The 71,466-nt window shown below is 44.3% G+C and overlaps 1 protein-coding gene across 1 annotated transcript; it reads left to right on the forward strand.

The window, feature by feature from the left end:
- Nucleotides 1-23,558: 23,558 nt before the first annotated feature.
- On the forward strand, nt 23,559-58,305 carry CREB3L2 (cAMP responsive element binding protein 3 like 2; the record flags this gene model as incomplete). The annotated part of the gene is made up of 11 exons (XM_082014309.1): nt 23,559-23,769; nt 39,600-39,766; nt 41,341-41,428; nt 43,224-43,405; nt 44,070-44,216; nt 45,927-45,985; nt 47,337-47,405; nt 54,093-54,192; nt 55,148-55,274; nt 57,065-57,290; nt 58,230-58,305. The coding sequence occupies exons 1-11, from the start codon at nt 23,640-23,642 to the stop codon at nt 58,303-58,305; spliced, it is 1,371 nt and encodes a 456-aa protein (XP_081870435.1). The 5' UTR covers nt 23,559-23,639.
- Nucleotides 58,306-71,466: the final 13,161 nt, after the last annotated feature.

Below are 71,466 nucleotides of genomic sequence, written 5' to 3' on the forward strand. Positions count from 1 at the left end.
CTCATCCACTGATCTGACTTTTTTTTTTTTGATACTCCTGTTAAGAGGGTCCACTAACTGGTTTGCCTTGGTGGGAGCCAAAGCCTGAGTAGACAGGGGCAGCCCTGTGTGTGGAAGCTCTGGTCCCATCTGGTAGCAACATTTGTGCAGAAGGTGGTGCTCATTCAGGTGGTGGATTTGTAAACAGATGTGGCTGAGCATCAGCTGTCAAAGAGAACAAGCCATCCAGGATTTGACTAGATTTTATTCCGTTGTCAGTTGATAAGTGTGTGTGTTTGCACCACTTACCGTGAAGCAGAACTAAAATTTCTTTGGCATATTCTGGATTTGGAGACTTTGTAATGGAGGATCGCTGGAGGCATCAAACTTTGGGAGAGTGTTAGAGCTAAAAGGCAGACCCTAGGTGCAGCGTAGTCCAAGAAGAAATCCTCTGTGAGGAAGGCTGCTGCTCTAAGGATGCAGTTTTGAGGGGGGAGGGGGGTAAGAAAAAAATCCCAGTTTTCATGGGAAAGGTCGAATTGTGCAGGGCACAATGCTTGGGCTGCTGCTGAGCAGCTGTTAAAGTCATGGAACCACATGGGCTACCTGGTTGTCTTTGTAAATGAGGTTTGTGCTGATCGGCCAGGCAGGTAAGAGATAAGGCAGGAATCGTCCTTGGGAGAGAAAGCAAGAAATGAACAGGTGACTTTGGCTCTGGTTAGTTGTGCTCTGCTGGGAAAGATAGTCCCCTGGCTGGCCCCTTTAGATCTAAATAGGCTAACTGAAGCTGGACTAGCTCCCTTGTACTGCTCTGCCAAGGTGGTCTGTGTTAGCTTGAGTAGCAGACCTCAACCCCCCCCTGATGGAACTAGGTTGGAGCAGCAGATGTGGAGTTAAGCCATCCACTATGGGGGTCCAGTGACCTGTGGGAAGGATAGTGACTTCTGTTGAACACAGAAAATAATCCAACACAGTTTCTGGCAGAATGGCACATGTGTCTGCAGACTGTACCCATCAAGTAATTTTACTTTAAAATTCCCAGTGACACAGTAACGCTGGGATTTTCTTGGTGATGCGGTTTTGTGAGGAGTACCAATGCTGTGGGATGCTGTGAAGAGCCTGAGACAGCTGAACCACCCCTGTTGTTGAAACAGATAGGATGAAAGGTCAGGATATAAGAGATTGCGTGTTTATCAACCCCTTTTGCATTTGAAATCTGATGTGATGGCTTGAAACTCAGTATTGCAGTTGGAATGTGCCTCTTTGTTGTGCTCAGTCTGAGTTTTAATGGTAGAGCTGGCGTATCTGAGTAGTTTGCATGTGACTTTGCCATGACTTGCTCAGTTTTCAAGATGTGCTCTCATCCATTGCATGTGGGCAGCATTTAGCCTCTTGAGCTGTAAAAGACAGGTTGCCAAAGTATGTTTCATAGCTTGATATTGTTCTCACACTCCTCCCCACATGCTGGGTTTTCAGGCACATTGGGGTTTTTGAAATGTGTTCCTTCAGTTTTGTTCACACTGGTTTCTGTTGTCTGAGAGCCCTACTTTCTCCACCGCTATCAACAGAGAAAACTGACTTCTCAGAGTTTGGAAAAAAAAAACAGTGTTAGACAATAACGAGGGTAAGATAAGACTGGTCATCCAGCCTGGAGGGTGTCCCTTTGAAGCCTAAGAATAGGCAGGGGAGCATACCAGCACAATAAGCCTGCCTTATAATTCCACCCCTTAGACCTCCTCTCCCCCACCCACTTAAGAGCAGAACGCAGGAAAGGGGGGGGAAAAAAAAAAAAAAAGGAAACCAACCCCCAAAAATACCCATCCAGCACAGACTGAGACAGTGGAAGCAGAAGCGTGCAATTAAAAAAAGCTGCATGCGCCTGGTCCCAGACATTCCTGCAGCTGCAGGCTCCTGGCGCGGTATCCGGGCAGGCTGGACCCCTGCCAGCCCCCGCCCCAGGCAGGGGCTCTGCTGGGGAGCCGCTGGTGGAGGCGGAGAGGCTGGGGTTACTGCTTTTTCTCCACAGGGCAATGAAATGGGGTTTCCAGGGTCCTGCCTCTGCTCAGAAATGTCTCACTTTCTCTGTTTATGTGCCTTGGACAGGCTGCGCTGAAGGAAGAAAGAGCCTCAGAAATCCGTCTGAAAGGGAAACGGAGCACAGCTACCCTCCAGCGGGGAGCCCACCTCTGCTCTGCGCCCTGTCTGCACAGTCCCCGCTCTGTGCGCCTGCGGTGGAGCAATTTTACAACAAATGTGTCTGTGTTTCATTTTGGGTTGATGGGGAAGGAGCAGGGGTCAGGGCCAACAGTCAGACTTTTGAGACCCTGGGACCGTTAAGCCTTGCGTTACATGCATCACTTTTAACCAAAACCCGTTGAATCTGTACGGTTTTATTCTACCAAAGGGATGATGTAAATCCAGGGGGGTTTAACACATTGGTTACTGGCAATTAAACATAAAGTGTGAGAGCAGGGCTGGGGCTTTGGTAGGGTGAATTGTGGGCATGCTCTTGCCTCTTTCTAAGGGCAACAACTCTGTGTCTGTGCTTTGGGCTGAAGCAGCCCTGAAGCCGCTCTGGGTACATACTTGGTCTGTCTTTGCTGGTTTCCAAAATGCAGGTTCTTCCAGAGGTGGTGTTGGGTATGAGAGAAGCTGTATTTACTTAATTTATTAAAATAAATGGCTTAGCGGCACAGCTCTTGGTGTTGCTCTAATGGCTGAGGAAAGGTGAACAGCTGTATCATTTGGGCATTGAGAATTTTTTAATGCAAAATACATGTTTTAAAGCATGCCCAGTGACAGCTGTGACAGGGTAGCTGTGGCACAGCATAGCTTTCCCATGCTGCTGCCTCCAGTTGTCTGTATTACTTCTCTGCCAGAGGCTGCCATGGGAAGAAGTGCCTGGGGTTTATGCACTGGTGTTTTAGTTTACACTGCTGAGGAAGGGGAGTTGGGCTCTTTGTCCCCTTCTATGAATGGAGGTGGCTGAGGTGAAGGCCTTCTCCCATCATGAGGGTGCGGATAGTCCTGCAGGGACCCAGAGGGCAATGGCATCTTAAACCAGGGCTGTTTTTCTGGTTTTTTTCTGGAACTTATTTGTCTGAGTTTTCGGGCAGTGACTGAAAGGTGTGAGTATCCTGGGGCTCGGTGGGTATCTTGTGCAAAAAACATCTGGAGTGCTCTGGGTGGCTCTTTGCAAAAGTGTCCCTTTCCCCGCAATCCCCAGGGCTCTTCCCATTACAGGCAGTGTGCTCTTGTGCCACCATCAGCAGAGGCTGAACGAGGCGAATGACCGCACAACCTTTTTGCTGCCACAGGTTATCTTGCCAAGGACAAAGCTTGGGTATATCAGCAGAGGAGGCTTGCCTGTGGCTGTTCCCGCACAGGTTACACAAGTGTCGTCTTGTTTTCGGGATGAGAAAAGAGTCATTGCCATGGGAATTTACGTGTTGAAAAGCAAGATAGAGAGCTGTGTACATTCCTTTCCTGCTCCCCAGTTTTGTCTTTGTGCCTCTTTTCTGCCTGCCTCATCACTGAAGGCTTTAGCAGGTCAGTGCTGTGGTTCTCTTAAGTTCTGTCAGGGAGCCTCTCTGTAGTCCTCCTTAGCTGCTTGATTTCTTCCCTGAACAGAACACCAGCTTCGGAGTGTACCAGGAGAGGATCTGAATATATGTGCGTGGGCATCCCTTAGCAATGAGAGACTTTGCACTATTTGGCTGGATCTATAGCCGATTTGTTGCTTATTGCTCTGGTTGCCCCTCTTGGAGGTGTATGGTAGCAGTGTTGTCTAATAATAGGAAGCTTTATTTGCAACGATGTGGTATGAAAAGGCCTATCAAGTTTTTATTCCTGCAGTTACAGCTCTCTGTGTATGGCCTGTACCCTACCAACAAAAAAGCCATGAATACACATTTATACACATCAAAAAAGTTTGCTTCTCAATACATATCTCTATTTACTCCGTTAACTTTTAAAAATGGGTTTGCATCAGGATCAGACAAATCATCTGCTTAAATAAAAAAGGCTAGAGCACTAAGCCTTTAAAAGCCCATCAAATCGTCCCTGCTTTTATTTAGTATTTTCATTTTAGGTGGGGAATATGCAGTTTGAATTACTATTAACGTGAGGATCTGGTCTAAATCTGTTTTCATGTTCTGTCCTGACCTTTCCTGACTGGCTTAACAAATCCTGTCAAAAGGGGACTAGTTTTAACTGCTGCTGCATGAGCCAGAAAATGGAGCAATGTAGACAGGGTGAGGAAATCGATCTCTTCTACTCCTTCCCCCTTCTCCCACTCGCCTGGCAACTGATAAAATACCACATACAGCGGTTATACTGAAAGCTGGATGGTCCATTTAAATTTCTGTTATTTTCATCTGTTTTCAGGCTTTTCTGAGTGCGACTGGCTGTCCCCATAATGCTCAAACTGGAGGCTTGTGTAAGTGGATCCTTTTGTAGACCAGAGCTGTTGGGTCCTTCTGTAAAATGGTCTAGTGGGCTCCTTTTATAAAGTGCTACCCTACTGAACCTGTTGAAGTGTATTTTGATATTTTTTGTTGTAGTATTGGAGAAATAAGAATGACTGGTAGTGGGGAAAAGATGGACAGCTGCTCATTCCAAAAGAAGAGTTGTTGTTTCTCTGTATTGTCCTGTGCTTGAGTTCCCAGTGTGCATACACTAGCAACTTGCTACCATTACAGGACAGGTACAATTCAGCTTATGGAAATTGCAGAAATGCTGAGTTAACCTTTGGCATTGGTGCCAGCCATGCTCATTTTGACTCTTGCTGAAGACCAGATCTTCCCGAGCCATCTGGAACCACAACTTGTCGGTAGAATCAGAGAAGTGATTTTCAATCCCACGTTGTTTTTGCACACCTAACAATTTTCTGGGGAAGTCTGCAGATTCTGCAAACTTGAGCTTACTTCATGTTCTTTAGTTTCATTTATTACCCTTTGCAGATCTTGCAACCAGAAAAAAATAAACAGGAGAGGATGCTCAACAATTCTGAAAAACTGATGATTGTAGTTTTTCAGGCATGTAGGCATGTCTAAGTCTTTGTATTAATTCTACATAAGACGTGGTCATTGTGAGCCTTGATTTATAAAATCTCGTTCATAGAATTTTGCTGTAGTCTCTGGAGAATAATACTGATAATATCTCCATGTGTGGATATACATTATGAATATGAAGCCATCTTAGAAGGATGTCAGACTGCTTTACACATGGACTCTTTGTTCTTGTGTGTTAATTTAATGAATAAAAACTCGCTGTGTTTTTTATAAGCTTTTTTTTTTTGATGGTAGCTTAAAGTACTCCATGGTAACCCACTGAATGTCAGGTACCACTTTCAGTTCATTGGGGTAACACCAGTCCATCACTAGATCTTCTCCCATACTGAGGCATGTCCTGAGAACTTGGATTTAGTTCTTTTAATGATGCTGAATTTCAGTGGCATGAGGTCAGTACCGTTGCCTGTAGCCAAGTCCAACCCCTGCAGGAAGCAGCAGTTTCAGGATCACTTCTCTTTTTTTTTTTTTTTTTTTCTCCTTTTGGTTAAAGAACCTTCCTGATATCACACATTTGTCCGTGTACCTTACGCAACAGTTTTCTGTGTAAAATCCGCTGCAAGTTTCAAATTCCTCAAGAGCCCCATTGCGTTTCGCTCTCCTCCCTGCCAGTCCAGATGGTTTGTAGCAGATGCTCATCCGAACTGTTCCGCAGCCAACGGCACCGTATTAAAAACTGAGCTATATTTAATACACACAGACACACGCCCGCGCGCACACATACGTGTATATCTCTGTGTATATATAGCCTTAACTGGCTCTGGAGTTATGCGTTGCTTATAAGCAATACAAGGTTCCCCCGATGATTTTCCTGGCTGCGTACCTGTCTCCTTAGAACTCAACAGACTCATTTAGTTCTGGGAGAGTGTTTTCCCCCATCAGGCACTCTCCGCTTGAGCGGCGCAGTGCGGGCGGGCTGTGCTGGCTTGGTGCTCGGTAGCCAGGGCTCCGCATGGCCATGCGCCGCAGATGGCTTCCAGGCTGCGCGGAAGGAATCGTGACATCTGAAATTTGAATGCAAATTGTGCGTTCTGAGTTCCTCAGCTTGCTCTTCGCCTCTCGATAGCCCTCAAAGCCTAAAGTGGCTGTGTGGGTACCTCCCTCCAGGTCTTGGCGCAGTGTCCAGCGCCATGCCCTGCAACAAGGGGCTCCTTCTACCTCCCAGCTCTCTTCGGCATTTTTATGATCCGGATAATCTCGGCACTGAATATGATGCAATATTCCACGCTGTTACCCTTGAAATCCCTCAAGATAGGAGAGTCTCGCTTCATTATTGCCCTTAGGCATGTGGAATCGGGAGGCGAAGGGCGCCTTGCCAGCAGGGGACGCAAGGCCCGGGCCCCCTTGGGCGGTGTGGGGCAGCGCGTGATGCGTTTGGCTTCTGATGGGCCCTCTAACCGCATGGCCGTACTTCTTTCCTTACAGCAATGTTGACAGAGCCTGGAAGAAACACATTTTTGGGGTTGTGGTTTTTTTTTTTGTGTCCTCCTTTTATGCTCTGTAAGAGTTACACAAGCAGGAGCTGAGGGGCCTCTGGAGGCTCGGGGCTCATGCTAGCTAGGTGCTGGGACAGGCGGCCGTGAGCGGGCCCCGTGTCCTTCCCCACACACCGCCCCAGGCTGGGCCTCTCCCTCCCTTCGCCGCTGGCTCACTGGGCACCCAGTCGCCTCTGAATAGCTGGAGTAGATCTTGGCTGTGGCTCGCAGGGGCCTGAGTTAGCGTTGGCCGGGATAGCGCGAATGAGTGATTACGTGTGCCTGCGCTTATGCAATGTCTGAAACTTCCCTCCGCCCGTCTCCATCCCCGGGATGCTGGCAGGCTTTTTTGGCACTGGGGAGAGTCGTCTTCCGCACCGCACAAGGGTACTCGCTCAATAGATCCAATTAATTAAATCTTAGTGCTGCAAGTGAAAGCGTCTTTGTTTGCGTGTTAGTGTTTGAGGGATGCGGGCTGGGAAGATGCTGCGCAGGGGTGCGCGTGTATGTGTTGGCTGGAGGCGTTGGCTAGAGTGCCTTTCTGCTCGTAGTGCCAGAGACTGGCGTTGCCTGGTGGCATTAGTCTTGTAATTAATCTTTAAAACAGGATGAAACTCCTCCTTTCCTTTAAATGCTCCCTCTTCCTTTCTGTCAGCTGTTTGCTTATAATGTTTTTCTTTATCAAACTAAAAAAAAATGAGGCTTTTTTCTAACATAAAATAAAAGCCAAAGTTACCTTATTCTCTCTGTGTGTTTGAATGGGGTTGCCTATTACATGCTTCTGTATGTGCTCTTTCTCACGTTTAAAGCAAGAATAAAGTAAAAGTTGCCTTTGATATCTGTGAGATGGGCAGCCTTCTGCTGCTCCAAACTCAACATTTGGAAGGGACGATAGGCCATGGAGGAGATGCCCAGACATGTGGAGCTTTGCTAACTAGGAGATGTTGTAAAAGAGACTTGGAAATGAGCAGCTGCTAAATGACTTCTTTTGAAGTCAATCCCTCCATGTGCAAGCTCCCTTTTAATTCGCCCATGCACCCTGGCATTCCCTTTGCCTGGGCTCGTGGGGAATCTTCCATCACCACTGAAGTCAGCCATCTATCGGATGTGGTTTGTTTGGAAATTAAACATGGACTCTGAAAATGATCACGATGCTGTGTGCTTGTGAGTCCTCGCAGTTTGTTGCAGGCATTTGCTGGTGCTTTGGCATGACTGCAGCTGCCCTTCCGTTCCTGAGGAACAGATCAGTATCAAAGGAACAGGGAATAGTTTGCATGCATGGATGTTGCTGGGTTTCATGTTTTCAATCTCTTTGATTGAGAAACCCTGATGTCCAATGCAAGCCTGATGCTTTTTTTCCCCCGTGACCCTCTCCCGGCTCTCTATTGAGGTGCAGCGCTCAGGGTGATGGCAAGCTGTAGGGGTTGCCTCTCCTATCTGGTGCTGGGATGTCCGCTGCCCTTACCAGCCCAGCTTGGGCATGGGAAGGGAAGCTGGCTCACTTGTGCAGCAGAGCTCGAGAACCCAGCCTTAAAAATAAACGAATGGAAGAGGCTTTCAATGGGCTAGTGCTGTGGGATGTGCTGGCGGCTTGGAGTTTGAGTGCGGTGTTTGGAGCTCTCTTCTGAGGTGGGTGAGTTGTGTCTAACGCAACCTTTGGTCTTAAACTTAGGTTCTCGAACTGTGTTCCCTGGCTGCCTTCCTGATAAGGATATCAAGTTATCTAGAATGTTGGAATGCAAAGCAGCATCAGCAGGTTTCCCAACTGCAGGTTTGTATCAGGTTCTCCAGAACATGCTGCCGCTCTAGTAAACAGCCTTGTTTGCTGCAAGAAGGCCAAAGGAAAGAATTATGTTTAATGAGTTTAGCCTTATGTAAATCGTGGGCTGTAAAACTTCACCAGATTGTTTTCTGTTTGAATTCCTGCATTATCTTTCTAGGGAGACCTCCAGTCTTCAATTAAGAATGGCTTGGGTTGAAGAATTCACGCTGTTCCTTCATGATTGATTGTTCCCTCTTTAATACTGTGTCCCTTTATAACCACAATGAATGGATCTGGCTTCAGCTTGTAATCTTAGTTGCAAGCTGGTAGAGCCGTTCTGTAAGTCTTATTCCCTGTTTCAGTACTTAAAGAAAGTTCATGTTCTGCATTCGTTTCCTCTTTGACAAGCTGAAGGCATTGGTTTCTTCTTTTGTTTGCTTTTATTTTGAGGCAGGATTTCTAGTTCTGCAGTGATTCTTGTAATTCTCTGGACTTTCTCCATTTAACATCCTTTTTTTTTTTTTTTTTTAATTTGGCGGTATAGGATTGGAGCCTGGCTGTGACCAGTAGCACGCATGGCTGTGGCTGTGCCCACGATGAGCATGGAGAAAATGCTTCACACCTCTCTGTCTACTGAAGTCTTCAAACCTGTGCACTCAGAGTTGTGCAGGGGGGACAGACTCATGCAGTGGGTTTTGTGATTGGCATGAGGCTGTAGTGCAAAACCCTAGCTGGGGATTGAACCTTACAGGGCAACTTTTTAAAAATATGAAGCCTCACCAAAAAAAAACCCTAAATAAAGAAAAAAGGCAAGATTTTGTCAGTACCATTACCTCCTGGCAGTTCTTCGGTTGTGTGAGCCTGGCACTGGCACTTGCAGTGCAGGACGGCCGTGCAAGTGTCCCCAGCACTGGGCTGCTCCTGGGGCTGCGTGAGACCTCGATACTCTAACCAAGGGGCTTGAGCTGGGGTGCAGCGAGGGGTCTCTTGTGCTCGAAGCATGAGTGCGCACCTGCAGTAGTTCCTCCCCAGGCTGTCCTTCGTAAGCCCAGCACTTGTGGTACCTGTCCCACAGACTCTCCTTCAGCCACATCTCTTCCAAGGTCCCAAGTCCTTTTTGAGATCTCTGCTTCCCATTGTCAGTCACCCGAGTGTGACTTGGGATCTTTTGTTTGGAACAAGAAGATTTTTTTTTTTCCTTACCTTCAGCTTTATTTAAAACATGTCACTTGTTTATGGCTGCTTACCAAGTACTCTGTGTTTTTGTTTTGTGACCTGACCTTTTTATTACTCACTGCTCCTGCTGATGCTGCGCGTTATCTGTACCACTTCAGTGGTGGTGACTTTTCCACTCAGGTCATTGATAAAGTATTAGAGTCTGGGGCCAAGAACTGGTCCCTGTGGAAACACACTGAAAACGTGGTGCAATCAGTCGATTCGTGTTTCGCATCTGGAGATTTCTTATTTCTTTACCACACTGATTGTGGCCTGTTGACTTCATGTCACTCTGGCTTCATTTTGTATAGCACCAAGTCAGTTGCCTTACGAGAGACAAAGTAATTAAACTTGTAATATTTTTACAAAAAGAGATAAAATTTGAGAAGCTAGTTATCAGTTGTTGTGGAATTATAAGCATAAATTAGATTTCTCTCCCTTTTATTCTTGGACTGTAACTACTCTCTTCCCTTTTCCATCTCTTCCCTTAGTCAGGAATGAACAGTAGGCAGAGTAACTTGCTGTTACTTTGATTGCTTTGTTTACAATTAAATATTGTCATACTATTTTTTTTCCAGTTCATCACTATTGTCTCATACTGCAAAGAGTTTCAAGAGGTCCTTAGAAGCTCTGTTTAGACTTTTCAGATGGAGGTTCTCTAGGTCTGCTAATTAAAATGGCCAGCTTTGAATGGCTGTTGTTTTTATATTCTCTTCTGTTATTGTTGGGATGAAAATCATTTCATTACCACCCTGTGGGATGGCTGTATCATCTGTCCTTGTATAAAGAAAATTCAGAACCACTCCCTCCCAGGAATATTCAATTAAACATTTTGATCTTTCTCCCCCCCGCAATAACGGCAGTCAAGAGATGGCCTAATCTATAATCAACATTCTTCTGGGTCCTGACAAACTCAGAAGCAATCCTTTTTCCTTCTGAATTGTGTTTTCTGTTAACTCTTTCTTGTTTTCTAGGTTCTGTTTTATGTTAATTCTCATTAATTTTTCCTTTTTTCTGGTAGCCCAGATATGTAATACTTGTAAGTTTCCATGATAAGCAGGCTTGTTTGCCCAGTGTGGCTTTCTGTTCACCTGCTATGGTGAGATGGCAGGGATTTTGTTTTTAGGGTTTTTAGGCATGTGCTGAAACATTCAGGAATTATTTACAATCAACATTGATGCTTTCTTGGTTAAAGACCTTCTCTCAGGTTCTCTGGATCCTCTGTTTTATGGGAGCAGCTTGAAGAGCTTGACCATCTCTTTATCTTTAGGACTGCAGAGCATGGGCTGGAGGAAATGTTTGTTGCGGGAGAAGGGTAGGGCTGCGCTGCCCAGTGTCATGCTGGTACCACTCCCGCAGCAGCGTGCCTCCCTCTCGCTGACTTGGGGATGCAGGAATCTAGCGCCAGCCCCTACCGAGTCTCCCTTGCTTCTTGAACCTGCCTTTTGGGTGGGGTAGAATAAATGAGGGTAAGTCCATAGCAGTTACAAGAATGACCTCTTTAGGATGGGCAGGTTTAAATGGCAAGGCACGAAGTCAGTAACACTTGGCAAAAATACACAACTGAGGATGGAGAGAAGTTCTTGCACAACCTCAGTCTGCCACTCACCTTTCGCAAGTCTATTTTATCCCTTTCCAAGCACTGTGACTTTTCCCTCCCCCTCCTGGTGCTTTCCCTCTGCACCCTTGTTCTTCTGGCTCTGCTCCTCCAGGGTCTTTGCCTGCAGCTTGCGTCTTCCTTGCCGATTCCCCTGATCTTCTTTAGGTCCTGCAAGGTGATGAGTAGCTTAGGCCCCTCTTTCACCTGCTTGGGAGCAAAGGTCTGGAAATGGAAGGTAAGGAGGGAGACACAGATGGAGGAGGGGGGTGCTCTGAATGGGGGAGGGCTAGCTAAAGAAGCTGAAACGCCTGTTCACAGCCAAATGAAGGCAAAGAAGATTTGAAAGTCTCCCCTGTATTATAAGGACTCGTGAGGAGAGAGAGCCAGCACACATATTACTAAATAAGCTGTTCCACTAGTCCCTGCATCTCTGGAAAGCAGCATAGAGGAGAATTAAAGACACAGTTTTGTGTTTTGTTTTTAAGACCTTGTCATGGGATACAGATGTTTCCATCTACTGCTATTTTGGGTCCTGAACCTTAATCCAGTAGTGCTCCTATTTTTTTTTTTTTTTTAAATAAAGTTGACTGAAGTAATTTTTTTTTGACACTGTGACAAAAGACTTGTCATAGGAAATTGGAATACCAGCTCTCAAGTGTGGGATGCCTTAAAATAATTTGTTTAGACAAATACTACGCGTACTTTTGAGTATTGTATTTATTTGATCTTGTTCACATCCTGTCTCCTTGTTTCCTTTTTTCTCTACAGCCTTCAGTAGAGCTTCAAAACTAAACTGGTCTGCCTTTGACACGAGTAAAAACCAAGTGACCCTCACTGCTCTCATGGTGACGTAAAATGAAATGCATCTTTCCTCAGATGGAGGGTGCCAAAGTACCAGTGCTTGTGGAGGCACTGGTCCATACAAAATGAGGTGCCAAAACAATTTCTCTGCGTTTTTCTGCAGAATTAAGGCTGTACAAGCGCAATGTGGGTATCTTGAATTATCCATCTCGTGGTATGGAGGACCACTGGAGGCAGCTTCAGAACACAAAGCAAGGCTTTTTGCTGTGGGATGGGTTTGGACAGGGCTGGCTCATCCAAAGCAGCTCTAGTATAACGGCTTCAGGTACAGGGTAGAGACATTCTTCCCTGGTGTTGCCATCAGCAAATACTATTGCTCCACTTTTAGCTTCCTGGGGCAGTAGCTGGTTTGATACAAAGCATGCTGCAAAGTTGCAAGCTGGAAACGGGAAGGCTCTGATTATACCTGCTGTTGGTGAAGTATCAGCTCTGTATGCATCCACAGTGTTTGGGCTTAGAGCAAGTTTATGGGAAGGAAGAGAGGTATGTCAGATCAAAACCCAGGATGTTTCTACTGCAAGCTAGATGTAGGACTTATTTACTGGACAGGGGTTCTTTAATATAGTTCCACTGCCTGGTGAGATCACATGCTGGAACTGAATTTGACATTGTCGTGGCTTAACCCCAGCCAGCAACCAAGCACCATGCAGACGTTCACTCACTCCCTCTCCGTGGGATGAGGGAGAGAATCAGAAGAGTAAAAGTGAGAAAACTTGTGGGTTGAGATAAAGAAAGTTTAATAGGGAAAGCAAAAGCTGTGCACACAAGCAAAGCAAACCAAGGAATTTATTCATTCACTGCTTCCCATCAGCAGGCAGGTTTTCAGCCATCTCCAGGGAAGCAGGGCTCCATCACGCGTAATGGTTTCTTGGGAAGACAGACGCCTTAACTCCAAACATCCCCCCACCCCTTCCTGTTTTCTTCCCCCAGCTTTATATACTGAGCATGACATCATATGGTAGGGAATATCCCTTTGGCCAGCCTGGGTCAGCTGTCCCGGCTGTGTCCCCTCCCAGCTTCCCGTGTACCCCCAACCTACTTGCTCTCAGGCCAGCATGAGAAGCTGGACTGTCCTTGACTGCTTAGCAACAACTGAAAACATCAGCATGTTGTCAACATTTTCTTACCCCACATCCAAAACACAGCCTCACACTAGCTTCTATAAAGAAAATTAACTCTATCCCAGCTGAAACCAGGACAGACATCAAACTGACTTTTTGAGTGCGTGGTACTTAATATGTAACACTCAGCGACAGAAGCACTGAACACAAAGTCCTGCCAGTGTTGTTTCCTTTTCTGCCCTGATAGTAGATATCTGTATGATAGAGGGGGCAGCAATTTCTGTGGGGCAGGGTCTAATACCTGTGGCAGCTGAGGTCATTGCTAGCCAAAGGCTGCTGATCCTTGAGCTCTGACTCAGGCAGGGGCGTTCATCTCCTGGGTAAGGTGATACGACCTGTGGATTTCTTCACAGTTGTTTTGCAAAACCACTCTATGGTTCTTTTTCTTCTTCCCTTGTGCTCAAGCACCTGTCTCTTGCGTTCAAGAAAGGGTTATATGTGTGTGGTGTATTTTTCTTTTTAAAAGTTTACACAAATCTGCAATTTTAACCATTATGTCTATGAATATTAGGCAGCATTTATAAAAGCTAATTTATATTTTCCATAGTCAACTTGGGCAGTCTGCATTTAGGCACTTGGAGAGATAGTCTGACTCTTAAAAAATGAAGAGCGCTTAAATAAGGAGCTTGAGTTTGTATCCTTTCTTTTCAAGCCTCAGCTTCCATGCTTCTACTCTTAAAAACAAACAAAAAACCAAAATCCAGCAGACACCCCCGCGTACTAAAAATAAATCTGCAAAACAAAGCCTACTAACTCTTTAGTGAGTTAAAATGCCCAATCTCTCCTTAAGCTGCCAATACTGATAGTAAAGACTTACTTATTTTATAATAACCAGACAGCTTTAATTAAAGAGCTGAATTTTGATGGGTGGTGTGTAGGTTTGCAGTCAGTGTTAGGAAAAAGAAAGAAATGATCACTCCTGCAAGCTGGAACCCTGCCATTTAAACTTTGCAGCCGTTAAAGAGGTAACATTGTTGAAGAAGAAAATAGCAATTTTTATTTTAAATGTCAATTGTCCTGTCAGTCAGGAGTGGCAAGCCAGAGCGTGCAGCAAGCACTGCTGATGGAGCAGAAGTTGTTGTTTCCTACCTAGGCTGCTCAGACTATTTTAGGATCCTCCTTTGAAAGATACTGGTTTGGTCCTCAGGGAGGGGGCTGTTGAGAACACTTTAAAACGCAAAACAGCTGAGCTGCAGCGCATCTGTGCTCTGCAGGAGTCCCCCTGCACTAATGGGAACCTGGATGAGAAATCACAATTTTGCTGGGCTCTCCTAACGGCATCCTGGTACAGCATGCCTGCTGGGCCTGTTAGGTTTTTGGGAGGTTATGCCCATGGGCAGAAGCTGGCAGCTTCAAGTGTTGTTTAACATGTGGGAACTGTGATGAGACCTTGCAGGGTGAGTAGAGTGAACAGCTGGTGGCCTGCAGGGCAGGTTATAGCATCTCTGTTTTAAGTAACAGTGCCTAAATTGCATGGTGCTAGTCATCCTTGAGGAGGGGGTTTTGTCTCCTTGTAGGCCAGCTGGACAATCCCTGTGACTTCTGGCTTTTCTCCATGGTTATCCTCTCTTCCTTTCTGTTACATCTGTAAAGTCATCTGGGAGTTGGACTTGATGATCCTTATGGGTCCCTTCCAACTTGAGATATTCTGTGATCTCTGAAATGGGTGCAAGGCAGTGGATTCTGTTTAAAACACAGGAATCGTTCTGGCTGTGCCCTTTACAAGGGGCTTATCTGTGCCCTTTGACAAGGGATGCTGTTACATGAGGACTGAGATTAATTTTTGCTTTCCCGCCCTCCCACTTCCATGGTGAGGGAAGATGGTAAATGAAACCAAGGGCAGTGCGCCTAAATGTTGTAAAACACTGCTGTAATGTTAAGATCCATCTGCATGCATTGAAGAAGAAAATGGAGTAACTGTTTTCTTTCAAAAGTGGCCATAAGTTAAACCAGCTGTGCAATAATAAAATGTGCTATCCCTGCTGCTGAGCTCTTGGGCAGCAAACAAAACCATAAATGCCCGCTCCTGAATTGTAAAATTTGTACACAAAGGTTTCAACTTGTCTGAAAACTTTCTTTTGCTCCTTATTTTTTGGCTAAACACTGGGTAGTTACCCAGAAGACACTGGTTAGATGTAAAACTTGCGGTAAATGCAAGTTCCTTCCGAAGAGGCTGTAGGTGTGCCTGGGGCGTAACCCAGCAATTTAGTGTTATCTCACAACAAATATTTATGACTGGCATTGCATGCCTGGAGCATAGCTGGGGCAAAAAAAACCCCCTCACTAAACAAAAAACCAACTGCATCTGTTCCTTTCTTCACTAGATAGTTTTAAAAAAACAGAACTAGTCTCTTTAAGTATTTTGCCTGGGTGCCAAAAACCATCAGAGACACCAATGACTAAGTTTTGGAAGCTGAGCTACCCTTTGTGTCTAGGGTGAGTCATGGTGGCTGAAGGTGGCACGGGGAGGCTTGCCCCTACTCTTGGTGGTTTGGAGGCTGGTGAAAGGCAGACCTGTCCGTCAGGCTTGTCTTGCAGCTTCTACAGTCGCTGGTGGTAAAGAATTGGGACCTGCTGCTCACTGGGTGAAGAGAATGGCATGGGGAGAAGTGACAGAGAATTTGAGTTTTCTGTGGTTCTGCCGCTCAAGCTGGCAGCCTGAGACTTACGAGACAAATGAAGTGCGTACCAGTGAGCCTGGTGTAAGAGGCAAAAAATAAGGCAAAAAAAAAAAGTAGCTGAGACAAAAGAATGAATGCACTGACCTGAAAGCATAATCCAGACGCTTGCTTGCAACACAGAATTAATAATGTATTTGAGGTCTTAGCCAGGGACCCAGATGGGGGGAGCCGTGTTGAAGGGCTTCCAGCTCACTGACTCACCGCTCTGGTGCTCTGGCCCCTGTGACTCACTCCTCTCTGACTTTGGCTCTTTTGGGGAGAGGTTGGGAAACAGCAAAACATGCACCCAGCCTATTGAAAAGTTAGACTAAATCCAAGAAGTATGCACTGGGGGAAGGGCAGGGGAATGTGAGAAGGATTTTCCTATTTTCTATGACTCCCAAGAGACTTGGGCTAGGAATGAGCAATTGCATCCTTTTCTCTGCTTGCAGAGACACTGAACTTGATGGTTGTTCCTCACCCTTGCCTAAACTGCACAAGGGCTTCTTTTTTCTCTCAACCCATATTTAGTCCTAGTTATTACAGAGTTTAATTTTGGTTTTAATTCTCTTTTAAAATCCAAAATACTTTTTTTTGGGGGGTGGGAGTGTTAGGGAAAGTGAAAGAATAGTTTGGAACAGGGAAAGGCAAAGGAGTAAACATGGTTCTTGAAAAATCCCCCCCGACTAGTTAAAAATAAATACATCTCCTCTTTGCTGGTTGTGGGTTGGAAATACTTGAGTGTTTGCGATGGAAGTGTGTGCATGCATGTGTGCATAATGGGGTGGATTATAAGATTTGCTCAGCGTGAACTTCAGCGTTTCCAACTGTGTAACCTGAGCAAGTTGGGAAGATGTGCAGATTTAATTGCCATGTAAATCTATTAGCTCTGAATTTCCTGGCATTTGTTTTGCTGATGAGACAACCTGAATGTTATTCACTTAGTGGATTTTTTTAATCCATCCAAATTTTTTTTTTTAATGCTTAAAATGAGTAATCGCTGGTATGAGACTCCAAACGATCGTATCTGCTGTTATGGTGGATGTCTCCGCTGTTTTCAAATACCAACTTCATGTGACTCTTCATATTCTCCTGCAAATGAGGTAATTTCAGTGTAGTTAATGATTAGACAGTAAGTAATTCTATAGTAGAGTAAAATAAATGAGCAACTATTTCTCTGTGTTTTGGTTTTGATTTTTACACTGTCAAAGATAAACACCTAGAAATCTGAGGTTCCCTCTCTTTCTTAGCAGGTAAATAAGCCAGGGTAGTGTAAATCTCTACTCTGTTACCAGCATGTTTAGGCATGATGTGGGGGACTGTTTACAGCCCTCAGTCTTTCTGTGCTCTGCTATGGCTGCATCTAAGACATTTTTTCTTGCAATCAGAAAGCTTTTCCAGCTATTTTGGTCCTTCATCAGGCTGAGAGGGAGGATTTCTGTGTCCTGCTTAAGAGTGAGCAGTTAGATGTGCCTGCAGTTTCATGCTCAATACTGTGGTCTGTACAAGAGATCTCTTGGCAAATCAGATTTCAGCCGTTTCAAGTGTGGTTGCATTCATTTTTTCAAATATTTGCTGCCAAATATAGTTGGTTCCCCCTTACCAAATTAATGCATACCAAAGGTAAGCACCCTGGTATGTCAAACTGTATAGGGTGTAGCCTTTCTGCTCTTCCACTCTTTCTCACTTCGGGGATGTTGGTGAATCACTTTGTGGGGTTGGTCTTGTCTCTTTTTCAGCCCCCATCTTTGGAATCAATCTTGTGGAAAAATACTGGATTGCTACCAGGCTGTCCTTCGTTTCTCATCTTTGTAAGAGCAGTGCGGCAGGAGCTTGGATCTGTGCTTCGTAACAATGATGTATCAACGTACCCCATGCCAGTAGAGGAGCTCTTCTGTTCCCTGCAGGGCATATGTGAGTGAATCACAGAGGTGAAGCTACAGGGTCTCCATTGGTAGGTCTTCTCAAAGCTGACAAAGATGGGTGCCACACGATGCAAGCCATGGCTGAGTTTGGAGAAGAGTGAGTGGTGGCCAGCTTCCCTGCTGCAAACATAAAGGATTTCTAGAAAGGGCAGAAGTTGAGAGAAGTGGTGTACCTGAAAATTTGCAGGATTTGTGTTTGAATCTCTGAATATTAACTGATGCCCAAGTGCCGGTGAGTACTGAGAACGAGTTGTCTTCGTTGTTGGGAGCTGGTGCACAGACACCTCTAGTCCATTGCTAATGAACTTGCGACAGGAAAGTGAACAGCACCACCAGCAACATGTCTGGGAAGAAAACGCCTGCCTTGAGCTTTTTGACCTGTGCCTTGGGGTTTAACCTCAGGGTTGGTCATGTGGAAAGTCACAGTTTTCCCTGCTGCATTGTCATCGTTGGTAGGCATGTGTGTGCAGTCGTCCACGAGCAGCATCTCTAGGCACAGTACTTCATAAGCTGAAAAGAGCAGGTCTGTGCTCCGAACCCTTATGGGTTGCTGCACTTGCAAAACCGGGCAGAGCTGATGGCGAGGTGCGTGATGCCTTTTACAGCTCTTGCTGTGCAGTCAAGTCTAGAGCTCAACCCACAAAAGCTGACTGGCACGTATGTGCCACCTTTAACGACTGGCACCTTGCCTGGATGCCCCAGAGCTTGAAGCCTTTTGTTAGCAGCTGTGACTCCTACTCAGACCTCCTGAGCTGCCATATAAGCAGCTGCCAGATGTCTGTGAACTGTGTGCTTGGTTCCTTGAAGAGGAGATGGTATCTCCATGTAGCCACACTTCTTCATCTGTTTGATGCTATTACCTAGAAATGCTGCTATCTTTTGTGATATTTTGTGTTTTATCTCCTACACACCTTTGTTTATGCAAACCACAGAGGAGCTTCTGAAGAAATTATTCCCTTTTCGCCCTATTATCTTAATGTGAGAGGAAATTGCGGGGGAGGAAGGGGAGCGGGCAAATTCATGCTGTGGTGCACGTTTACTTCCCCACGGATGGGGGCTGGTTTGTGGTCTCCTCTTTCTTCCCTCTTTCCTTATTTTCTTCAGGAGCACTGCCTTGGACATTACAGGCACTCTGATTCCTTTGATAGAGAAGTAAGGGTGCAGTCCTTGCCCCCACCCCCCATTATTGCTGCTGAAGCCTACAAGAGATAAATAGGAGACAGTTTTGTACCTACAGGTAGATGGTGGGCTTCATTTTTGTCCCATGAGTGCCTGTTGGGTAGAAGGGATGCTCCCACTTGGGCAGTTCCTCTTGTGGAGGGGGGATTGATCCCTCAAGGATGGGGAGGCCTCAGGGCAAGCCAGGATGGAGCCATGAACTCCCAGGAGGGGAGTATCTTGAATTCGCGGGTGGTTCTCACCCTGGCACATTGCATGTAGGCTGGCTTGCCCTGGGCTGCTTGGAGAGCAGGGCTTGTTCTGCAGTGTGCCAGGGTGCTGCTGCCGCAGCTCGCCTCGGGGGTGGTTCTGCTGGAAAGGGTGGATTATGCTCCTACAATCGGTGTGTGGGACTTGCAGCTGACGCAGTGCGTTTTCCAGGCTCAGCAAAGCCTGCCACTTGTTTAATAATTAAAATATATTTATGAAGTGCCATTTGGGGCTCTTGACTTCTCTTCATTTCTTTTTCAGTGAGTTCTTAGAAAGTCAATTTTCTGAACACAACTGGCACTTCAGGATATGGTTTAGTGGGCATGGTGGTGTTGGGTTGATGATTGGGCTTGATGATCTTAAAGGTCTTTTCCAACCTTAATGATTCTGTGATTTTTAGTCATGATAATGTCACATCTTTAGACAACTGGGGCAAGTGCTGCTCTCGTCTGGCTTCAGGTCATCTGGTGGAGAAGTCATCACTGCCATGCACCTAGAAAAACCGGAGTCTCTGTTTTACTTCAGTAATGTTCATTTGATCAGACAAGAAAGAAGGAAAAAAACCAAAAAACAACAAACTCGTCCCTTAGGCAGAGCTGGAGAAAAGGGCCTTTGTCTGGCAGGAACAGGCAGATGCTGTGGAGAGCTGCAGCCCATGGCCCAGCAGGTCTGCCGCCAAATACTGCTTTCGAAGAGCTATCCAAAATCCGCCACGCACCCAGGTGTAAGAACTGTCCTCTGTTTGCTTACCGCAGGGTGATGTCTGTAGGTGTTTCGTGTTCCCCAAAAGCACCCGGGCTACAGGCGGGAGCAAATGTCCGTGCAGATTGGTGAAACTCCCTGGGGCTGCAGCTTGCTTTCTCTCTGTAAATAGGAGCGTGGCTGTTTTGTTTGTCTTTCCAAGGTTCTGGGGGAAGGGGAAGCGCAAGATAAGGTTACATCTGTCCTAAATCCATGACTTTTTACAGAGGTTGAAATCCCAGCTGAACACATCTCTTTGCTATGTAGAGAGAACAGTTTAATAATTCAAGCAGACTCCTTGTACCAACACATGTCTGCAATTAGTGCTGTGGCTGCCAGTGGGGTGTGAGGGTAGCAGGAAGCTGGCAACGGAGCTGTCTACAGAGGTATTAAAAACAAAGAAAAGAAGAAAAAAGGCACATTTTCAATGCAAGTGCTCTTTTCTCTTTTTTTTTTTTTTAAAGGTGAACTCTCTAGGTGAAAGATGCCAAGCTGAAAGCTGAAAACAATTTCTTTCTTTTGCAAGGAAATATATATACAAGTTCTAAGAGTAAAATTCTCAGTTTCCTCCCTAAATTGCCCTTTCCTGTTCCTGAGTGCAGGGGAGGTTGCTGCCTTATCAGAACTGAGGGTTATTCTGTGGCTTTCCAGGTCTGGAAATAGCTGAGGACTGCAAAGGTACATGCGGCAGCAGAGAGGGGAGCGCGGAGAGGAGGAGGAGGAGGAGGACTGGCAATGGGAGAACATGCTTTGGAAAGACAGAGGGAGCAGCTTAGGTGTAGGTGGAAGTTTCAGGGAGCCGGAGGCCTGTCTGCTCCCAAATGGTTTCTGCTGTAGCTGCTGCTCACATGCCTTTTCTTTTTGAATTCTGTAGGCAAATGGAGCCGCTTTCAATGAGACAATTGTTTTCTGAAGTTAAAAAAAACAACAATCAAAGCGAGGTAGCTTTATGCGTTCACTGTAGTACAGGCCTGTACAACATACAAAGGGTTCCTGTAAATCAAATGGTGGTGGTTTTTGTAATCACTGAGGAGTCCAGATGTCTAAAATTGTCTGTACCCTGAGTTCGGTAGCTGTGCAGTGTGACCTGTGGCAATTGTCTGAGGCTTCTCTATTGACTGGTATTTAAAGTTATATCACAGACCATTAAAAATAAGATTAAAAATTACAATGAAGCTAGAGAATAATTTTAAAATATGATTGATCATTTATTTGCTATCAGACAATTCTGTTGTAAATACAAATTCTTTTCTTTTTCACAGCTTACTGCTTTGCAGATGCATGTGAAAAGGAGAAAGCACAAATGTTGATGAACATGTTGAACATCCTTCCCCTCCCCAAGGTCCTCTTTCTCTCTGGTTTTGGGAAGTTGAATGTTTGTTTCCTTCTTTGCTTTTCCTGAAGCTGTTTTAGGAAAATTCCCCATTCAGAAAGGAAAAAAAAAAAAAATTCTAATGTACCTAACTTTAATCAAAGGGAAGAAGTAAAATAACATTTGATATTAATTTCTTCCATATCAAAGCAGTAATAGCAAGAGCTAATGATATTAATTTCTTCCATATCAAAGCAGTAATAGCAAGAGCTAATAGAAATCTTCATTTGTGAATTTGCCAAAAAAAGCTGAGTAGCCTGTGGTCATTTTGTCTTTCAGCTGAGTCTGTTAAATTAGAACATCTAAATAGTGTCAGACTAAGTCAACATTTAGGTATGATATTTTCAAGGATGGCATCCTCAGATTGGATGATGCTAGTGATAAAATAGCTGTGTGTAGAAACCATGGTACAAATATTGTAGCAGCCTTATTTCAGCATCTGCTAGTCATCAGTCAGAATACTGCATGCAAGAATTAGAAAGAGGAAAATGTTCTAGCAGCTTTAGGAAGATATGCAAACAAATATAATTGACTCTTGCCATTAGCCTGAATGAAAAGAAGTGTGTCGAAAGGGGAAAAAATTGTCGCTAAGAAAGTCACTTTTATCCATGCAGATGCTGGGAGGCAGCCCTGGATATGAAGTGCTAACAAGTCCTTGAGTATCAAAATTAAAATAAACAAGGCTTTCTAAGGTGGTCATGACCATCTTGCTGAATCATCTGAGAGTTTGTTTAGTAGTGTTATCATTTACAGTAAGTAAATATGAGGCTACAAATCTGTTTTGCCATTTGTAAAGGCTTTACAGGCTTTACTTTTAGCTAGCTTGCTATTCCAGCATAGCAACTGTGGTCCTCTGTTTATTGCCTTATGTTTAGTAAATATTTTCGTTTCCTCAGTGTCAGTCAGAATTGACTGAAGCCTTATTAATTTTGAAAGAAGGCACAGTTAGCATTTGTGAGCATCTTGGAAAAGATGCTTGAATTTCCAGGGGACTCTGTGAGAACCAGCTGTGCTCAGTGTTTTCCAGCATCAGGCTTCAAGGCCACAGGTGCTGCTGGAGCTGTGAAATGTGCGTGCATGGGGGTGTGAGCACACCACTTCCCTCATGGGTTTATACAGTGTTGACTTGTTTAATTCTTAATTTAGCCTACAGGAAGCCGAATCTTGAATTTCAGTGTTTGTTTCTGCAGGAGAGAGCAAGACGAAGGGCTAAGATCAATACTGCTTGCAAAAACAGAGCAAATCAAACAGACTTAGACTTTTGTAGGATCATGCCCCAATCAACAAAGGCTCCTATATAAAAAGGTAGATAATGCCTGATTGTTTGGAAAAGCTCATTACAATTCATTGTACAAATATTTTTGTACAAAAATAGAATTCTTTGTGTGAATGAGATGAGCAGGAATGGTTTCTTGCAGTGTAGTTGCTTGGTCTGTTGAACATGTAGTTTTCTGACATTGGAAACAACACCAAGGAGAGATGCAGAGTTTTTGGCCATTGATGGGAACTGCACTAGAGCCTCAAGGAAGTAGATTGAGAGATTTGGTTTATCCTCATTTTGAATAAGAAACAAAGACAAAGTTATCCTACTACATACAGCCATAACATGCCCTGTCAGTGTAATGAATTCAGTGTAATAAACAAAGTGGTAATTAGTACTGGCTGTCAGGAGCTTTAGCTCTGGGGCCTAGAAGTGGGATATGAGCTCTAGTCCTAGGTGGAATGTGACTTCTAAAATAGATACATAAATCAGCCAGGAAACATGTTTTATAGCAAATGCGTTAATTGCTTGGCTGGAGACATGCATGGACCTGTTTTCCTAGAGTGCACTGTATGTTTTGTACACCTAAAATAGTCATATGTGGTGTCAGAGTCTGCCTCTGAGTGTTTCCTTTTTCTTTGCTTCAGTGAACATTAACCCAGTATATTGTATTGCATGCACAAAGTGTTCTGATGGTAAATCCTGCAGGATCTTTCACACTGTCTGGGTGAAATTTGCTTTCCCATTTTTGGTGGCATGCTGTGGCAAGGACCTTTGGGCAGGGGGGAGGAGGCTGCTTCAGGACATGACTACCATGCTTCTATTTTCTGTTTGCGTTGCAAGTTAATCACAGGCTCTTCTGTTGTAACGTATGCCTCTGAGAAGACTTTTGTTCTAGCTGTAGCTCTTCAGCCTGAAGTAGTGATTGGAGGAGGAGGTCATTAGGCAGGGCTGGTAGATCCTGCTGCTGACTGGCACGGATGCGCAGTGCAGATACTGGAATTGTTCTGATCAATGCTCTCCTGTTGTTGGCATGACAGACGGGCAAGGAGATAAACTTTTTCCCCCTTTTTATCTCCACAGCACTTCACAGAGTTCCTGGATGAGTTTTCGCCTGATGTCCTAGGACAGCTCCTGAATGATCCCTTCTTGTCTGAGAAGAATGAAATAATGGAGGTGGAACTGTCACCAGCATCCCCAGCACCCCTCATCCAGGCAGAACACAGCTACTCCCTCTGTGGGGACTCTCGACCCCAGTCTCCCTTGACCCACATCTCAACCGATGACAACTTTAATGAAGGTAGTACGCACTGAGCCCTTGTTCTTTGTCGTGATGATGCAGTAATGAAATGTTCCTGGTGGAGTGATGATGCACTAAGAGTGCATGTGAATGCTCTTTGCTAATTGATATACCTACAATAAAATCACAGAAAGGATTTGTTTGTCTGCAGGCATTGTGAATAAAGAAATTTGTCCATAGACAGGGAAATTGTGCTGAGCAGAAGTTACTAACTTTGCACTATAAACGTTTTGAATTAGAAGTAAGGTGCCCATCAAAAAAAAATGGGAGAAGGGCCAGAAATACACTTGTTTCCATGTATCTGAATCTCTGGTTGTTGAAGATAAATGGAGACTGATAATCCAAATGCCTCAAATGAGGACGACCATGAAGTCTGGGTACTGTAGAACATGACATGTAAGGAAGGGGTGAGGTGGATTTTGTTTGGTCTTTTGGAGAAAAGGCAAAGGGAGAGATCTTACTGCTATGACTATCTGATAAAAAGGTTCAGAGATGACAAATCTGGACTCTTCTGAGATACACAGTGCTAGCACAAGAAGTAATGGTTACAAGTAGCAAGAAAAGAAATTCTTGTTAGGAAATGTTAGAAAAGTCATTTTCACCATGAGAGTGGGTCAGACATTTGAACAGTCCAGAGAGGCTGTGAAGTCTTCCTCTGTGGAGATACTCAAAGCTGAGCTAGGCAAGGCCCTAAGCAACCTGATTCAAATTTGCCACGGTCTGGATGAGGAGTTGGGCAAGATGGTCTCCAGAGGTCCCTTCAAAGCTACATAATTCCAGGTTTATTAAAAACAAACCAACCTTTTAAACTACACTTACTTTTCAGTACTGAGTATCTGGAGCTTTCTGGTATCCCAAAATGAAAATCACGTCATCTGATTTATGTTTCTAAATACACATGTAGTAATGTAACTTAAGGTGCTGCCCCAATCTTAAAACTTATCTTGCTGAAGTCCTAGGGTTTGGTTTTTTTTTCCCTTCTTACAAAATTTAAAAAAAAGGCAAAGAAAAAAAAATGCTCATCAAGAAGTCATTGGTGATCTTGTAAAGACATGACTCCAATTTTACAGATTCTGTGGTTGTGGGAAATGATGATGCCCAGAAAATGGTGAAAACCAATGGCATTTTTTAGCAGTTATCTTTAATTCATCAGTTATAAACATCTGGAGGGGGAAAAAGGGAAATGCAGGAATGGTGGGAGGAAGAGATCCAGTCTGCTGCTTCTGGTGTGAAGATGCTTGCTGGCAGGAAGGGAAGTTCAAGGTAAAAGCTATTGGTTGGCAGAGGAGCAAGGCCATGAATATCTGGTAACTATTAGGAATAATCACCATGGCAGACTTTCACTCCTAATAATTGGTTTATGTCTTCAGCGTTAGCTTTACAGTGAAAAGCAGTAGAGTACTAAGCTGCATCACAATAAAAGAGAGAGAGATTAGTGCTTATGTCTAAGCGTTAACAAGCTAAGCTGTTTATAAAGATCCACCAGGACATGAGTTTTCAAAGGCTGACAGTTTTGCAGTCCAAAGTACTCTCCTAAAACAAGATGTGGTCTGTTAGAGATTTCAGAAGAGGACAGCTAATAAAACCTCTGAGAAGACATTTCAGTGTGAGACAGGGTTTTTGGGGATGATCTTGGAAACATCATCTACATAAAGCCTTCACATTTTATATTTCCGAACTGGTTTATGTGAATATGTTTAAATTAATACACACAGAAGATAGTAATTGTGGCAGGAGGAACAAGCACAAGAAACTTCAGAAACCAAGCTTCTCTGGAAGGTAATAGGGAGAAGCTTCAAACTAGACTAAAAGTGAGCAGAGTTTCCTTTGGGGAAAAATCCTGAAGAAATTCATACTGAGACCACTGGGTAATTAATAGAGCTCTAGTCAAATGATGTTTTAAAAAGCCAAGAAATGTTAACAAGTGAGTTTAAAAATAGAAAATGAATGGAAAGCATTTCATCCTCTGTTCACTCTGCAGAGTGTTTCATAAGAGAGGAGGAGGAGGAGGAGAAGGAGTTGTTCTTGGTGTTTGGGATTTTATTTAATCTTAACCCTGAAATTATGCTCATGACCTTTCAATACCTGTCAAATTCAAAACAGTAAAGCTCAGAGAAGTACTTGGGGAAATTATAGAATTACAGTTAACATGTCTGTCTGATAAATATTCAAAGACATCTCCCTGATTATTTTTCAGTCCTTGAGACCATGAGAGCAGCAGAGGGGCATTTTGTGGGTGGCAATACTGCAGGATTTGACACTGGAGATTGAAAACATCTCTATTGTTAGATGGTGGAGCTACACAGTGCTCTTGACAACTCTGGTGAATGCCAGTCCCCTTGGTGAAGTAAGGGGACAGATACTGGGAGCACTAGTGTCCTTTTGGGGAGCAGGAGGTGCAGGGTGTGGAGAGGGAGGTCCGTGTGCTCCAGCATGATCTCCTGCTGCCAGGGAACTGGGAGTGGTTTTGTGGGGTAGCAGGGGCTGAGAAACAAGGTTGTCTGAGGGACTTACATAAAAAACATGCAAAAAAATTACATTCTCCAAATAACCAGCCCACTGGGCAGATCGGTGAGCTCTTACAGCTGTTGTGTTTTCATGGTTTTTCCATGGTGAGGCTTCATGATTCTGCAGGACCCTGCCCTGCAGGATTGGGAGTAGAAACAGGCTAGCGAGGAGGCTAATGTATGACGCATGCATGTGTGCACACATGCTATGGACACATGTGCTATGGACCTGCGTGTCTGCAGCCAGCAGCAGTGTGAGGAGGAGGAGGAGGACTGCACAGAGCAATTAAGCTGGGTCTGGATGTCATTTCAGAGCTTTGCCCTTAGCTCTAGAGGACTGAGGGCCTGGTGGTGTGCACAAAGCACGTAGCAAACAAGCCTTGTTCTTGCTTTGCAGGGAAGTCAGTAACGTGACATTTCTTCTTTGTAACTCTCATAGCAGTTGTCCTGGCAGTGAGCGCTGGTGGGTTGTTTCCTGGGGTGTGCAGAAATGCCATCCCCTCCTAGGCCAGTGGGCATTCATGGGCAAAGACAGGGCAAGTGCAAGGAAGGGGAAAACCCCGGGTTTCCTAGGGCCAGGCCCCTTAGCCCACATGGCTAGATAACGCGTATTTGGAAGCGGCGCCTGTTACACCAGCAGTTGCTCTGGTAGTGTGACCTGCAGCTGCAAACTCCTTTCAGCAAAGGCAACTGTAGGTGCTGTGTGCTAGCGTATGCTGAGATGCAAGCTGGCTCCCCGTGTCACCTCTTAACTTGGTGCATGTTAATTGTGTAATGCTCGTTGGCTGCTCAGCCCTCGGGTGCCATTTCTGTGCCGGCAGCGGGCACGTGGCTGCTGAGCCTGGTGCCGGCCCGGCCTGCCGGTGCGTCGTGCTGCGCCAGAGGGAGGCCGCCTGCGACGGTGGGGGACAGGGCTGGCTTGTACCGCATGGGTCTGGTGTCCTAAGGGGAAACATACCTGCCTGCCTTTAAAAATAGCCTTAAAAACTGAAGGTTGTTTCCATAGCGACAGGCCTGTGGGAGGTGGCGAGGAGGCAGGAACGGCAGTTGGGGGTGTGTGGCCCGTCCTGGGGCAGGGTCCTGCCGTCTGTGTGGGTCTAGGGTGATCCTGGCCATTGGTCCCAGCCCCATGGTGCTGGGGTCAGGGTGGTGCCACCAGGCCGGCCCCACGTCATGTTGCTCCCGCTACCTGCCTTTCTGCCCTCCTCCTTCAGTCCGTGCCAGCCTGCTGGAGGAGGGAATGGGATTCTGGGAGTCGTCTCCATCTGGCACTCAACATCTGTAGCGGTTTTCATCTATGTATTCACAAGCGCAGGGTCCCAGAGCCCCAGAGTACAGAGAGGCTGAAAAAAAGGTCTGTCTTGTTAGGCACATGATCTTCAAGGCAAGTTTAAGCCTTCAGTGTCTATTTCTATCTTTTGTTTTTTCCCCGCCAAGTCTCCGACAACCTTACTGAAAATGTTGTTCAATGTTTCCTTTCAGCGGTTACAGTGGAGTGAATGATCGCTCTGACTCCATGTCCTGGTTTCAGCCGGGATAGAGTTAATTTTCTTCACAGAAGCTAGTGTGAGGCTGTGTTTTGGATTTGGGATGAGAAAATGTTGGGATGAGAAAACGTTGATAATGTGCTGATGTTTTCAGTTGTTGCTAAGCAGTCAAGGACAGTCCAGCTTCTTGTGCTGGCCTGCCAGCGAGCAGGCTGGGGGTGCACGGGAAGCTGGGAGGGGACACAACTGGGACTGTTGACCCAGGCTGGCCAAAGGGATATTCCCTACCATACGATGTCATGCTCAGTATATAAAGCTGGGACGAAGAAAAAGGGAGAAGGGACGTTCGGAGTTACGGCATCTGTCTTCCCAAGAAACCATTACGCGTGATGGAGCCCTGCTTTCCTCGAGATGGCTGAAAACCTGCCTGCTGATGGGAAGCAGTGAATGAATTCCTTGTTTTGCTTTGCTTGCGTGTGTGGCTTTTGCTTTACTTATTAAACTGTCTTCATCTCGAACCATGAGTTTCCTCACTTTTACTCTTCTGATTCTCTCCCCCGTCCTACCGTGGGGAGTGAGCAAGTGGCTGCGTGGTGCTTAGTTGCTGGTTGGGGTTAAACCACGACACTCCATAAGCACCTTCTTGCCCACTGTTGCAGGGGAACAATTAACTTCTGCCATGAGCTGTTCTCGTGGGCCCCTGCCTGGCCATTACCACAATTTCTACAATCGCTAAATTGACCTATTCGTGTAATTGTAAATCTTATATAATTTTTTTTTTTTAAAAAGTGCTAAAAGTGTAAAACCTGGTAAACTCATAAGCCTGGGCTTAACTCTTCTGTCCTCTTGACCTCAAGGTGAGAACACGTTTAACTGTCCGTAAGATCAAAATCCCAACACTGATTTTCCCCAGTTATTTGCTCTTCTGACTTCACTGTATTGAGGCTATTTCCCCAGCTTTGTGCAGAAGAACTTTTCTGAATACTTGCAGCTTGTTGCTAGTGTGCATCTCTGAAAGTGTCGGTCGCTAAATCTCCAGGTTATGAAAGCATTGGCAAGAGTAACTGTTTTAAAGCAGATGTGTGCAAGACATCTGGCATTTAGTTGTTTTGTGTCGTCCCCCCCCCGCCCCGAGAATCTATTATATTCAATTTTGCATAAACTTTTAAGACTAAAGATACTAGAGAGAGAGATTTGTAGGCCTGACCTGCTTGCTCATAGCTGACTGACCATGAACTTTTGCTTGCCTGAACTGGTGAATAAGGCATCTGGCCTGGGGAGGGCTCCAGGCTGTAACATGAAAAAGGAGGCTGCATCCCATGTACTGGCGATCCACACCGGTTGTGCTGCTGCCTCTCTTACAGCAGGTTTCTGCTTTCTAGTTGTAAGATGTGGGGTTTTTGAGACAACTGCAGAGTAGCTGTGGAGAAGCACAGTGGGCAGTTGTGAAGTGGAAAATGCTTCCTGGAAGGAAACGAAGAAGCTGGGAGGGGGAGGCTGAGAATAGGGCTGGTGGATAAGGGAGACCTATTGCTCTGCATCAAGGCCTTTTGGGGCACAGATTCACTTCTGGCAGTTGTAAATGGTTGGGGGAAAAAGCTTTTCTATTATGGTTGGTGCATGTCTGTCTGCAACTTTCCAGGCTCTGCAGCCTTTTGGAAAGGGAGGGCTGTGGGTCAGACAGACAGGAGCAAGGCAAGACCCAAGTTTCAGCAGGGACTATGATTAGTCTCCTGTGTGTCTTGAGATGCCAGTGTAGGGTCCTTCCCAGCCCTCCCATGCTTCATCTTATCAGCTGTAGGCACAAACTTTAGGATAGTGGCTGCCTCCTGTTTTGGACTTGTGAGATCCATTGGCGAGAACCAAGCACAAGTAATACTGAGGGGCTGATATGCAGCAGGAGCGCGGAGATAGAGGCTGCAGCATCTGTGTGGGGCTTTTCATGCTCTGGGATCAGCTCAAGTGGTGGGGAATGGTTTGTGGTGGGTGTGTGTTTGGTTTTTGTGTGTGGTTTTTACTTTGTGAGCCTGGCAGGGCAGAGAGAGCAGGCAGCCGACTAGTCATTTGTATGGTTTCTCTCCCCAAATTGTGGCCAGGTGGCTGGGCGCGTTCCTTTCCCCGTTCCCCGAGGGCTCTGCTTTTGAGACTAGTCTTAGTCCCCACCTGCCTTTCCTGTTCATGCTTTCCTTCTCAGGAATGCTTTGAAGTTACTTTTGGATTTGAAGCAGCTTGCCTTGGCTAAAGGTTTGACAGAGTGATTGCAGAAATTATATGTTTCTATTTTATGCTTAGCTGTCCCAAAGCTGGGGCTGGCCCCAAAATATAACCTGTATTGTTACTGGGTTTTTTACTGCTGAGGTTATGTTTTCCTGTAATGTGCTTTTAAAACTTAAATTTTCTTTTTAAACTTCAACTCCCATCTCCCTACAGGGTTTGAAAAGGAAACAAACAAACAAACAAGAAACCCAAAACAAACAAAACCCCCAAAATCATTCTATATGGCTCCCACTTCTCCAGTGCAAATAGCCCTTCAACTATAAATCCAGCCTTCATCTCCAGCAGCGCTTTGTACAGGAAAATGCTTGCTTATGTATGGAGTCCACAAGCAATAACAAATGTCATGCGCTGTGTCTTCATTGTAGAGGCACCTGTGGACTTGAGGCTCAGGGTGGTCTTCGTACATTTTATACGTACATTTATACACAGATAATATATATGTGTATATATGGTGTATATATATTTATTTTGTGTGGTAGGTTATATAACATATCCTTTTCTTATTTTTTTATGTAGGCTATATATAGAGAGAGATGCATTGTCCTGCTTCTGTCTGTTTTTCTCCAAATACTGAACCAATGAAATGTGAACAATGAAAATAGAACCTCCTCTGCCCTGACTTTAAAGAAAATGGAACCGGACAAAGAAATTCACTTGTGTTTTGAAAAGATGCTGTCAAAGCCATACTCATAATTTTTGCGACTGCATTCCAATGCAACTCTCTTTCTTGTGAGGGTTTTTTATTTTTGTGTGTTTGTTTAAGAAATGGGGAGGAAGCCATTTGGTGGTGATAGCTGTATTTGAGTGATTTTTATGGGGAAGGGTAGCAGTAAGTCCTTGTAAGAGTCTGCAGTTTTGAAGGATGAGAAGACTTTTGAACTTTTATATGTCCAAGGTCCAAAGTCTCAGTAGGTCACTCTGAATCAAGCCTGTAACTTCTACTTGGGCAGCAGTGTGTCTGAAACACGTCAGTTTTGATTTGCAGGTAGGCATTTTGGTGGTGCCTTAATATTTACTGTTAATAATTGACAACTTTATTTGCAGTCAGACCTGCTTTAGCTTCCAGTTCCACATATGAGATCTCTTTATTGCCTTTTTCTCTGCTGGAGTAAAGAACAGTCTGCTCACAGAAACCTCTCTTCCCAGGTGTTTGTAGGCTGTGATTAAGTTGCCTCTGAATTTCTGCTTGGATACAGCTTAAATGAACTGCACTTCTTTGGCATTTTCCTATATGGGATGTCTTCTGGACATTGAGCTATTCTTGCGGTTCCCTTCTAGACAAAGGAACGTTTGCAGTTCCTTTTCAAAACTGTGTAAAGTGACCACAGGAGCTGATTTCCCAGGGGTAGTTTCCCTAATGATGAATATTAGGGGAATACTCCTCCCACTTCCAGTCCTGCTGTTTCTGAAACCAGTGATCTCATTCTCTTTTAGCTGTTTTAGTGTTGCACTGGGAGTTGATGCTCAGTTATTTGCTGCAAGCATAGAGTCCTTTTAATGCGCATCAAAGCCTGAATGCTGCTGTAATATGGATATGTCTTCGCAATATCCATCTAGGAAGAAAAATTCAGAAGGGTGAGAGAGAACTTTTATTTGAACACAGTGCTTCTGTGGATAATTTTCACCTATCTTAAAAACAAAACAAAAAGCCTTACATAATCTTTTGTAGAACATTTAGTAGTATCAAGCGTTAAGGCTATAAATCTAAGCTACTACCTCAGTCTGTGCCTCACTCCCATATATATAAAGCGTGATGCTATAAAAATAACATGTTTCTACCCCTAGGCAAAATAATTAAAAACAACATGGACTGTATCCCAGCTGACAGCTATGCTTGTGTAAAGTCTTAGACTGAAGAGAGGTTAAAGCAGAACCTGTAACCCTGAGACATCTCCTGGCTGGTTTTACGTGACAAGACGATTCTGATTGAAAACTGTCAAATTCTCCACCGAAAAGACAGTATTGACCCTGGTTGTTTAGGTATGGGAGGAACAATGTGTCCTTGTTTCTATCTTAATAACTTTGATAGCGATATGAATAATCTGTGGGTTTTAGATGGACTCCGTGCTGCTAGAAGGGGGGGATGCAGGTATGACTGACGATCCTTTGTTAGGAGAATGGCTACTTCTGCTGTGCGTTGTGATTACTATGTATCACTGCTGCTCATCTTTGCCTGTTTGTTTAATTTTCCCTTCCTGGCACTTTAAAAAGGACCCCAATGTTCGGTACTCAAACAGTATCTCCTTTGTCGAGGCTGTTTTGAGGGCTTCGGTTTCATTATTTGCGGTGGGAGTGTGTGCACACTAGGAGGGGGAAATGCCATCTGGAAAATCTGTAAGAGAAACTGTTTGTCGATGAATGTGGGCTCTCACCTCACGGAGGGGGAGCGGTGGCAGCAGTGGCGTTGGAGTTCAGCATTTCAGGCATGATAAACGGGGTTGTGTCTGCCAGGGGGGTGTTAGGTGAACCCAGAGGCGGGCACCAGGGACGGTGCAAGCCCAGGGGGAAGACAAGGAAGCTGTTATTCATCCAGAAAGGTCCAGATTGCCTTTGGGAGGCTGGAAAGGCTCAGACTGCGGAGCTGGGGATGCTGAACTTCCCTGCGAGGGGCATGTCCTGCAGCATGCCCAGAATCCGTGCATCAGCAGAGGCCCTTTCAGGTTCATAGTGGGGTGTTTCTGCCAACAGACAGCGAGCGGCTGTTTCCCTCACAAACAAGTTGTGAGCCTCTTCCAGGAGGTGTTTTCTCCTTGCCGTTAGCCAGCTCCCAGTTTGCAGCTGTATTTCTGTGGTGTAGAGCTAGCAAGCACCCTTGGATCCTGCTGCTAGCTGTACAGGGGTGGCAACCTCAGAGGTAGGATCCAGGCAAGGACCGAATGCTTGTCCAAAGTACGGCTTTGCAAATGTGGACCCTTGGTGCAAGTTTAAGTGTCATCTGAGTCAAAGTGTCTTATTAACATGTGATGAGCCTGGTCTGAGACTGCATACTGTTGTCCATGGCACAGAGCTGTGCAGAAGCCACACGGGCTGTGCATTCAAGTCCTGTGGTTCATGATGGCAGCGCAAGGTCTGTCATGGACCAGAAGGAATTAGTTGAAGCCCTTTTGCTCAAATCCATGACACAGCTGAAGAAGGGGTTATTTAAATATGCTTGGCTGGACAAACCAACAGAGAACAGTTCGACTCATTAGGGATCGTCTTGCATTACGCTGTCCAGAGATGTCTCTTCTGATATCTGTGCAAAGCACTTTGATGAGTAGTCTGTTCTGGTCTCCTTAAGTTCCCGGTTTTGTTTTTCTCTAGCTGTTTTATCTGTTGCTTCGACAGTGAACTTCAGGAGGTGAAAGCTGCCTCTTCATTCTCCTTATAAGAACATCCCTTGATGCTTCTACAGGTCTTACTTGCAGGATTCTTTCAAATGACATGCAGTGCATGCATCTCTTTCCTGTGGGATTATGATCTGTCATGGTGGTAATGGTGTCATGGGGGGTTTTTTCCCCCCTTCAAGATTAGGTTCAGTGGTACACCCCTCATGTGGGTTTGTTTACCTAGTAGGGCTGTCTTCCTTTTTACTGCAGGGGAAAAAAAGGTGAAAATCATACTGTTTCTCTGAATACTTGCATTCTCTGTACTTGAGAGGGATGAGAGAGATACAGAGTGCATCTCTAATTTAATTTATTTAAAAATACACAGCAACTCACTGATGCAACTTGGTTATCCATGCAAAAATTGTCTCTGTTAAACTCCTTAATAGTGCTGAAATGAATGTGGGGACCAAGGGAGAACTTTTTAGTTATTTTGTAAGCTCTGTTCCTCTGTACATGTATCACAGAGGGTGAAATTTAGTCAATGGTAGAGAAGATTTACTTAGGAAAGGAGGTGGTATATTGGACAAGATTGAAGAATTAGTTGGATAGAAATAATTTAAAAAATGAAAGCAAAACTTGCTGGGAGCTTCAATATTAAAAAAAAAAACCCTATACAGTTGAGGTAAGCATTTTTTACCTTATTTTCCACTTTTCCTACCCTGCCTTCCCATAACATTATGTAGAACAAGGAAAGAAGCAAAATGTTGCAGTTCTTCAGAGAAACATGAGTATCCTAGAAAGCAGCACTTGGCATTGTAAAGAGACTGTGTTTAATTTTTGTTATATCTATATATACATACAGATATATTAAAAATGTTTTTAACAAACACAGAGGTAGTATATATTAATTCTGCTGTGTACGAACACAGCCTTTCCTGGTTGTGTGTTTTTCATGTATGCCTAAATCACACATACTGATTGTTGCTACAGCTGTGATGCCTAAAGGAGCGCTGAAATCCATTTCTGTTGAAAACTATCATCATAATGTGGTGTGCAGCACAGAGGGAAGTTGACTTGGGTGTGTTGTGCACCCAAAGCCAAGCACTTGTGCGTAACTCAGTCTTCATAATGGACTTTAAAGATCTTAAGCTTTCATTGTGCAAAACGTTTCATAGCCTTTTCCCTTTTGGGTGTAATGATCTGGAGAAAGGAAAGTGACAAGGGAAAATCCACTTCTGGTATGCTGAGTAGATTCTATTAGCATTGCCTCTCTTAACTGCAGATGATGGAACCTGGGGCAGGGTCAGGGCCTCTGAAATAAAGACAGAGGACAGAAAGAGCTTGTTTGCTACTTGGACACCTTGCTGTACACATGCATGATGTGCAGTGCTTACACTTACAGTACTGAGGGAGTTATGTCCCATTTTGAGCTTCCTCTCTGGCATTATCACATAAACAGCATCTTAAAATACATTGCATGTCTTACCTGGGACCAAGCTGGGCTTGGCAATGAGTGCAGCTGGGAAAGAAGAGGACATGTTTAAAGTTTTTCCTATCAGTGAGAACATTGCTCAGTACACTGACTGAACTTACTTTGCTGCTTTGAAAGGCTCCTGCCTTTTAAAAAAAAAAAAAAAAAAGTGGAAGATGCGTGCTAAACAAGAGTCTGCAGGACAAGTGGGACAAGGTTGATGACAGAAGCAGCACACAAAAGCTTTCCAAAGAAATGTAATTTTAGTCTTGGACACAGAAGATAAGATCTTAGATGCATGTGTCACAAGCCCTGCGTTGTAGTGATGAATGGGGTTTTTGGATGCTTGATTTGAAACTCTGACGTTTAACTTGCAGAAGTTGTAGATGCTCACAGCCGCACACGAAAACTCAATGCATACTGTATTTTGATAAAGTATACTAACGGTGCTAAATCAGCTGAAAAATCCAATTCCAGTTGTCTCCGGTTGGCCGTTTTAAATTACTAGATACTTTTTGGATTTAATCCCTCCATGGTTCACTTGAATTTTCAGGACTGCTGTGGAAATTAATTCAGATTGGTGAAGCGTTTCCCTAGGAGGGAATTAAACAGCTTTTTGGAACACAGTTTGGACTGTATTTGGCAAAGGAGAGATGAGGCTGTGCATGAGACAATGAGAATAACAGAACATGGAATAGCTCCTCAGTTAGGGGAGTGCATGCATTCTGCTTGTTGGGGAAGGCGTGGGTTCTGTAGAGAAATTCTTTGATCACGTTATTAAAACATTCCTATTTTTAGGTGCATATAATGTGCAAAAGTATACTGAATTAAACCTTCATAGGTATTTCTTAATACCTGGGTGCTTTGCAACTTTAATGTTCATTTAACATAGTCTGTATGTAGACTTTAACAGTGCTAGCGCATTGCACATAGAAGCATTACCTGGGATCGTGCTAAGTACTCTATAGACTCCTTAAATGACGTATTTCATGTGCCAAAATGCCTAGCATCCATGGACTTATGAAAGGATAGGTGAAAGGCAATTCTCATCTAAACAGTCATTGCACAGTAGAGCTCTGAAGTTCACAGGAAATTTCAACTGGGAAAAGGGACTGACAGCCAGTATCACTTGCTCAACAGTGAACTTTGGAGTCAGTGTTCTGAAGCATGAGAAGGGATTTTTAACAGCCAAAACAGTGACCGTCTTTAGGATGTGGATTTTCCTAACCGTTTGGGTAGCTAGATCTCTTGTTTAGGCTTTCTCCTCTCTATGTCTGAATGACTTGCAGTGTCTTTTGTCTCACTAGCAATGCAGTGTTGCCCTGTTCATATCTGTCTAGAATACTGTTAAGAAGATCATTTTCTCAGCCTTCTGGTTTGGACTCTATCTCAAGAGTTCAAGTGTACCTCCTGGATCATGTCAAATATAAATATAAACACTCACCTTCAGTTTCTTGACACCAGTCATCTATTCTTTCCACAGCATGTCTTTCTTGATTTGGAGAAGTCACCTCCCTTTTCCTCCAGTGGGTCCATTGAGCCAGCCTCCGTTGTCCTTTCAATTTGACATTTCATGTGCACTCTCTTGCATATTCTCATTATTCCATGAAACCTCTCTCATGGTTCTCCATACCCCTCCATCAGAAATACTCTTGTCTTGGAGGGTGTGCCATGCCTCTCAGTATGACCAGTATTCTGCAGCCTGCTTAATTTTTCTGTTTTGTGCAACATTCTCAAGGGCTTTGGGAGAAGGGCTGCCACTTTATTTTGCTAGGCTTGGCAGGGTAGGCTAAGATTCTAAGGGGCTATTATAAAAATAAACTAAGAATGATTTTCAGATAACATTAACCTGCTGTGCTCAGGAAGAGGAGAAAGGAGAGTGGGAGATGTCCTTGCAGCTCTCTTGGAGCAGAGGAGAGATCGTTGGTGGCTTCAGAAGCTGTAATGTGTCAAAAGAAAGTAACTTGTTGCACAACACTGACCATGATCGTGATGTAACAGGGTCTTGGAAGAAGAGGGACGAGGGCAGTATGAAGGTGGGATTCGACCGGTGTGTTGCTCTGTCCCTTCCTTTCACAGGGTTGTTCATCTGGAATGACAGCTGTCACCATGCATCATAAGAATCAGTCTCAAAAAAGTCTTAGATGCAGTTCTTCAAAGTTATCTTGGTATTAAACGCAGCGTGTTGCTGTCGCTGAAATCCATCCGTAACCCTACAAACTGGTGAGACTGGCTTTAAAGCCTAGAATAACTCTGAGCAGTTTGTGCGGATCTAAGTGGTGATGGCAGGCATGTCATGTTAATCAGCAAAGTCAGGTTCCAGAGGAGTAAAATGACTGGCTGAAGGCCAGCATGTCTTGCTGTCTTACAGCAGCTGAATCCTTGTGATGAGTCTGGGGATTAGAGGTGATAAACATCACGAAGTGCAGCCTTAGAGGATGTGCCCTGTTTTGCCGGGCACCCGTGGCTAGATTTGTCTTCAACTTGCATGATGATACAAATCTCAGAAGGTTCAGGGCTCATTACTTGCTTCACTGATAGCTCTCATTTATATGTAGCCTTCCTTCCCAAAGGGATTCTAAAGTAGATTACAGACAATAGCACTGCTATGGTGTAGCTCGACCCAGAGGTGCGAGAGGCAGCAAGCGGAGGCTCTGCACAACATGATGTGGGGGAAGTTTTGGCAGAAGTTATCCAAACAAGCATTTGAAAGTTGCATTTGCCAAGGAATTCTGGATTTCCAGGTAGAGAGACCACTTTAAAACTCTTATCTGAATGATCCACATACAGCAAGCTAGAGGGAGTCCACAGATTCACTGAATATTTCATTGCAGTCAGCAGGGAGGGAGCTGCGCTCTCATGTTTGTGAGTAGAGAGGCACAGGGAGGGTTGAAAGAGAGCAATGTTCTCTCCTGAGTTAATATTTAGACAATGCTACCTCTTTTTTTCATAAATACTTCTATTTTTGTATTCCTGTGCTTCCCAGAAAGCTTTGCAAGTATGCTCTCCCGAAACTTAAATACTGTGTTTAGCCTTTGCTGTACAGTTACTTCTCTTGGCAGAGCTGTGCTTGCTGTTCTCGAGCTTCTGATTACGGGATACGTATTTTTCATTTTTAATTCCTTGGTGTGTCTTTACTCAAATTACCTCCTTCCTTGCCAGCGGTGGAGGTCGGGTCCCACCACAAAGTAATTACTAGCACTGGAGATGTACAAACTTCTTCCTCCTTCCAGGCACCCAGCTTCTGCCCAGCGCCTGTGTGTGCCATATGCGTGTGTGGTCTTAATAGCAAGGACAGAGAGCAGCACAGAAGCCATAAGCCCGTTCTTATTTTCGTTATCTGTTTGCAGCTGAACTCTGTTGACATCTCACCAGCCTGATTCGTTCAGATGTGCAAGGGTCTTGTGGCAGCCTTGCAGACTGCTGGTGGCACAGCCACAGCACCCTGGCTGCCTCCCTGCTGATGCAGCATGCAGTTCATTCGAAGCTCTGTTGATGTTTACTAGCCGTACTGTATATGTGCTTGCTCTCTGCTCCAATTCCGTGTATGCAATAAATGGTCTGTATGAAGGCAGGAGAAAGCTTTGAAAGAAAGGTCAACACTCTTCTCTTACATATTTTTGGCCTCAGATTACAGCTGCTTGATTTAATGGACATGCTTCTTACAACTATTGACCAGTTTTGACAGAGGACTGTGCTGTACGCTATCGGGATGCAATGCAGCTGGTGTAGGGTTCTCTCCTGCAAGAGAAAAGAACTTATATGACTGAACGAATGGGAATTCTTTTAAGGCAAAATCGCAACTGCCAAAAATGCATTTGATTTTTTTTTTTTTAAGTGGAGTTGTTAATAGCCTTGTGGAATTATTTGAAGGGTTGAGTCCTTCCAAGTTCTTGATCTTCTATCATACTTGAGACCTGGGGAGAATAAGTCCCTTTTCAGAAAGCCAAACAGTGGCTGCCTCATGAATAGAAATGGGGAGCTACCAACTTACCATGCCAACTTTCTTCCAGTTCTTGACAGTGCAAGGCAAACCTTGCAGCTTTGTCCAGTGAAAAGTTGCATGGCTTTATCCTGATTAGTGAGCTTGCAGTAAGTGAGGCTAGTGAGCAATTCTGCCAACATGTGATGCACGTTTCATTGCCGCCAGTCAAAATATGCATCCTGTGCTATGACTTCCAGAGGCTTTGGGGAGAAAATTAGCTTGATGACCATAGCACCGGTGCTCCTGTGAAATCACCAAAGCCTTTATCCTCTTTTATACTTACTAAATGAATCCTTGGGGTAAAATTTTTGAAGTTGAGAGTGTGAAAAATTCTTTGTTCTTAAAAGTATAATATCACCGCTCCCACTATTTGATGATTGCAAGCAGTAGAAGGAGCAGAAGTCTGGCTACACGCTATCTGTACAAGGAGGAGTAAAACTGAGTCAGCAGGCATTAGCATGTGTAGGACATGGCTCCTGGCTGCTTTACCCAATGGCTTGTTTAGTCTTGTTCTGCTATGTGTTAGCAGCTTTTGGCAATGTACAGTGATTAGTGTTCTGTGTCTTTCCTCTCTGCTCCTCTCTGTATCCTGGGGCTAGGATTAGGTTACAGTCCTGAAATGGCACGGTTGTCTGCATTGACTGAGAGCTGAATAGTAAGGGCAGAGTTTTGTTGATAGACTGAAATGCCTTCTGTGTTTGTTTCCCTTCTCTGGAGGAAGGGTGACATTATTTTCATTTGTAGTCCTACTGTCTCTGACCTAAACGTGTGGTGTCCAATTTCCTTCCCTGGCAGGTGACCTGGAAAATGAGGAATGGTGTCTGGGTACAGAGCTGACTCCAGCAGTAATAAAGACTGAGCCAGTGTTGTGCGAGACATCAGGCCTTGCTCCCTCAGTCAGTCTCACTGTCACGTCCACGTCGCTGGAGGGGGAACAACCTGACCTACAGACGGATGCCCTGGTACATGCAGACTTTCTGTTCTCCTCTCTGCACGATTAGCTACAGATTCTCCTAAGACTCGGCATGCCAGCCTCCTTGGTGCTAAAGGTTGTCGGTTCATGGTGCACAGTGCAGTCTGCCTTAATGTTTTTTAATGTTTGCTGGTGTCCCACTACTGCTGTAGGAGCTTGTGTTTCAAGCCACTTGCCTGCATCTTCAGGTCTTCGCTTTCTCTTCTATGCTAGTCCCAAAGCCTGGGGCTCATGCATTTTTAAAATATTTAAACAGTTTCTAATGAAGCAGTCCCACCTGAATTGACTAACTCATTTGCCCTATCAAGCCTGTGACAAGCTAAGTGTCTTCCTTAATAACTTGCTTTAGTGCTGCTGTGCCTTCCTCTAATCAGAGAAAGACTCTGTGTTCGAAAAGACCGAAGAGTTTCTCTGTTTGCCTGATAAGTCACTTTTGCCAGATCTACGAAGCTTTGACATTTCAAAATGCTGCTGCTTCCACACCAACCTGCCTTGTAAGGAGCGTTTGTGATGCCTTTCTGACCACAGCTGGAGCAGCCGGTGGGCATTCACAAGGGCTTAGTTTGGCTGTGGTTAAGTAGAATGAACTGCGGCAGCTAATGGCTCACCAGAGTCCCCTGCCAGTGGACGAAGAAGCATGACTGTCCTCAGTCCCCAGGGTGCAATGTCAGTGCAGACCAAGTGGCGTTAGTAGATGCTGAAAATAAATGTTTCCATTTAGGTATGGATCAGAAATCTATGAGAAATTGAAAAAAATTAAACACAAGTTTCCCATAATCCTTTTCTAGTCTGAATGTGCTGTCCCCAGTATGTAGTCCTGCTGTAGCTTGGGATACCGTGATTTGCAAAGAGTATACTGGGACTAGCTGGTGGCTCATTACTGTTGCATGGATTAGCTACACAGCTTATTGAGAGAGATTTTGGCTGCAGTGAGCACACTGATGTGCAAGACTGACTTCCTCAAGCCTGGGACTGAGCGTTCAGGCAGACGCTGGGCAACAGCTTGGCAGCCTGGTGCCCCAACCCTGTCAACAGAGCAAGCCACATGTCTTCCAAACTTTGGTCAGCTGTGAGTGTCTCTTTTCCTGTGCCTCCCCACTGTGAAATGAATTTAGGTTTGATAATCTGGTGCTCGGTGACTGGCACTTGCTTTTGCTCCCAGATGACAACTGTCTTGAACAGGCTCTCCCCCACTGCCAGGAGTGTTTCTGTCTCTTCTGAAACAGACTGTGCAGTCCGGCAAATCCTAGCGGCAGCTCTGTTGCTAAGAGAAGTAATTTGAGTGGGTTGCATGCTAGCTTTCAGTCTGAAATGTCATCTCTGAGGCATAATCTTTTATTTGGCTAAATATAGGAGTAAGAAAAGCCACAGTGGGAGTAGTCAGGGCAGTATTCTCTGTAGCCTGGTTTAGGAAACTGTGTGAAGCAGTTAAAGCTTTGCCTGTAGCAGAGCAGGAGGAGAGGGAAACCTCTCCATTTATGGAGAAGTCATCCTTGTATACTTCTATTAAGATGTTTAAGATGTGTGCTTTGGGTTTTCAGGCTCTTCATTTCTCTTTTCTAGATGAAACCACTGAGCCAGAAAGTTCTTCCAGAGATTAAATTGGAACCCCATGAAGTGGATCAGTTCCTGAACCTCTCTTCTAAGGAAGGTCTGTTAATTACCAACCCAAAATGTAAGGGAAGATGACCAGAATGCACAATGAACATACTTCTCTCTGGTTAAATATTTGGCTTCCTCCTTCTCCATGTTAATCTTTAGGCTGAAGCTGTTGCCTTCTAGGGATTCAACTCAGGCTGCTGAAGAGCTAGCCTCTCTCTGACCCTCTATGTGCTTTTTCTTTTTTTTCCCTTGCTCATCACAAAGAAAATGATCCCTTTTTTGTCTGTAGTGTATTAACGATTGTACAGTTGCTGGAGGGAGCTTGAAGCCTTAAAGTACAGGATTATTTAGGCTATAAGAGAAACCAATTTGAATTTAACTAAGGCATAGAAAGCATGAAGAGCGTAAGCGGAAACTTCACTGGTTTATCCTCTGATGCAAAAGCAAGGATATGAGTTTATATTAAATTAAAAGTTAGGTGCATCTGTTGTAGCATATTATTTTTAGTAGAGTTTTTAAGAACCACCAGGATCCCTTTGTACTACTCTATAAATAAGGAGTGAGGAGCAATGATCCCTACCCTGAAAGTTAAACACAGTTTTGTGGCACATAATATGTTTGAGAGAGACAAATACTTGGGCTGAAATTTGAGCAGATAACTGCATCCCAGTTAGGAACACTTGTTATTCTGTTTGTGAATTCATTCGTATAGGTAAGCAGAACTGCTCTAGGGAGAGAATCAAGTGATATAACAGGTGTAAAATGGGAGGCTATATATCAACCCAGGGCATAGATTTGATTGCTTAATTTGTGGGATTAAGGGCCTTACTGTTTTTCAAATGTGTATCTTCTGGCAACTACTGGAGTTAAGATGCTGGAGAAAAAAAAAGCTCATGTATAATAGCTTTTTTTGGTTACTATTTTCCTTCCTTCGTTCCCCACCACCCATTTGATCTTTTCAACTCAAATTTGCAGAGTATAACAGAAGTGGAAGGTGGCAAATTCAGCCCTGTATCTTCCTACACCCAATTTTCATTGCTGTAAATTTATGTCAGAGAAAAAATGACTTAGTTATGACTGTTTTGGACATCTGCTAAATTGTCCATGTAATATGAGTAATATGAGACATTGCCCTGTTTCTCTTGGTCCAGACCCATTTGCTCATGAGCAGCACTTTGCTTACCAAGTCTAGCACAAGTTCTTTAGGCTGCAAGTGCAGTGGAAGTTAGTTTGTAGCCCTGGATAGCACAGTGAGAGGGAGGTTCCTGTGGTGGTTACCTACGCTGCTCTTGCTCCGTCAGTACATTAAAGCCTTCACTGTCACTAGATTATCACTTCCTCACAGTTGTGCCAAACCAGGTCTTTAAGAGGCAGATTATTTCTCCTCTCCCTGTTTATATAACACCTTGGACATGATCCCTTCTCTTGAAAAATACTGGTGATTTGTTTAATCCAGAGCAAAGTTAGGAAAGACTATTGTTTTTGGAGAGAAAGCATGCTGGCTCAGAGCCACTCTGTTAACATGGTTTCCCAGGGACATGGGACTTGTACTGGAGGGTTGTACTTAAACATCAAAGCATTTGGAGAAGCAGCTGAAGTGTAGGTAGAAATGACTGGGGCATATGCACTGAGCTGTCTTTTGTCCATTGAACCTAAAGATAGCTGCTGTGTTTCATTCCTCCTTTGGAGACCTGCATGCTCTGAAAATTTTCCAAGTTGCCATTTTCGCTTGATCCATTTTTTAGCAGATAGTCCGAGTCTTGGAAACTGGGTGGTAGCGACTCCAGTAGAAATTTAAATTAGCACCTCAAAACCTTGTTTTATATGTCTCTCTCGCCATTTAGCAGTGGATCCCCTGCATTTGCCTCCAACCCCTCCCAGCAGCCATGGCAGTGACTCTGAAGGAGGTCAGAGCCCAGCTAGATCACTCCCTCCTTCAAGCCCAATCCAGCTACAAGCCACGGCTAAAGTGACATCGCGCACAGCTTCAGCACTCTCCAATTCGCCTCTCCTGACTGCACCACATGTAAGTTGGGCTGGCTTTTTCCAGCATCTATCTATCTATCTGTCTGTCTGTCTGTCTGTCTGTCTTGTTACTGTTTTTGCCATGTATTTGCTAACTTTCTGTTGTTCTTTAGATTAATCCATCTCTGGTCAAAACTGGAGATCCAGTAATTCTTGCTCACTGGTCTGTTCTCTTCCCACAGAGAACAGCCTGTGCCTCTTCTCGAGGCTGAGACAGGGTTCAACAGTGTTGTTATGTTTCTACCACCATGGATTGTGTTTTGCATTAGGGCCCAGCCCTGCTGGGTTAACCGGTCCCTGGTAGATCTGCATCTGCCCTCTTGTCGAAAGCCAGTGGTGATCTTTAGGGAGGGATTTTCAGTAGTGCTTCTCACATGTTTCTTGCCCTGTTTGAGCCAAGGGAAGTTTTACTATTGGCATCAGTGTGTGCAGAGCTGGACTGAGAACAACTGTTTTGCGGGAATCCTGTCCCAAAGGTTTAGTCTCTGAATGGAAACTATCTAAAAGGTCTTCCCCTTCCACTCGTTCCCAATTGGAAGAAGCTGTTGTATTAGGCAGAGTCCTCTCTGAAGTGGGAGAGCTGCTGCCTCTCTTCCCTAACACCCTTTTCTGTAGGGCTGTGTGCACTTACTGTTAACATTATTTCATTTCTATGACGCTTGCAGAAATTACAGGGGACTGGCCCACTCATCCTGACAGAGGAGGAGAAGAGGACACTGATAGCAGAGGGGTACCCAATCCCTACCAAATTGCCCCTGACAAAAGCAGAGGAGAAAGTGCTGAAGAAAATCCGCAGGAAAATAAAGAACAAGGTAAATGTTAGTTAGCTTTGCTGGGTAATTCCTACTCATCCTTAATTTAAAAAAATGCTGCAACAATTCTGCAGTGATGGTTTGTGGTACTGTTGAGTGCTGTAAGATGTCTTTTAATGAGGTGTTTTTCTTTGTTCCTAAACACATCCATGAAATTGTGACAGTGTGCCTCTGTCTAGGTATTTACCTGAACAATAGCCTATTTAGCAAGCAGGGTATCAAGTTGCTGTTGCTTGGCTCTCTCTTAAAACCAGTACAATCCTACCCTTACGGTAGCCAAAAACCTCTGTATTCCAGAGGTTCATCACCATCCATGGTGATGAAGGTGCTCTTTTCCACTGTTTCATGTTTTAAAATCTGACTATGTATTTCAGTGCCCTGGTCTTTTGGTCACTGAATTCCGTGACCTTTAAACGAACAGTTGATACCAAGGCTATGAAATGCCCTACAAGTCTTTTCTTTCTTCCAACATGGGGAAGAGCCTTGTGGTAGGGAGGAAAGCATTTTTTTTCAGACCTGGCCAACTCACTTGTTCTAGAGGATATTAACACATCTTTGAAGGTTAATGCATTCTTTTATTGGTTTTGCAGATAGAGGTGTAAATTTACCTACACTGAATTTGGTCTTGTAATATATTTTTTCAAAATTTTTGGAAATTACCTTGTGCATTTTATGTACCACTTTCATATAATCACAGTCATTTGTATTAGGGGGATCTCTGAAGGTCTTTTGGTCCAACTCCTTGCTTTGAAAGCAGGGTCAGCATAGAGCAAGTTGCTCAGAGGCTTGTCCCGTCATGTTTTACTGTCTCAGAGGCTGACAAGTCCCCAGCATCTTTGGGCCACCTGTTCCCATATTAGGCCACCCTTGTGGTAAAAACAAATAAGTAGAATTCTTAATGTCTAATTGGAATTTCTCTTGTTGCAAGTTATATTTATTGCTTCTTGCCATTTTGCTGTATGCCTCTCAGAAGACTGACATCATCTTTGCTACACAAGATAGTTGAAGACAGCAATAAGATTCCTTCCTTAGCCTTCTCTTCTTAAATCTGCACACACCCACCCAGCTTTTTCTGCCTTTCCTGATATGTCATGTGCTTCAGCATGCTTATTATAGCAGCCGTCCCCCTCTGGGCTTGCTTCTGTACATCAAAAGTATTTATTTCAGAGCCACAAACTATACACTGTACTCAACTGTGGTCTTGCAGGCACTGAGTAGAGGAAAGAACCACTCCTCTTGACCTGCTGGCTACAATCTTGTTAACGTAGACCCGGATCTGGTTGGCTGCCTTTGCTACGGGGCTGTATTGCTGACTTATGTTTGACTTGTTGTTCAGCAGGATGTGCAAATTTTTTCTACAAAGCTGCTTTCTAGCACGTGCGTGGGCTTTTCCTGTCCCAGATGCAGGCATTGTCCTGGGATCATCTTTTAGTATTTGTCCTAGGGTATTCTCTCCAGATGAATCTGATTTACTTTTTAAGGTTAGTTCTGTAAGAGCAGGGAATGATCTTTTTCCTAGTACTGAGAGGAGCAGTCTTGCTTCAGGATGTGGAAACAGACCAAGTCAGTGCTTTGCTTACCAGGAATAGAAGTGAGGACAGCATGGAGGCTTGAATCTAATAACATCAGGGCTTTTTACCAGTTTATTAATTCTTCTCTAATGCTTTTTTTCCTATGCAAATATATGGTGTTTTCTTCCTTTTTCCTTAGATCTCTGCCCAGGAAAGTAGAAGAAAAAAGAAAGAATACATGGACAGTCTGGAAAAAAAGTAAGCCAGCCTCCTTCCTGTTTCAAGTGGGCCAATAGCACTAGTTGCTGGACTGGGAAGAGATCCAGCTGTTGATGCTGAGATTGTTTTGTGCACAGAGTGCCAGCTGCCATCTCGTGGTTGTGACTGAGAAAAGTCCTTTCTGGCTTCTGCTTGCGCTGGGGTGCTGCATTTGTGACTTTGTCTACCTCCAGCACGTTGCTAACGTGCTGCAGAGACTTTAAACCCTAAATAAGGCAAGACCCATCTGCTATCAGCCTCCCCCTCATGCAACTCTGTTGGCCTAGTGGGTAGGCAGTGTCCAGGGAAAGGTGGATTCAGAGTGAATACATTCTGTCTGCTAGTGCAGATAGAGACAGAAATAGGAAGTGGGTGAGTCAAGACTGCCTGGGAAAATAAGCAGGACTCGGGAAAACACCATGTGACCCATCGACTTCCTTTAGCGAGAAGGAGCCAAACCCTCAGTTAGTGATTTATATCCCAAGTTAAACTTTCTTCCAACAGACAAGTATTCTAGTATTTCTCTTATGTACTTCACCAGATGGATCTGTTGAGACCCTTGTACCATCTTTGGTGATATCTTTGATGTAATTTCCTTTTTTTCTTCTTACCTCTTTATGGATGAGTCTTGCTTTCTCAGAGTTACTCTTGTGAAATTCCACCATATACATACAGATATCAAAGCTATTTCCTTTTACCTTTTTCTTTCTTGAAGCTATTCCAGCTGGTCATGTTTGTCTTTTTAGGAGTTCCATATTTTTACTGCATCTCTTATGTGGCACGTCATATGATAACCAACTTTAGTTTAGGGAGTTTCCAGGGACTGTGTGGAAATGAGCACTCTCTTGGAAATGAATCCTTCTGGCTTATTAACCTCCCTAAACTTGAAATTTGAGGATCTGATTTCAGAAGCATGGCATTCGCTAAACTGCGTGGTGCCTCATCCTAGCAATGAAATGCACACATTGAACACTTTTGCACAAAAAACTTGCTAACAACATAAATATAGCATGTTCTGTGACTTTTAAAGTATCTGTCCCATGGCCTTATGCACAGAGAAGATCTGAGCAGGGTCTTTGCTGTTGGTATTTCAAGGGGCAAAAAGTAGTTACAGCCCATTCTGAATGAGCTGCACCTGCTGGGATGTAGTTGAGCACTGTAAGCAGGTGCTCCACAGCTAGTAGTATCTTTTACGATGTCTTTTACACCATGAAGTATGATTAAAGATTATGACTAAAGTTCATTGGTGTAACTTTTCATTAAATGTAGGCAAGATCATAGAGCTCTCTGTGAAAGCAAATTTAATAAATGACTGATTTTTTTAATTCCTCTGTCCTTGTGCTGTCTCCAGAGTTGAGACTTGTTCGAATGAAAATAGTGAGCTGCGTAAGAAGGTTGAAGTCCTGGAGAATACTAACAGGTAAGATGTGAAGGGAATAAAAGAAAACTGTAGTGTGATGTTACAGTGAAAAGTGAAAATCTGGAAGTTAAGAGATCAACTGAAATGTGAAGAGTAGCTGTATCTGATCTGGTTAATGTCAAAGAAGGATAAAGAAGGCCAGCTGTTGTGACTGCGGAGTGATGTAAAGCATAGAGGCTTTGATGTCAGGCTTTAAACTGTCTCCCTAACCTGTGGTGTGCTTGGGAAACCTTTTAACACTCTTCTTCGAGTTCTTCCACTGCCCAAGGAAACATAGTTAGTGACACATAATAAAAAAAACCTACAGCCCAACTCTCCAAATTGTCTTTATTTAGTGCAAGACTGTTTTGACAGGAGACCTTGACCTGGAGCATGACACTTCCAGAAATTACAGTGCTGAAACTTAAGTGTCATTATTAGTTCCTTCTGGACTACTAGATGTCATTGCAATTATTGTGCACCCTTCTAAATGTCTCACACCCCAGTATTTCCTTCATTTGGAAAATCAACTTCTTGTTTCTTCATTTCTTCATTTCACCAGAAAAAGGTGACTCGATGGTGGGTTTCTCAAAGGACACGTGGTGGAAAATGTTCAATAGCTGAGCTTTTAATTGGATGTTAGCTGAGAGCGCAGTGTCAGTCATTGCTTATGCTCGATGAGTTCTCTAATGATGGCAAATTCCAATGAGTAGGTACTAGATAAGACCACTGTTAACACCTTCTAGTGAGAGGCATTTGTAGTGATGAATATTACCGTTGAACATGATGGTAGCACTGAAGTGTGGGAGGAGGCTGAGTTTTGAAGATAAGACCCATGATCACAGAAAATGGCCCTAGAGCTTGTCTGGCAGCTAGTGTGTTGCTAACTGAGTGGCATGTGTTGTTTCTAATCTCCGGATCCAATCTCTAATTTCATGGAGCCAGACCCTATAGCACTGTAATTTGCTGGAGAGTCTCCCACACACTGCTCATGCATAAAGACATCTGCTGCTTGTTTGAAGAGAGCCAAGCTATTTCTGTGCCTCCTGTATCTTGCTTCAGCGTTTTACATAAAAGAACCAGGAATTGTTCTGTAGGTGTGGAGTAGGATTTTCTCTCCCAGGATCTGTCCCAGGAGGTGCTGAAGCCAGCTGCTTTAAGGAAGGGTGCAGCTGTGGATGAACCAGTCGGGGACAACATGTTGTCAAGCCCAGAGCTGTTCTCCCCAGTTTAGCTAAATTTGGCCAGCTGTTTTCATCTTGGAGTTGTTGCAGATGCGGTCATGGGAACAGCTTTGTTGGTATTGTCCATCCTTTTTAGACAGGACCTTTAGCATCTTCGTTATTATTTGATGTTCTTAAATGTCTCATGCAAAATACTCTAAAAATATTTAGCTAAGTGATGTTATCTCTGAATCTTTCATACCCTGGGTATATGGGATGAGTTGCATTGTTTTCTTCCTTTTGCAACAGCATTGATATTGGTGGTTAATCTCCTGCAGAGAAGCAGATGTTCCTGACCCTCTGCACAGAAATTGTTGTAATTCATGGTGATGCTGTTTTGGCTATATTGATAGAAATTGTACTTAAAATTTGTTAAGGCTTCAAATTGAAGTACTGAGAAATTTGTAAAAGTTCCTGCTTTCATCAAGCCTGAATTATGTAACATAACACATTATGTTTTTTTTCACCTTAACCCCAAAGACCCACTTTTCTGATTTTTTAGTGTATAATTGTGCAACTGTCTCGTTCAGAGGATGGTTCCAGGATGTTTTTTAATGTACATTATCCACTTCCTACATTCAAAATGTCTGGTTTCCTCATTGGTATTTGCACAGAGCCTTGATGTGGCATCAGAAACTGTTTAAATGTTTCAGAACTCATCTTTACAGCATCCTATAGCTGGTACTTCCACCTCCTATGTACAGTCAGGAATCAAAGTTCAAAGCAATGGTGGTCAAAATTATGCAGTGTCATTTTGTTCTTGGATGCCCAAATTTAAATGTTTAGGATTTTATTTCTCAAAGTACCTAACACACAATCATACACACATGTATCTATTTAATATGCCCAAAGAAGAGCCCCAGTTGACTTTTGTTGCAACTTTGAGTGTTCAATGCAGTAAAAAATGAAGACATCGTTGAAGATCTTATCTAAAAGTGTATCTACAAGCATTAGAGCTGTTCTTCTGTTAGAAAAAATCGTAAGAGTGCAAGAAAGATAACAGGAAAATAAGAGCTGTGATTACATGTAAAAATGTTCATGCATTCAGTTTGGATGAAGACAAAGCTGTTTTTTTACTTTGTTGGAAAATTGGGTTATAGCCGCTTACCGAAAAAGTTCACGCACATGTATGTGCTGTCAGTCAGGGTCATGTTTTTATAGTCTGGCTGGAGCTGAGAGGAACTGAAGGGCAATTTCCAAAACATAAAACTGTTGAACAGCAGAGTTTCCTTCCAGTATGTGTGATCAGTTTTTTAGAGCATGTTATTCTATGTATAGAACACATTTTGCACAGATACATACTTCAGGCTTCAGGGAAACCCTGCTTGCCTTTCAAAATCTGACTGCAAACCATGGAAACACTAGAATTTCTTCTGGTAAAATTGTTCCTATATTATTCTCAGTAACATGAAAAAATTTAGAAGAATCTTCCCCGGGAGCCTGCCTTAGCCTGAAATTCTGGATCTGAAGAAATGTAATGTAAAAGGTACAAGTGTGGTCAAATCTTTGCATCCAGAAGCATCTCCCTTGACATTTATACATTTTAAAAGGCAAGGCAGGAGACTGAGGATCAAGATGCAGGGGAGTTTTTAATTCTCATTACTCTGAGTGGGTGACTGCAACATTTTTGGCATCTTTAGTATTAGAACACTAACATATGTTTCCTATCCTAATTTGTGTAGCTCAGTCCCTTAAAAGAAATCCATCTAAGTTCCTTTCTAGGCAATTTTCTCAAAACTATCCATTATTACATGGATATCTGTTATGCCTTATAGCCACATGGCTAGAGCTAGGCTCTCATTGGTTTTAGTAGCTTCTGAACATGTGGGGTACTGCTGTCTTAAAAAGCAAAGGGTGTGAGAAGAAGCTGGCACAAAGAGTTGAACTGACTTGTCCCAGTCACCAAGAAGGCTTGATCCACTTGCCTTTTGGCACTGGGACTGAAGGCAGAAACTGCCAGTGATCTAGGGGGTGGAATACAGTCTCTGACGCCAGCATTGTCTAGCTGAGAGCCATGGCTATCTTGTATTGCGTGTGACGTGAGAAGTAGTTTTACTTTTCAGTTCTGTTGAGTCTATACTTATAAATACATTGGTGATCACTTTTCCTGGAGAAATGATAGGCATAGGATCCAGTTAGTATATGATTGAGAGTGTCACACCTGGACAATGCATGCAAGTAGCTGCTAGAGTTGCTCCCATGGAGTAATGACTTGCAAGTTGTGTAGCTCTCCATTCTGACAGGCACCTTAAAGGCCGTGGCTTTATAAATGCAATTGGGATGTTCTTCCATTTCTCATGCTCCTGCGCAAGCTATTGAGCAGTCATCTAAAGATCAAGCTGCATATCAGTCTGACCCACCAAGGGTTTATGGGCACCAAAGCTTCCAGACTTCACTGATTTGCATAGCTGTTCCTTTATTTGAGGCTGGTAAAGCCGTTTTACCAAGTCATTTTCAAGGAGTGAAGGATCTTGATTTATGTTGCAGTAAGATACCTTGCACTTCACTTCAGAATACCCTTATAATAGTTGACAAAGTGTGGTGGCCCTGGAGCGACGCCATGTTTTCAAAGCAGCAGGACAGTGTTTTTATGCTGAAAGATTTTTGATGAAAAATTGCTGGATTTTTTCTTTGTAATTTAAATGAGGAAAAATTGTGGATTTTTTTTTTCTTCTTTGAGGTATTCTGGCCCTTCAGTGAAATTCTTACTTTGGGATTTGCTCTCTTTTCTAGAAATAGGACAGGCAGAGAAGGAATCTGTGTGTAGAGTTGCAAGATAGTATTTCTCTCTCTCCTTATAAAAATTAGGTTTTGTTCCTCACAAAGTAGATAAATTCTCTGAAAGATCTTGATCAAAACAAACAGTGTTTGGTGTCCTCTAGAAGCTGTCTTTTTTTACTTAAATCTATGTTGGATTTTAAACATAAACATTGAATTGAGGAAGCCTCCCAGCTGGCTAGGTTCTGGAGTGACAAATTTCTTCTCCTTAAATCAAAATGCCACTGCAAGTAGCGAGTAAGCCTTGACTTGTTCCTTACTTTGGTAGTGAAAGGGACTCTTCTGAAGATGAATACGTGGATGTGCACCCGAAAACAAGACATCACAGGCAGAGTGAATTTGCTGGCAGCGTGTGGAAGGGAGAGCAGGAGTCTTCAGTCACTTTACAGCTTTCCTATGAGGTGCTTCCATTGGCAGGGAAAAGCGTGACAGCACGTTCACACCTCCTACGGAGGTGACCCTCTAATTGAATATCACTGGGAAACGTGTCAGACACAGTGAAAATAACCCCTGTGGGTGCAAACCCCCTTATGCATGCTGCCTTGGGATTGCATTTTCTCCTGTTAAGACTTAGCCATAGGCGGTGTGTTTCACTAAAAGCATTCGTGGCTTTCTTGCTGCTATTTAGAGGGAGCATCTTCATTTAACCTAAGTTCCTGTTCTACAGAGCAGAGAGCTGCTCCTTTTCCCTCTCTTAGTCCAGATGATCCCTGCAGCCATCCAGTAACAATGAAGGCAGCTTTTGCATGGGAAAGGAGATCTTTTGACCTTGGAATCCAGTCTTCCACCATTCCAGATTCAAACAGAGAATGAAAGCACCAAGGAGTGCCCTATTTTGTCAGTGGCAGGTTAAACTGGTATCACCTCTGAACAAACCAACTTGTTTCTTGCTCTTGCCTTGGCTCTTGCTCTTAGTTTGAAAATGCACCTGTAGCCTGTCAGCTCCCAACACCAAGTCTTTGTCTGCTGAGAAGAAGACAGTAGCTCTGCTCAAACAGATAAATGATTTGGGGGAGAAGGACATTTTATGTGAAGGTAGTTGGTAAATAAGGTGGATGGTGAATCTTCCTCTGTGTATAGGAGACCTCAGAATACCTGCCTAATGATACTTTCCAAAAAGAGAGCATTTTGGATTCAGCTCTCTGGGACCACTCCGCCCAGCAGGTTTTTTAAATTGGACACAAAAAGGCAGAGATGAGCAAAATGAGGAGAATCGCCTCTTCTCTGTTGATTTCCTCACCAGCCATTAGCTGTTTTCTCACTGACGCCTCCACAAAAAGTGGCAAGAGTGATCAGCATTTCAAGGCTGCTGCTGCTGCCAGCCCCCGAGCTGGGGAGGAGGAGGGCTCCTTCCTCCTCGCTCTGCAGAGCTGTTCTGTGTTGAGCCCAATGACTCAGGCCTGAAACAGGGAAAATTTAGTCTTTAGCACAGAAATTGCAGGGTTAAAAAGGCATTGCTGTATAGCATAGGTGGTGGCATATGGTGGGAATACTGTATGCAGCAAGTTCTGTGCCTGAAAAGGGTATATACCATGTATGCAAGTCTTTGTGAACCCTGTGCCATGTAGTGGATGGGAAGAGGAATTGAGGAAAGATGCAGAAGGGAGCAGGGAATTAGGATGGTCTCATTTATGTGAGGGACAGTGTTTTCATCTCTTAATTTGCCTGTGGTCTCTCTAATAGTGAATAAAGGACTGAATTAGATGAATCATTTTCTTTTTTTAAATACTGAGTTGCAGAATGAACCATGCTCTCAAGTGCACGAAGACATCCTTCCTTAATAAGTTGAGAAGGATCTGCTGGCCCCGATAAATCTGTGCTGTGAGCATGCTTTGTGCTCATTTCAGAATGCATTCCCGAAGTCCTTGAATTCATTAAACCCTAATTAGCAATGAGCATTGATGATTAAAAAATCTATAATAATAGGCAGACACATGTATATTGAGCTGAGAAGGCACCTCTGGGTCTGTCCTACAATTAGCTTTTAGCCAATTTGATCTTAAAATAATCCTTCTATTTTCTCTGACATCCTAACCTTGCCTCTTGTGTTAGCATTTGACGTCACAGCCTCCAAAGCTGTTGCCTGGGTTTTTTTGGGGGTTACCCTCCACAGTAAGTTGTGAGACATGCAGAAGAAGTGAAAAGTAAAATTGGTAACAAACAGCAAAGTTAATATCATGATGCAAAGGTGTACTATATTTGACTGTGTCGAGGGCAAGTATTTGGATTATTCCTTGTGTCTGTTAAAAAGCTTTAATGAAAACTGCTGTGAAAACCCTGTATCAATCATTCTTTGAGATAATTTCTCATGTAAAATACTAGTATCCTAACTTTAGTAATTGATGATGATATAGCAAAAGAAAAACAGCCAGAAAGACAGAATACCTTCCTGATCTGGGACTGTTGATGCCAACCCGAACAGAATTGCCATCATGGGTGGAACCTCTTTGTGGTTGCGACCTCTGAAAGACACGGTCAGAGTAGCCAGTTCAAGCATCTGTGATTTTTGTCAACTCCTGGAGAATTTAGCAAATAGCAATACAGTGCTTTGTATTTGTTACTACTAACTTCGAGGGGAGGACTTCAATGATCTGTACCTTGTCATAAATGCCGTATTATTGTCAGGTGTGGAATTTGAAGCAAAAAGCTGGTAAACCATCAAGTAGAACAGTGCATTTGATGCTCGTCTGTTGTCTTTGCTTTCCAGAACACTTCTGCAGCAGTTGCAGAGACTCCAAGCCATGGTTGCTGGCAAAGTGTCCCGTTCGTGTAAGGCAGCTAGCACACAGACAGGGACCTGTCTTATGGTAAGTGTCCCTACAGCTGGAACTGTAGGGGAATGAGAATCTCTTTCCACTGCTCAAAGGCACATCCCTTGTTCTGCAAAGCCCCTCACTTGCAAATTCTCAGCTTGGGAAACTTCTCTTCAAAATTTGACAATTAATTTTGAGGTAGGTGAGACTCCTGGCTGATAAAGATTAATGGTTGTGGGAAGGCATTAAATTTTGGAGGAGACGGGGCCTGTGCTTTTGATTGGATGATGCAGTGATGAAAAAAGGAGCACTGCTTTTCTGAGTGACCTGTTTTATTATTTCCTGCAATATTGTATGTGAGAAATGGTGGTTAGAGTTGTAAAGTGAAAACGAGGGGGACTTTTGATGCCCTGTTCTTTTGATACCAGTATAAATAAACGTGCATATCCAAATAAAAATATGACTAAGGCTGTAAATCTACCTCTGGCCTATTTCAGTAATAGTAGTTGGGATAATAAAAGGATTAGAATGAAACTTTTCCCTTTTCCCTCCTTACACTCAGCCAGCAAGTTCCCTTTATACTAGTGCTATAAATTGATGGAAATTATGTTCAAGGTCTAAGTTGTTCTCCTAGTTTGCCAGCCTCTCTGTGACTTCAAAGCAAGGCTGGGGCCAGCAGCAGAAATAACCTTGGAAATTCCCAAAAGCATCTGTAAAACACACATGGTGGTTGTGTCTGCTTTTCAGCTTTGGGAGTAAATAAGGTTACAGGCCAAAATGGTGGCAAACATTGAAAACAAACTCTAGCATTGAGATCTGCCCTTTAAAACACTGAACTGTTATTGTATATATGCCTTTGCTAAGAGATACTGTATGTAGTGATGCAAATAACCTCAACTGATTTGTTTTGAAAAAGTACCAGATCTGCTTTGTGTTGATTCTTAGTTTTGATGTGCGCGTGTGGGCAAAGAGCTAATGCACTTACCTCTTCTCATCGTCCCTTTGCCAGATGGTGGTGCTGTGCTTTGCAGTAGTTTTTGGCAGCTTCTCTCAGAGCTATGGGCCATATCCTTCTGCTACAAAGATGGTGTTGCCCAGGCAGCATTCCTCGCCAGAGTCCTACACAGACTCCATTGGTAAGTGATGACTATCCCAGTCTTGCTCCCTGCTTGGTGCTCTTTGGCACTTGTTTTTCACCCTGTGACGGGTTGACCTTGGCGAGGTGCCAGGTGCCCACCAAAGCCGCTCTATCACTTCCCCTACTAAGGTGAACAGGGGAGAGAAAATATAATGAGAAGTTTGTGGGTCGAGATAAGGGCAGGGAGAGATCAGACAGCAATTACCATCACAGGCAAAACAGACTTAACTTGCAAAAATCAGTTTAATTTATTGCCAGTCAAAATCGGAGTAGGATAATGAGAAATAAAACCAAATCTTAAAACACCTTCCCTGTACCCTTCCCTTCTTCCCAGACTCAACTTGCTCCTGATTTCTCTACCACCTTCCCCCTACGCGGCACAGGGGGACGGGGAATGGGCATTGCAGTCAGCTTATCACACTCTGTTTCTGCTACTCCTTCCTCCTCCGGGGGAAACTCCTCACACTCTTCCCCTCTACCAGCATGGTGTCCCTCCCACAGGAGACAGTCCTCCACAAACTTCTTCAACGCAAGTACTTCCCACAGGCTGCAGTTCTTCATGGACTGCTCCAGCCTGGGTCGCTTCCACAGGGTGCAGTCCTTCGGGAACAGACTGCTCCAGCGTGGGTCCCCTGCAGAGTCACAAGTCCTGCCAGCAAACCGGCTCCAGCGTGGGCTCCTCTCTCCATGGGTCCACAGGTCCAATGTCCCTTGCTCCAGCACAGGCCTCCCACAGGGTCATAGCCTCCTTCACCTGCACTGGCGTGGGGTCCTCCACAGGCTGCAGGTGGAGATCTGCTCCACTGTGGACCTCCATGGGCCGCAGTGGGACAGCCTGCCTCACCATAGTCTTCACCACAGCTGCAGGAGAATCTCTGCTCTGGTGCCTGGAGCACCTCCTGCCCCTCCTTCTGCACTGACCTTGATGTCTGCAGAGCTGTTTTCACATATTCTCATTCCTCTCTCCCGCTGCAAATGCCGTGTGCTGATTTTTTCCCCCTTCATAAATATGTTATGAGAGAGGCGCTACCACTGTCACTGATGGGCTCGAGTTTGGCCAGCAGTGGGTCTCTGTTGGACAGAGAAGCTTCTAGCAACTTCTCGCAGAAGCCACCCCTGCAACCCCCACCATTACCAAAACCTTGCCATGCAAACACAATACACGCCCCCATTCCTAACCTCCTCCTCAAGCACCTCTTGTTTTTCTGCTCCTGAGCAGGCCGTTCCTTGATAGACCTGTGTCTTTCAAAGGATAGCTTGGCAAGCTCTTCCGATGGCAGAAGACATCATAGACATGGGCAAAGCCTTTCCCCACTGGCCTGTTCGGTATTTTTGTTTAAAGCAGTTTTGTTCCTGTTTGTGGAACTAAAGCTAGTGGTCTGTACCGAGTAGGGTTTCTACTCAGTAGCAAATGTTCATACTGTTAAAATGTACAACTGATATCAGCTGGTGTTTCCTTTGCCAGTGTCAAGAAAGAATCCAAGGACTAAGTGGGAAACTGTTAGTATTATATACCTACAATGAACCACTTGCTTTCAACATATATTATCAAAGTGATTGTTTAATTTTGTTGTTGTTTTGTGAATAATTCAGAGCTTTTTGATCCCTACCTGAACCATTGCTGTGGTATCTTCCCTCACCTATCAAATTACCAATTAATCAATACGGAAAGAAAAGACCTTTACAGCTTTAGTTCTGCTCTGACGGTTTGCATTTCCTGAAATGATCAGGGCTGTTCTCTGAGCTGCCTCTTTCTCATCTCTTTTTGCCTTCTGTCTTTGTATGCAGTGAGGTCAAGGAGTCTGCTAATTTATGAAGAGCCTCACCAACTGGAGGAGTCGTCAGGCCCGATCTCCTTTGCAGATGGCAATGATAGGCAAGCAGACAACTCAAAGTACACAGCGCTGTCCCTGGAAGCCATGCCAGGGACACAGCAGGATGACATCATGCAGTTCACAATAGCCAACGAGACGAGGCTAGAGAAGTCGGTACTGCTGGGCCTGCAGCAGCACAGGTGAGTGCAGGGTGGGCTGCTTGTCACAGGGGTGTTTGGCATCACTGTCATTGGTGCCTGGAGGCCAGCAGTAAGAGTAAGTGTTCAGCTATGCTGGGCACTGTGAAACATGAAGTAAGAGTTTGGTCTCTGTCTGGAGAGGTTATAGGCAAAGTTATTGTTGCTCTGGAGAAGTGGTTGCAACAATATTGTAGTAATACAGCTACCAAACTCATTGCTTCTGCCAGAAACTGAACCCCTGTAAGCCTGTGAGTTGTGTCTACTCCCATCTTTAAGCACGTACTTCTGTGTTCCCTAAAGGAATAAGCTTTTGCCAGTTGGGTGGATGTGTGAGGCTGTGACTCCCTGGGCTGTCTATGAGGTTAGGGTGTGAAGAGCTGGAGCTTCTTGAAGCAGTGATCTGACCAAAGCATTACTGCGGAAAGTTTGCAGGATTCAGTCCGAAGAGGCAGACCTGTAGAGTTATCTGAACTACTTAACACAGCTCCTTCTTTTTTTTTTTTTTTTTTCCCCCGAGCATAAATGTAAGTTTTTGGGGCCTCTGCAAAGAGAGACATTCAGTGGTTTAAATATGTGTGTGTAGTTTTCTTTCCACTCTACCTCTTCTTGTCCTGCCACTGTCCTGCTGGCCCAGGTCTTGGTCTCTGCTAACAAGCAGTAGCAAGCATGCCGAACAGTGGAGAGGGGGATTTTGTTTGGAAGCTTGCTGAGGGCTAGGATGAGCTGTATCACCCCAAGCACGCCTTCTGAGCACTTGTGTCAAAGTTATACCTAGAGCTGAAGAGATGACTAATTCAGTGTGTTACCTTACTCTAACTGACAAGTACCTGGTAAATACCGGGTGCCTTTTTAGCATTAGCCAATTCAAGCAGGATATGCGCTTTTAAAAATTACTATTAGCATTAACCTTTGTTGTTTTGGTTCTTTTGTTCCCTGCAGAGTGAACTCCGAACTAGAAGGAAATGAAACACTGAAGATAATTGAAATAGATAGAAGAGTCAATGCCACCTCTTAAAAATAAAAAAGGCCTTTTTTCTTGACTTCCCTCTTTCCTACATATTTTCAGCCAAAGCACCCTGACTTGTCATCCTCAGTGAACCAAAGCACAAAAGAGAGGGAGTTCAACTTCTGCATTGACTGGTGAGGATGTGACTGCAGATGGGATCTCTTGCCTGTGTAACTCCCCTCCTCACTTCACACACAGTCCCTGTCTTTGCTTTTATTCCTTTCCTGTCTGATTACTGCAAGGGCAGGATTGAATTATGATGGCAGATGATGCCAGCAATGTGCCGGTGACTGATGGGTGTGTGTGCATGCAGGCACACATCCTAATCTGAGCACAAAGACATTCTGTAGAAGAGTGGAATATGCAAAACTGATGGGAGCATGTGGGTGATAGGTTTCTTGGGAGAAGGAATTGAGAGAAAGAGGAGGTGCAGCGTAATGCTGCTCCAACTCCAAATCTAGCGACAGCTCTGTGCCTACTGGTCTACAGCACTTGAGCCTTTTGGGTGGATTGAGAAGCATGTTTTGTAGTCTGATTCTGAAGGGGCAAGAATGGGCCCTGATGCTGTTCAGTTAACAGCACAGGCAGGAGAGGGGTGGGCAGTGATGCTGCTGAATTGTGCTCCCCTAGCTCTTTCTCTCTTCTCCCTTCCAACCCCTTTATCATTTAGTGGGGTAGGTTTCTCTCTGGGTTGAAAGCAGTCCTAGTAGTCTTCCCTACTGCTTCCACCCTTGTGGAATTCAAGCAAAGATCAGTTGCTGTCTTGTCACACTTTGTCTGTGTGGGAGAATTACATTAGTTTAACTAAATCTGTGTAGAAAGCAGGTTTTGTTAAATTTATGCAATGTTTTGGATGGATGTCCCTTAGTCTGCTTAAGGCTAATCTGTTTAGCTTAAATCAGTTCCTTCCCAACAAACTAAATCAATGTAAGACTTAAACCAGAAGTGCCTCCTGAGAGTACTGTATGGATTTAATTTATTGGCTTCTAGATGTGTTGACGGAATTTCTTATGTAGACCCGGTCTCAGATTGTCCTGTGTTTTCCTTCCCTTGCCATCTTCCTGTTACTGTTGTAAATAGTATTTATTAGCTTTGCAAAATTTTGTTCAAGCAGTTACAATGAAGAGAATTGAGCTTCCCTAACCCTGCAAATGGTTTGGGCAAACTCTGAAATCGGACACACAAATATCACTGAACACCCATTCTTTCCCCCCAAACTTGAATTGCCCTAAAATAAAGCCATAGGTCTTATCTTCCTCTTACATCCTTTTCCAGGGATGTGATCTTAGACCAACTGCTTAGCCGAAAAGATAAGGGGTATAGGTAGCCCCAGCTAGGCGCAGTTCAGGCCTGGAAGTGGTAGATATTTGTATTAACTGTATGGCAAGACAGCCCCTGACCTGAGCAATTAAGGGTGTAGGCAGCAGACAGGGCAAAAGAGATGGGCACATAGGGAGGTTCAGTGGAAAAGAGCAGTATTCAGGTCTGATCCTGGTCCAGTACTCTTCTCCCTGCTTTGTTTCCTCCTTGTCCTGTGTAGCTGTTGCCTTTAAGGGTTTTCCCTTTCTCGGTACCCTGGTCATGCCTTTGCCCGAGCTGTGCTGCTTGCAATTTGTCCTTGGCGTGCCACAGTCGAACCTACTCCAGAATTTGATCAGGGTTTTATCTGATTACTACGGAGGGTGCTCAGACTCCACTGAGGATGGATGTGATGTGAAAATCCTAATTCAGCAGGCTAGCATATGGCTACTTTACAGTTTACCAGAAGAAGTCAATTTAGAAAAAAAATAAACAATTTTGAAGCTCTTTTTTCTTTTGTTTCCTAATGATATAAATAAGGGGAAAACTAACTTAGCCTTACAAGTAATTTTTTACCATGTACAGTAGATATTTCCTGCAAGTATTCTATTTTGTAAAATGTTGGATTTGTATATTATTACAGCAGCTGCCACACCAGCTCCTTTCTCGTTCTTCATTCTCCTTGGGCTTTCTCTCTTCAGTATCCTATTTTGCTGCCCTCAGGCCTGACTCAAAACTCAGTGAAATTAAAGGAAAGAATTTGGTGGGTTACAGCAGGCTGTGGATCAGTCCCCACCGTACCATTTTAAGAAGGTCTTTCACATTAGTGACAGTGAAACATGTACCTGACTCCATGAAGTTGTAATGTGTTTTGGTGTACAGACGTGCTTTCTAGGTAATGCCCTATTCTTCTATGCAAGTGCCTTTTTATTATTTTACCTTCGGTGGCAATGAGAGGAGAAATGCCATTGTAGTCTATTTTGCAAGTGTTCCCTTTTTCTTGACATGGATCAGTCTCCCCCCTAAAGCCTCTTTCCATTTACAGTGATGCTACTGGGTCCTCTGCAACATTCCAGTATCCACCAATGACTTTTGTATGGGGTTTTTTTGAGAGATGATTTTAGGCTTCACATAAATAATGAACACTGGTGGGTGCCACTGAGGGTGCCACAAGGGATGGCTGCATTGCTTAACCACATGAGGTCAGCAGAGTGACAGAAGGCAGGAACTGACCCTTCCGCTACGGTATGGCTGGTCAGTGTAAGTGGACAAGGTCATAGCTTAGCAAATTCCTGAAATGGTCTTTTTTTTCAGAGCAGCCATGATTTGCCACCTCTGAGGGCAACTGAAGCGTTGAGTCTTCTGCAAAAGAGGCCCCAAGCTGTCGAGCACAGCACTGCTCTTCCTAGTCTGGCAGTTTGCACTGTGCGTAAGTAGGAGCCCGCTCTGCCTGAGCTTATGCCTGTTATCTGCCATTGCAGATACAGCTGACTTCACTGTATTAAAGCCAAAACCGAATTATTTCTCAGTACTTAAACAACAGACAATTTCGCAAAACCCAAACACCCCTCCACCCTCCCCCAAAAAAACCCTATTGCACTAGTCACCATTAAAGCTTTGCCATTTTGTTTGCTTAATTTGGGCAGGTCAGTTCAAATTTGATTAGCAGGTAGTCATGTTTTCATCGAGAGCATTTTAAACTGGCCGCGGTCTGGGTCAGGCCTCTGAACTAATTCATCCAAGCCAGTATGGCAATACCAGTTTTCTTGCAACTGTTTGATAATCTATTTCTATAATCTTAATTTGTGTAATCCTGTAAGTTATTTTTAGGTACTCTTTTGGGGAGTCTCTCGACCTAGCACACACATTGCTTGGGGATTTATTATATTAAATATTCCTTCTTTATAATATGGAGAACCTTTGCTTTACTTTGGTTTGTTTGTGATCATTTTTCTTCAGGGGCCTTAAATAGAACAGGTTTCTCTGCTAGATACTAGTGGCCAACGAGTCTCCTGTCATAGCCTACCCACCGACTGTTAGGCGACAAGGACCTCACTAGCCCTGGGGTAGCTTATGGCCATGTTCCGGACCTCGCGGGGGTCAGAGGAGGCAGGACACATGCGCTTGCACTTGCCGCCTCAGCAGCCCAGCGGTGACCCAAGCGTGGAGGCTGGTGCAGAGGCAGCTGCATGTGCTCTGTGTTAAGGGCATAGGGAAGGAGGAGTAAAGCGTGTCCAGGGAGGATGCCAGTATAAGGGCTTTTAATTAGCTCAGCGATATTACTGGAGGTCTTAGCCTTCTGCCAGTATACTTTTTCCAGTGATCAGTGACTTGGTGCTGTAGAACAGTGTGCGTGTATGGACAGGGTAGGCAAAAGCCTCATGTGCTACTTAATTTCCATTTCCATTTCCACTTCCACTAGAGGACTTAAGTGATCCTTAGAGTCTTCAGCTGTAACATTATGCTGCTTATCAGCACGATTTTATACACAGTAGTAAACTTACCTTTTGGCCCATAGCTTTAAAGCATGTCTAGATCTGTCGGGTCTTTGCTTCTAGGGAGATAAGCTACGAAGGAATGTAGGGCATTATTTTTTATATATATATATATATATTTAAAAAGTATCATGCACAGGGCATGTGACAGTTCTAACCTTGTTACCAGTGTGTAGATAAGTGGGTTTTTTTTTTTTTCCCCAGGCTATTTATAGTTCTTTGCTGCATTTCTCTTATTTCATCCGTACCATTCAATATTTTTTCAGCAGCATGGACTAATAATGGATTAGGCTGAGGTTCTTAGGCCAGATCCCAGCTGATGCAATACAGCACACTTCTCGCTTACTGTTTGTAGAGGCTGCAGCTCTGATCTATACTGGCAGGGGACCTCTTCCATCTCTCTCTGTGTAACAATGTGTCTCAAAGTATTCTTGATTTTTCTAATGTAGATCTGAAAATGAATTTAGAAACTTTTCTCTTTTTTCCTGATTAAAAAACCAACCCATCTCACCCCTCCCATCCTCCCAAACTATCAGCAGTGAATTCTGTCTAGACGCATTTAGAATATAGGTCAAGTAAGTGAATGATACTAATTACTACGTTGGGATGGATTTCCACTGAGTATTTGGGCTCTAGTTTCTAGCTAATGCCAAGAGGCCATTGTACAAAACCCACACAGCTAAGAACAGAAGTATAGGGAGTATTTTTATACTCTTGGTGACTCAAATATTTCTTTCTCAAGTCACTAATTAGAAAGGGAACATTTTGTATTCTGAAGGTGAAATGGTAGGTCAGTACTTTGTAACTACAAAAGTTACACTCACCTATGTAAGTAATGTAGTGCTATGCCGTGTGACTGCTTTGCACTATAGTGTTAAGGATAAACAACTTTGGGAGTTGCAAAGATGAATGAACTGGCTTATGTGTGAAGGTCTTTACAAACAAGATGGAAGGATTCAATCAGTGGGCCAGGATATTGTAACTTTCTCGGGCCAATAAAATGACAGTGGGAATTCAGGGATATGTCGAGGGTGTGATTTCAGTTACTACTCCATTGCTTAGGTGGTCAGCATCCATTGGAGACTCCAGGACTGAGAGGGAAATGGCCATTTGTTCTTGCGGTTTTCATGTCAGGCCTTTTTCCGCTTTAATAACGAATTGACTTTGTACGTAGAAAAGGGTGCATCTCGCAGGAAACTCTCATTTGTCACGCTGAAAAGGAGTTTTGATATTCTTTATTACCGGTAGCCTCTTCTCTGCCCTAAAGCCCATCTCCATACTCTTAAGAGTTGGAACTGAATAGGTGAGAACAAAACATGGGAAAGCTGGATTTGTAGACAGAAAAGATGAAAGAAATGGCTGACAACATCGCAGGGAAACTTCGTAGTTCTTAATTCCGTAAGTCAGCAATGATAGTCTTTTTTATTAGTTCCCCACTTGTTTTAGCTTTGCTCTTCCCCTTGCTCTTTAATGCTATGCAGTCCTGTTTATGCACATCTGACCTTTATGGTGTATGCCATTTTTCCTTCCAACCAGCAGGTAAAAATCTTTTTGAACTTTAGCAGCCCATAATTAAGGGGGGAAGCAGAGGCAAGTAATCAATTTCTTTTAACGAACTCTGCTTGTACCTGACTTGGCCATGTCAGATTTTAATTCGATGGTGCTGATGTAATGGTGTCTTGCTTTCTATATTTGTACAGTTAGCAAGAAGGAGTGTGAGCGTGTGTGTATCTGTGCATGTGTGCTTGGTGAGCAATTAAAGAAAAAAAACCCCCACAGAGTTGGTTTTTTAATGTAGTGAGCATCACAAAATAAAGGCATCTACCTGAACACACAGGGCACATTCCACTTGGTGCAACAGAAAGTCCAGGCGTTTCTCTCTGAAACCTCTTCACATTCCACATCACCGAGCACTCGTAAAACAGTGGTGTGAATTGCTGTCTGAAGTCTGCCCTGTTAGCAATTTTCAACTGAAAGTTGTTGCACTGGGTCATTTTGTGTGTATGCATAAATTATCTGGCCTTTCTGTAGGACAGCTCTGGCTTGGTACAAAAAAATCGTTACTTTAGGCTTTATTGTATCTTTGGGTGTCATTTTTGTTCTGCAGAATTATGGCTTTGAATGCTTTTTTTTTTTTTTAATGGTGTAAGTTAGCCTTAAAAAGTGGCCCCTGGGAACGGACAGCTCAAGGAACACTATTTGTTGAGCTGGTCTTCTGGGAGAGGCCCTAAAGATCTCCCCTTCCCTGGGAGCGCGGTACTGCCCTGACCGCCCCAGGGGCGCAGTAGGATGCTGACGAGGGGAAGCGGTTTGCTCTGGGGGCCACACATTTTCCCTGAGATTCGCCGGGCCTTCCAAGGGTAAACTACCTGGTGGTATCCTCTTGAAGAGAAAAGGTATCCAGGGCCGAAGCCATTGCCTCGGGCCGCGCAGAGCAGTACCTTGTGACTCTGAGTCACGCTGCGTGTGACAGCCCTAAGGCTTTTCAGCTGATCTTTCCCTCTGTTCATGTGGATACAGTATGGGTTTGTGCAACCTTTTAAAACTATCTAAGATGAAAAGGACAGTGGTACTAGTGCAAAAGCACACCCCCCTAAACTCCTTGGTAAACTACGTTGAAGCCTCTTCTGACGGTAGATATCTCTGTTCTTTTGCCATAAGTCTGTTTAACTCTGCGTAAGTGTGTTCAGCAGCCTCTCTATTTTTGTGCAAGCACTGTCATCTGGATACGGTCCCACCTGATCGTTCACCCTGCAAACACGTCCGCTGGGTGGAAAGAAATTGCTGGTTTTCCTTTTTAAATTGTCTGCTTGATTATGAAAGAACAGACTACCTGCTTTTGTATGCTAAACATGTATGTAGCTAAGTATGTTATGCTTTTCATTCCTTGCAAATAAATATTTTCTGTAGAAAAAGCGAGTACAACTTGTTTGCTTTCCTGATGGTTGGAAAAGATCTGGTCCCTTGGCTTTCCCAAGCGCGGCGCTGTGCGCCAACCTATCCGTCTTCAACATGGCAGAACCTGAGTGAGTTAGCGTGTTGCTAGACAGAGAAGGTTGAAAGCAACGGTGTGGGTTTTTACTGCAGCTGGCTGCCCCTTCCCCTTTTTTTTTGAGATTAGCAGAGAATTATATCTGTCAATAATGGGTGGAAATTAGACGAAGGCTGATGGCATTTAATAACGATAATGGCGCTCAAGTGCAACTAGGCAATACAGCTCCATTAATGTTAAATTCTCTCCCTATGAAAGCGGGATCCAGGAAGGCTGATGCTCAGGGGGGCACTAGCTTCAGCCTAGTGGTGCCAGTCTGCTGGTGCACACAGGAGCTTGATACGTGTGGGCCGAATAGCCCTCTGCAAGGTCAGGCCTTTCCCTGCGCTGGCTTCACACTGGGCAACTGATTGTTTCAGCTGAAGTGAACTCTTAACAGCTCTTTCTGCTTTGGCTTTTAGGGGTTAGTCCTCTGCTGGCCTCAGCTCCTTCCCTTACCCTGACTCGCCCCAGGGATAGCTCAAGACCTTTCTCCAGCAATTCAGAAGCTGCTGCTTTGCCTGTGCGAACAGTCAACGTTATGCCCCGCAGTCCAGAAGCAGCATCCAGCCAGAGCTGACCTTTGTTACTTTGAGTAAACGTGGAGAAGAAAATGCCTAATTTCTTCCAGTCTGGGGACTCTGTGGCTTTACTGGCCGTCCAGGGAACTTGGCAATGGATGGTCTAGTGCAGGTGGGAAAATTACCCTGTGTGGAGCTGGCTTCACAAATGGCGTAGTCATTTGTATTACGCCAGTTTTCTACTAGGAAAGGGACCTCGTAGACGAGTACTATGCGTCCGTATAATAGCAACCAAGAGCTTATCCTGTGCGGGAAATACTAGTGATGGAAGTAGTAGTTCCAGATCTACTGAACTGAAAATGGGAGCACGACAGATGGCTTTGGTGCCTCTTTTTCAAGGACTCTTAAAGAAGGCTGCTTTAGAATTTGGGGAAGGCAGTGTACCATGAAAATTGGGACACCCGGGCCTGCGCTAAATTTGTGGCTGATGCAGATTTTCAGAAGTGCCTTGGTTTGGGGCTAAAGAGGTTGAAGTAGCAAAAGAAATTGGCAGTGAAAGGGGAAAAATAAAAAAAAAAAGCTCCTCTCTCCTGGGCTCTACCCTGGTGCTTTCAACCCAAGGATCGTCTTCGCTGCCCACCACCATTCACTATCTCAAGAAAAGGAAATTGGAATGAGAGGTTTATTTTTCAGCTATCCAGTCTTTTTGGTCTGTCCCATCGCACGCAGCCTCTGTGCAGTGCTGTAACAGAACAGCTCTCCCAGGTGGAGCCCGGTGCCAGCACCAGAACATATTATCCACGCCCCCTCCTTGGTCACAGCAGATGATGAAGCAGCTCTTTCTCACAAAATTTAGTTTCCATACCTGAATGAAGAAGGTCTGTGGTGCTTTCTCTTGGAAGGTGAGGAGAGAAAGGCTTTATTGTCCTTCGAAATTCTGCATCCCACTCCTTTGCTCTTTTCGTTTCAGAGATTATTGCAGCTGCTGGGTGCCCCTTGCTTTCTGAACAGGCAATTTCACTTGCCAGAACTATTGATTCTGGGCACTTGTTAGCAGCATCAAGCCATACATAACATTTTTAGAGGAAAATCTGTTCAACCGTGACTGATTGGGGAAGTTACCCTCAGCTTAGTTTTGGCTGAGCGCGGTTCCTCTGAGCATACCAAACACCGACTGGTGATTAATGATGAGTTCAGTCTCCTCGGGTCTCGGTATCACCCTTAAAGCATCGTACAGCAGGCGATACTGCAGGGAGTCTGTGATTAAAAAAGAAACCCACATACATACAATGGAGGAATGCTGGGTGATGAGCTGTCAGCCTCGCTACCTATTACCCTCCGGTACACGCTGTTCTTTGAAAAGCTTGTTAGTGTTTGAATTCAAGGCTGAATTTTGATACTCATTTCTCAGGCTGATTCCCACTGCAGGGCAGGAGGAAGGGTGTCCGAATGCAGCTTGCAGTGCCTCTCATGGCGTGGTTTGGGTAGTGAGTCTTCACCCCTTGCTCTTAGCTATTGCTTGTAGCTATTTTACAACAGTACAGACTTCGCCACCCTTGCAGGTAAGTCATGGCAGATTCATCACTGGTGCTCCCTTTCCTGGTTTGTTTGCTTTGGGTTTTTTAGAAATACAGACCTCATTTGCTTGGAGTTTAGAAGCAGTGAGGGGAAGCTCGCACCTTTGTCATAAATAAAATAATTCTGCAGGAGCCATGTCCTGTAGCGAGAGCACTGGATAGGGACCGAGGAAATGAGCTGCTGGGTCTAGTCCTGCTCACGGTGTGCTGGTGGATTTGGCTGACCCTTCTCCATGCTTCAGATTCCTGGTCTGCGAAATGGGGCCGGTGGTAGCCCTTCCTTCTATAAAGTACGCTGAGATTAACCAAAGCAAGGTGATCTAGAGGAAGTAGTAATTAGAAACCAAAGCATGCTTCACTTTGTGTTGAGTGAGTAACGCTTGTGTGCCTTGTCTCCCTCCAGTTTGTGCTTCAAAAAGTGATTGATTTGATTTCTCATTTTCTTGGTGCTGTCTCCTATACACTTCAAAAGGTCCCCACAGAAGCCAGGAATGACTTGTTTAACTTTTTATAATTGAATTAATCTTAAGTTGTATTTACAGGAGTTCTATATGTTGCTATAAAATTACTTTTTTGTGGCTCTCCAGTAAGGAGGAAATTAGAAGTTCTGTCGCTCGTCTTTGCTGTGATACCACCGAGGAAAGGTAACCATTGCAGAGTAAGTCCACGTCTGCTGGGCTGTCTCAATTCCACTGTCTAAAGAAAGGCTTAGGTTCTGGCTAGCCCCTTTTTTTATAAACCTATTTGGTAAAAACCTGGGTTTGATCCATGGCATTTGCGAAGGGACAGGACTCGGGCCCCTCCCAGCCAGGATCAGGCTCTTTTCACCTCCACTGAACACCTGCGCGACAGGAATTGGGGCATATTCCTAGTTACGGCAGCCTACGTGCAGAAAGGGGAGCAGTGCTGCGAAAGAGCTGAAAAACGGTGAAAAATATAGTACGTAGCAGATAGCGGTAACTCGCCAGAGTGCTAAGCGGAGCCAGCGCTGGCAGAGCTGCAGAGTGAGGCTGCTCTGCCCAACAGGGTGGTCTGCTGAGGGGAGGGCAGGTCGTGCCACGTTAAGCCTTCAGCATCCTGCGGTTACCCGAGGGATAAGCGGTGCTCTACTGGAACTTCAAATGCTGACCGAAAGTGAATGTTTTTGTGAGTGTGTCTGTCGGCCCACATGGATCTGGGAAAGGAAGCTCGCTGCTGGTCCAGTCATGTTTAAAAATTAATAATTTGGGGAGGATGCAAATACACACATACATACATACATACACGTGTGTGTATAAATATGTATGTTTTTGTATGTTTTCCTGGAGGGTGAATTTTGTACAACCCTAAGGAATATGGACTATTTAAAGTAGACTGGTTTCTCACTGGCTAGCCTGGCACACTGAGCGAGTAAGGTTACCTCAGCCCTTTCTTCCCCACTCGCCTTTTTTCATCAGATCCACCCCTTTACCATTAGGAATAGGATTTTTCAGTCCCTCGCACTCTGAATAAAACTTACCTCAGCACACATAGCCTGTGCACACTGGAGTGTTCAGAATGGGATTTAACAGGCATGTGAGTAGTGGAATAAACTTCCTTCCCTCGGCTTTACTCCAAAAGGTTGAGCTCCCTCCTTTCTCCGCATTTCCTCTTTCATTCCCACCATCCACCCTGCTATTCAAGGCATGCAGTATGGCGAGAAGTTTCCACCCAGGAAAAATCTCTCCCCACCTGCTGAGGCTTGTCAGCTCGCCCAGACGAGCAGGGGAGTCACGGCGGCGCGGCGCGAGGTGCTCCTCTTAACCCGACAGCTGAGCCCTCGGTGGAGTTGCCAACTTAAGAAATGAGACCTCAGCCGTGGGAATTCAGGCTTTTGCCAGCCCGATGGTCCCAGGTACTGGTGAAACCTGCGAAAACCCTGTTTTTGTGCCTATCCTTTCCCTCTTGATCCAGCAGTATGTCTGCAGCCACGTCTCGGAGCAAATGTGATGCTCTGATGAAGTTTCTACTGTTGCTGCCTTTCTTAAACCACAGGAGTTGACAGCTATGCCATAGGTGTGATTGTGTAAGCAGGGCTTTCCTTCACGAGCATGAGATTCTCTCATAATTGCTCATATTCAGAAAGAGGCATAGGAAGTCGATTTAGCACTTCATGTTCCAAATGAGCCATGCGAATTGCAGCAGTCAGAGGGAAAACAGGTAATCCCGGGGCACGGTGTAAATGTGGTCGTGTGGGCAAAATGGTTATCGACAAGCCGGAGTTGCAGTAGGGTTTTTGGAGAAGGAGGACATGGCTCAGTGGCGTGGATGTTTGCTGGAGCGGGGATAGGAAATTCTGATTTGTTGTCAGGCTTTGCTCCAGATGCTCTGGGGGAGGTGGAGCGATCAGCTGGGGCACAGGCCACAGAGCTGCTATCAGGCGGACCAAAAGGCTAAAAGAATAAAGCTGTGAGATGATGCATACTGTTCTGCTCTCCAAGTGCAAAATTAATCTGCAATTAAAGTCTTTTTTGCACATGCCATTGGCATCTTCTCATAGCAACAGACCGTATGGTTTTCACCAGCGACAAAGCCTCAAAGATACCATTGATGAGAGAGGGGCTTATGGCACTGCTCCTCATCCTTGAAGCTGGCTGTTGGGCTAGGTCTGAACTGGTCTTTGACAGTTCCACCTCTAAATATTTCTTTCTGCAAAAAACAGTTGTCACATGCTCTATAATTGGATGCTTTCACTAGCAACATTGGCTGCAGATTTTCCTGGAAGTTCATCTGGAGACTTTCCAACTGAGGTCCCAGCTCTGCATGGAAAATCACAGAATCACACAGAATTGTTAAGGTTGAAAAAGACCTTCAAGATCATCAAGTCCAACTGTCAACCCAACACCACCATGCCCACTAAACCATGTCTCAAAGTGCCATGTCTACACATTTTTTTAATACTTCCAGTGATGGTGACTCCGCCACCTCCCCAGGCAGCCTGTTTCAATGCTTGACCACTCTCTCAGTAAGAAATTTTTTCTGATATCGAGTCTAAACGTCCCCTGGCGCAACTTGAGGCCATTTCCTCTCGTCCTATCGCTAGTTACTTGGGAGAAGAGATCGACACCCACCTCGCCACAACCCCCTTACAGGTAGTTGTAGAGAGCAATGAGGTCTTCCCTCAGCCTCCTCTTCTCCAGACTTCTCCAGAGGGAACCCCAGTTCCCTCAGCCGCTCCTTGTAAGACTTGTTCTCCTAGGCATTGATGGTTTCAGCAGAGCTCCATGCTTGTTTGCAGATCTTCCTGCACACAGCTCAGAGCAGGATCCAGACTGTCTTTTAACAGTTCTGCATAAGTGCTTTAGTTTTGCTTCTAATAAGCCATGTATTATGTTGCTTAGTTATGCTTTCTTCTATGTGCTTCATTAGTAACTAAAAGTACTCTGAGGTTTGGGGGAGAAAATTTATATACATATTGGGAGAGGCATATGTGCATGTAGATAATATATGCATCATTTACGGATAGGGATAGAATATAATTTTGAAAGCTGGTTAAACTTTTAAATGCTTGAACTGTAGCAAAAAGACCCACTTTTCATCACCCTTCTCTACTGCCAACAAGGGAGAGGAAAATGTTAATTGGCTGGCTTGGAGAGCCTGTCATTACTGAAGTCAAAGGATGTATAGGCAGTATGTGCTGAGTATGGGGAGGCTGAATCTTTAAACAGGGCTGGAGAAGGAGCAAGAATTGGGTGTAAAGAACCTATTGACTGTTGTAAGTCTGATTCGCTTCTGCCCAGGATTTTGCAACGCGTGCAGGCCGGTGCAAATGGGCAGCGGGTACGCACTGGTACTGGTTTGACCTTTGATGGCACCGCTGGCCATGCTGTGGCACAAGGATCACGAAGAAGGGGCAAAGCCGCTCTGGGAAGTCACCCTCGGAGAACGGGTGGTTCTGAAGCCTTCTCCTGGAGGGTTTGCCTTCTCTGTAGGGCACTGTTGTTCTTGCTCCTCTTTTTTTCTTGCGTCTTCCTATTTTGGATCGCATTGCCGTGGAGAAGTTTTGGATGCAGAAAATAAAGCACTGGCTGCACGTAATTCCCGTTATAATTTCTGCATAGTCCCAGACCTTGACCTTTTCTGTAGTTTTTAATCTTATTGTCACTGCTGGCTCATGTGCTTAAATAGCCCCATGCTGATGCCTCCCTGGAAAGTTTTCCTTAGTCTGCCCCAAAGGGTGAGAGGGGGAACAAGGTGGGAAGACAAATTCGTGTTGCTAAGAGGCGTGG

The sequence above is a fragment of the Phaethon aethereus genome (genome assembly GCF_964289735.1).
Source record: "Phaethon aethereus genome assembly, chromosome: 1".
NCBI classification, from domain to species: Eukaryota; Metazoa; Chordata; class Aves; order Phaethontiformes; family Phaethontidae; genus Phaethon; species Phaethon aethereus.